The sequence below is a fragment of the Chionomys nivalis genome, chromosome 16 (assembly GCF_950005125.1).
Source record: "Chionomys nivalis chromosome 16, mChiNiv1.1, whole genome shotgun sequence".
In the NCBI taxonomy this organism is placed as follows: Eukaryota; Metazoa; Chordata; class Mammalia; order Rodentia; family Cricetidae; genus Chionomys; species Chionomys nivalis.
In genome coordinates, this window is record NC_080101.1 from 62,077,791 (window position 1) to 62,149,879 (window position 72,089).

The 72,089-nt window shown below is 37.5% G+C and overlaps 1 protein-coding gene across 1 annotated transcript; it reads right to left on the reverse strand.

The window, feature by feature from the left end:
* Positions 1–16,448: 16,448 nt before the first annotated feature.
* LOC130888181 (39S ribosomal protein L53, mitochondrial-like) lies at positions 16,449–16,954 on the reverse strand. The gene has a single exon (XM_057791085.1). It carries the CDS (start codon positions 16,950–16,952, stop codon positions 16,581–16,583), a length of 372 nt encoding a protein of 123 aa, XP_057647068.1. The 5' UTR covers positions 16,953–16,954; the 3' UTR covers positions 16,449–16,580.
* Positions 16,955–72,089: the final 55,135 nt, after the last annotated feature.

A 72,089-nucleotide genomic window follows, 5' to 3' on the forward strand; every position in this document is an offset into this window, starting at 1 on the left:
GGAGGATTTATTGTTCCTTCTGGAAAACTTAAACATTATACATATAGACATTTATTCAATAAAAGTCTCCATAGAAATGAAAATAATCATGAAGAAAAGTAAAAATTTTAAAGCAGAATTTTGAAAATAAGTATTCCCTAGATTTTATCTTCCTTCTGTTCTACACCAGGTGGCTAGTTATCTGATACAGAAACTCTGAATTTTTATTTTAACAACATACTTGGATATAGAGAAGGATAGCCAAAATCCAACTTAAAAGTCAGCTTTCAATTTTAATAAATGATGACTACTATTATATGGATGCCAATCAGATCTTATACTGCAGAGGATATTGGTATTGTAAGTCAAATTTCTCTTTGCTTCTTGATAAAACATCAAGGACAGCTATCTTCTTCTTTTTTAAGATCTAGATGCCCAAGATCCCTTGACTTTTTAAAGATGGGTATTTTCCTGCAAAGACAAAAACAGAACACTGCCCTATTCATTATGCAGTTTCCTTACAACTTGTGGATAGTCATCTCTGTGTATGAGCTGTCATTTCTCTTTATCAAGTTTTTTTCTTTTCAAACCAAATCCTGATTAATTTTGATGGTATTCATAGCGTTTCTTCTCCTGTGAAACAAGAGCAAACCCCCTTTCCCAGTGTAGCACAACTCCTGGTTCCATTCTGAGGTCAATGCATCCTTGAACTGCACAGACTGATTTAACTTAGAATTTTTTTTTATGATCCAGTGTCACTCTGCTGCCACTGTTACTTTCTCTTTAGGATTAAGAAAATTCAAAGTAAATAAATCATTATGCAGTCTATTTCTGGAGTTAGTTTTCATCCCTTTCTGTTTATTTAACATATCTTTTATAGTTCAATTTGATCTTTCTACAACTGTCTGACCTGTAGGGTTGTGTGGTATACATGTAATATGCTTTATATTATAATAAGCAAAAGAAAAACTGTTTCATTTTCTTAGAGACACATGCTAGACCATTGTCTGTCTTTATTTGTTCAGGTATACACATGATAGCCATATCTTCTAGTAAAAAGGTGATTACCAAATCAGCCTTTTCTGAACACAAAGCAGTTGCCCATTGAAAACATGAATAGTGTTAATAGGGTGGTGTATATATTTTAATTATCCAAATTCTATAAAGTGGAACATATCCATCTGCCAGATTTTATTCCCTTGAGTTCCCTTTGGGTTACTTCCTACAGGTATTGGTGTTTTGTTATATATGGAACAAGTAGGGTATCTCCTTATACTCTCCTTAGATTGTTGTCATACAATATACAACTGTTTTTCAAAACCTTTGTTATTGACATGAAGTTTCGATGAAATTCTGAGGCCTTCAGCACATTTCCAATCAATAATTGATCAATTTTTGCATTAAGTTTTACTAGAGGATCTGGCAGATCTTTATGGGATTAGATGTGTGTTATATACATGGGACAAAGCATATTTCTACTTATATCTTAAATCTTAGTAAATAATGAAGTCAGTTTTATATCATCTGGTATAAATTCAGTGGTTTCAATATGCAAAATAACACTTCCTGCATATTGTAAAACATTTACTATATAGAAAGCATCTTTAAATCTCTTAGTACTTTGATAATAACATATAATTCTGCCTTTTAGATAGAGTCATAAAGACTTTGTTACACTTTACTTAAATCTTTTGATTCGAAACCTGCCTTTTCTGATTTATTTTCATCAGTATAGAATGTAGGAGCTCGAATTATTGGTGTATAAATTACAATGTAAGGAAAAATTCAATTAGCACTCTTACAAGGTTAATTCTGTCATTTTGGGTGTAGTTGTTATTGATCTCTCCTAAAAAATTAGTACAACCTCTTTGTCAAGGTTCATTATCTTTTCATAATGTTATAATTTTATCATTAGTACACAGTACTATAATATCTGCTGGGTCTATTACTGCTAATTGATGGAGTCCAAATTTTCCTTTTTAAAGTCTTTGTCACCATCTATGATTTTGTTTAAATGAATTATTTGATTAGGTGTTATCCCAGAAGTGGGCCATAGATAGGAAATGGCTTCTAGAAATCTTTGAATGCCATTAATGGTCTTTAATAGATCTCTCCTAATTTGGATTTTTTTGTTCTCTAATTTTCTCTAAGCCTATTTTATAACCTAGGAATTTGAAAGAATCTCTTTTTTTTGATTTTTTCAGGAACAATTTGGAATATCCAACTAGGCAAAACTTTCTTTATTTCCTCAAACATTCTTTCTAAAGTATCTACATTTGAATCCGATAGCAAAAAGTTGTCCATGTAATGGTAAACTCTAGAGTTAGGAAATTGTTTACATATTATTTTCAATAGCTTATTTACAAAGTAGTGACACAGGGTGGGCTATTAACATTCCATAAGAGAAAATCCTCCATTGATATTTTTAGTAGGCTGAAAATTATTATAAGTTGGCACTGTTAAGGCAAATATTTCTCTGTCTTTTTTTGTATAGGTATGGTGATGAAACAATCCCTTATATCAATAATTATAAGAAGCTATCATTTAGGCAATAGGAAGAAAATGGAATTCCAGATTGTAGAGGGCCCATTGGTTGAATCACCTAAGTAACAACTCTTAGATCTGTCACCATTCTTTATTTTCCAGATTTCTCTTTAACAACAAATACAGAATTCCAAGGACTGGTTGATTCTTCAATATGCTAAGCATCTAGTTCCTGTAGTAGCTGTTCTAAAGATTTTAGTTTCTCTGTTATTATAGACGATTTTTAACCCATAAAGATTTCTTAATTAACCATTTTGAAGGTAGGACTTCTGAAGGTTTGCTAGTTGTTTTGTGCTTTTGTACAGCATAAATGATTGGTGATTGTTTTGTATATTAATTTATAATATACTTCCTACAAACATGAGATGGTTTATGGTTCATTACTGGAACTGCAGGAACATTAGTCAGGGTATTCCACTGCTGCAACTGATCATGACCTCATAGATTCACTGCTATGTTAGCCACATATGGCCTCATACTTTCTCTCTGTCCTTCTGTCACTATGCATTCAACCAATCTCATGTTTTGTTTTACTTAAGTTAAGGTTCCACATCCTAGAAATTGAACATATGCCTTCTGAAGAGGCCAATTTTGATGCCTAGATTCTGGAGTAATAATAGTTACACCCATACCCATGTCCAGTAATTCTTCAATCGTAGTATTATTTATTTGCACTCTCAGTTTTGGGCTTTATTTATTGAAGTCTGCCATAATATATTTTTCCTATTTTCTGCTGGTATTTTTTATTTATCCTACAAGTTTATTCCATCATCCAGAGTAGTATGTTTTGTTTTGTTTTGCAACAGTCACTGTATTTTCTAGTTTTCTGAGGGAAGTATGTCCTCCACAATGACAGGGAATGAGTGAACTGTATTTAACCTGGGAGTCTGCAAGAGGCCTCCCAAGGAGTTTCCTGATGGCAACAGGTTGCCTTGATTATCTCTTGGCAAACAAAAGATCCACATTCATTGGTCCAATATTGGTCTTTGCTGCATCTTCTACCTAATCCAGAAGGTTGAAACCTTCTATTTTTCTTATTCTCAGAAGACATATTATTTCTAGAAATGTCTAATCTACATTCTCTTCTCAGATGTCTTATTCACCATGATTAAAACATTTGTATTTTTGGTTTTTTGTTTGTTTGTTTTGGTTTGGTTTTGGTTTTTATCCATTCAATTATTTACACTTCCTTCCCTCCTCCCAATCCTCTCCCGCTCCCCCACAGCCCCTCCTCCCTCTCCCACCCTGCTTGAGAGAGGGCAGGGAAACCTGCCCTATGGGATGTCCAAGGCCCTCCCCCCTACATCCAGGCCTAGGGAGCTGTGCGTCCATATAGACTAGGGTCCCAAAAAGCCAGAACATGCCGTAAAAACAAGTCCCAGTGCCTTTATCAATGGCTTCTCAGTCAGCCTCCATTGTCAGCCACAATCAGAGAGTCCGGTTTGATCACATGCTCATTCAGACCCAGTCCAGCTGAATTTGGTGAGCTCCCATTAGAACAGGTACACTGCCTCAGTTGGTGGACCACCCCGTCGCGGTCCTGACTTCCTTGCTCGTCTTCTCCCTCCTTCTGCCTTTTAACTGGACCTTGGGAGCTCAATTCATTCCTCTGACGAGGGTCTCTGTCTCTATCTCCATTCGTTGGAACGAAGATTCTATGGTGATATTTGGGATAATCATGAGTGTGATAGTGGGGCAAGGGCCGTTCAGGTACCCTCTCATCTGCTATCCCAGGACCTAGTGGACACTTGGGATCCCCTCTAGAGCCGTCTCTTGCCAACCCTAAAATAGATCCCTTAATGTAGGTATCTTCTTCCCTGCTCCTATATCTGCCCTTCCTCCATCTCCACCCTCCCACTCCCTCAAGCTGTTGCCAGTCCTTCCCTTCTCCCTTCCCTCTCCCTCTTCCCCCAGCCTCACCCCCACCCCTGACCCCACCCCCGTGTTCACAACTTTTGCCCTGCAATCTTATTTGCTTCCAATTTCCAGGAGGATCTATAAATGTTTTTCTTTGTGTTCGCCTTGTTATTTGGCTTCTCTGGGATTGAGAACTATAGGCTTAATGACCTTGGTTTGTGGCTAGAGTCCACAAATGAGTGAGTACATACCATATTCATCTTTTTGGGTCTGGGTTATCTCACTCAGGATAGTGTTTTCTATTTCCATCCATTTGCATGCATAATAATTTGGATTTGCCAGCAAGTGTCAAGGTTGCAGCAGTAAGGCAGGTCCTAGTTCAGTACCTGCATTATCTGAGATTTAGAATTACTACCAAATTTATTTAAATACTTAAAAGCTGCACACCCACATAGATAGAAGTTCTGAGTTGGGTAGAAGTTCAGGGAACCCATAGTTTGCAGGTAGTTGTCAGGACCAACTGAACTTGGGCCAGGCACTTGTGTATTTGAACTGGAAATGTAAGCTTCTGTTTCAGATGCAGAGATAAAGCTTCTGTGGTCAGAGACCAGCTGATCAGTGCAGGCCTCACAGCAGCTGAACCTCAAAAGGAGATCCTATGTTGCCTAGCAGCAGTAAGACACTTAGGCCATGAAGGCCATAGAGAAGCCGTGGAGGAGTTATTGCAGGAAGCAGTGGGTGGCAGTAACTCAGTAATTCAGCTGCTTAATAGGTGGAACCACCAATCCAGATGTGCACAGGCAAATGGGAGATTGCCAAGTCTCCACAGTGGGCCAGCTGAGCCAAACCTTGCACAGCTGCGCCAGAGGGTTAGTTCAGTTTTATAGGGTGGGAAGAGGACAGAGGGGTCCGGGAAGGGCCTGGGAATTTTATGGATTCAGGCCATGTGAGCACCAATTTGTTGTTATACCAAAGAGTTCCACAATAATGCAGAATGGAGTATAACATAGGTTTATTTATTTGGGGATAAACTCACACTAAGAGTAGCCATCCACAGTCATCTGCATGTGCTGGGAACTGGAACCAAATCTAGCAGCAAAGAGAGCTGCACATATTTTTCATCTACATTTATATTACATGAGAACATTCCCAAGGTTGTTCGGTGTCTTTAAGGTTATTTGCTGATGGAGTTCCCACCACATTGTTTAGTGAAGGTGTTTCATCATTCTTACAAAAAACACTTTGCAGAAAATGGGGTCCAGGTAGGACTTAATTTAAAAACAAATCATAGACTTTATGCCAAAATTCTAAACATATTGTTTAGATTTAGAATTAATCTAAATCACATGTCTCATAGAGGAATAAACTCTACCTCTTTCAGTTATAAAAACTAGGTGACAAAAAATTTGTAAAACTGCAAGAATACTAACAAATTCTCTAGAATAGAAAGACATACTGAAATAGAAAATATTAAGCACTCTTTTTAAACAAGAGGATAAGAAAATGTACCTAACTAGAGATCTTTTATTTCCAGATGTTAGTCAATAGATCACAACAGGAAATTGCAGTTGTTTTAAAGATTTTTCTACCTCTGTATAAATCGATGAGATTTTTCTTTACTATATATAATAAAATATTGTGAAAATTATGTTTTTCAAATGTCAGAGCTAGATCTTAAGTACTTTATACATTTTCATTGTTATATATTTGCTATTCTTGGGTCCCAGCCACATGCTGGGTCTAGTTCAAGTAGTCAAAGGAGAAGAAATTATGAAAGGCCAAGAAGCCCCAGAATCGAACTGCCCTGAACCTGTGGCCAAAAGACAGTGCCAGCCTGCAAATTTGAAATTTGATCCATTAGTTTGGCATCTTCCAACCTAGCTTGATTTACATTGACAAAAGCAATGTAATCTTGCCCACCAAGATCTGCTTCAATTAATATTTGAATATATTAAATTTGGTTTAATGTTCTAATGGCTGAGTTATGAGATTAAAATTGAAAATGGGAAATATTAAAAGAGTAAGAAATTAGTGCTTTTAACAACAGATGAATTGGTTTTGTATATGACAAACCTGAAAGAATTTTTTGAAATATTATAAGAAATAATAGAATATGACTCAACAAATTATTGACATTTCTGGCCATAGGGCATATAAAATCAACATTGCTTCCCTTGTGTGTGTGTGTGTGTGTGTGTGTATATATATATATATATATATAATTTATATATATTATATATATAATATTGGAAAATGAAGTGTTATCATGCAAATAAATAGAATACAAAATAACTATAAGCAGCTACATAAGATAATTGCTTCTATTTAAAAACAGATTAATACATGGCTTATAAAAAACAATATGATATTTGAAGACTATTGATAAAGAAGAAATGACCAAAAGCATAATAGTAGGGCATGTTTATGCATGAATATTCTTAAGTGTTTTAGGTATTAATTTTCATGCTAATTTTACTCATTTAAAACTTGATAAAATATCTGTAACTACAAAAATATTTGTAGTATATCTGTTTGTGTATTCATACATATATTAGTTTTCTCCAAAGTTTAAAAGGAAATATAGTGGAAATTAATTTTTTAACACCCTAATTATAAATTACATGAGGTACCTTTAATATATTTTTTTTCTGACATTTGCTCAGACATTTTTATTGTTCTTTACTACAGTAAGTAGCTCCAATTTTTTTTCTGCTAGGCATTATCTTAGACATAGACATTTATACAAACCTCTGCAATGACTTACTTCATGTCATATATTGGGCTTGTCATGTTATACCAATAGAATCACTTTCTCTCTTGATTGAGAAATGTGGGACATTTTTAGTACCGATAAAAATAACAGCTAGAGAAGGGGTCAATGACATATATCTGCCTTGGTAGAAGTTCTGTCCATTGTAAAGGTTGTACCGGACAACTTCTCTATAAAGCAAGTGATCACAATTTAGAGGTAGAGTTTATTTAGTGATCTGCTTAGAGGAGGTGGAAAGATGACTTACTGGTTAAATAGCCATTCTGCTCTCAGAAAACAGTTGGGTTTCCACAACATATTTTAAAAAGTAACTTCCTGTAATTTATGCAGGACAATTGAAGTCCTCTTCTGAACTCTGTAAATACTTGCTTGTTATACATATTTCATACAATTATGTATGAAACTCCTGCCTACTTCCATAATTAAAAACAATTTTAAAGTGGTTATTAAATTTTATAGAATCTACAAGACTTCTATTTTTCAAAAGTAATAGAGATAATATCCCCAGAATCATTTAAAGAAGCATTAGACTGTTACCCTGTTTAACACTAGCATGTTTTATACACCTCAATTGTGAATATATAGAAAAGAAAACAAAACTAAAACAAAGAAAGAGAAGCCAATGTCAAACAAGGAGCAAACATCTTGAAAACAACCAGTCTAGAAAGACTGAACTTTATTACCAAAAACAAACTGCTTAATTTTTGTGAAGAACTGTTAAGAATTCGACTTGAAAAACAGTTTGATTACTATGACAGTGTTTTCATTTTAAGATGATTACTGAATGTATAAAGCTGTTTTGTCATGATCAATGAACTGGAAATAAATGAAAGTTATTTGGCAGCTGTAATAATGGCTTAGTGGTTAAAAGTACTTGTTTCTCTTATAGAGGACTCAGATTTGATTTTCAGCTCTGACATAGTAGCTCTCAACATTTTTTAACTCTAAATTATGGGGATTGGGACCCCATTCTCTTATCTCTGTGGGTATCAGATATCTATGTGTTGCATATAAATACAATGTCAAAATATTAGTATATCTAAAATAAAGAGTAATCTATTTTTATGAGATTATATAATATTTCTTTTGGGGGGACAATAATAAAATTATATCATTTATTCCTTCTCTGACTTTTTTCTAGACCCTTCTATATACCTCTTCTTGCTCTCTTTCAAGTTGATGGCCTCTTTTTTCATAAATTGTTATTGCTTACATATGTATGTGTGTGCGTGTGTGTGTGTGTGTGTGTGCATGTGTTTATGTATATATGTATGCCTCAACTTCTCCTGTTAAGTCATTTTATTTTCAAAATTTTCTCATACTCTTTGATTAAATACCTGACAGAAATAACGTTGAAAAAGGAGATTTTTCTTTAGGCTCACTATTTCATGGAGCTGTGGTCTTTCAGCAGACAGCCATGGTAAAGCTTGTAGAGACTGTAGCATGTTGCATGGCCCACTCTCATGAGAGTGAAACTAAAAGTTGGTAGATCTTCCAAGAGTCAATCCTCAGAGACTAACTTTTGTTACCCAAGCCTCACTCGCAAAAAGTTCACAGTCTTCAAAATGGCATGCAAACTGGGGAAGAATAATTTAAAACACAAGACTGTCAGGGTTGTTTCTACATGAAACGAAGACACCTGTTTTTTTTTTTTATGTTCTTTTTTTTTTTTTACTTATTTATTTATTTTTATTCTTTTTTAATTAAAATTTCCACCTGCTCCCCATTTCCCATTTCCCTCCCCTCCTCCCAAATATTGCCCTCCCCCCACTTCCCTCCCCCTATCCCCACTCCTCTTCTCCTCCCCCCACTCCATTCCCCCTCCCTCTCGATACTGAAGAGCAGTCCAAATTCCCTGCCCTGCGGGAAGACCAAGGTCCTTCTATCTACGTCCAGAAAGGTGAGCGTCCAAACAGGCTAAGCTCCCACAAAGCCAGTTCATGTATTAGGATCGAAACCTAGTGCCATTGTCCTTGGCTTCTCATCAGTCTTCATTGACCGCCATGCTCAGAGAGTCCGGAATCAACCCATGCTTATTCAGTCCCAGACCAGCTGGCCTTGGTGGGCTCCCAATAAATCAGTTCCACTGTCACAGTGGGTGGGTGCATCCCTCGTGGTCCTGATTTTTTGCTCATGTTCTCCCTCCTTCTGCTCCTCATTTGGACCTTAAGAGCTCAGACCGTTGCTCCAAATTGAGACTCTGTCTCTACCTCGATCCATCGCCAGATGAAGGTTCTAAGGTGATATGCAAGATATTCATCAGTATAGGATAGGGTCATTTCAGGTTCCCTCTCCTTAGTTGCCCAAGGTACCAGCTGGGGACATATTCCTGGACACCTGCGAACCCCTCAAGAGTCAAGTCTCTTGCCAACCCTAAGATGGCTCCCTTAGATAGGATATATACTTCGCTGCTCCCGTATCCATCCTTCCTATATCCCAACCATCCCAATCCCCCGAGCTCCTCCCATCCTCCCCTTCTCATATTTCTCATCCCATTTCCCCTTTGCCCCATGCCACCTCACCCGCAAGTTCCCAGTTTTTGCCCTGGAATCTTGTCTACTTCCCCCTCTCCATGCGGATGACTATATGATTTTCTTTGGGTTCACTTTCTTATTTAGCTTCTATAGGATCACACATTATATGCTTAATGTCTTTTATTTTATGGCTAGAAACCGATTATGAGTGAGTACATCCCATGTTCCTCTTTTTGAGTCTGGGATACCTCACTCAGGATAGTGTTTTCTATTTCCATCCATTTGCACGCAAAATTCGAGAAGTCATTGTTTTTTACTGCTGAGTAGTACTCTAATATGTATATATTCCACACTTTCTTCATCCATTCCTCCATTGAAGGGCATCTAGGTTGTTTCCAGGTTTTGGCTATTACAAACAATGCTGCTATGAACATAGTTGAACAGATACTTTTGTCATTTGATGTGGCATCTCTTGGGTATATTCCCAATAGTGGTATTACTGGATCTTGGGGTAGGTTGATCCCAAATTTCCTGAGAAATCGCCACACTGCTTTCCAAAGTGGTTGCACAAGTTTGCATTCCCACCAGCAATGAATGAGTGTGCCTCTTTCTCCACAACCTCTCCAGCAAAGGCTATCATTGGTGTTCTTGATTTTAGCCATTCTGACAGGTGTAAGATGGTATCTCACAGTTGTTTTAATTTGCATTTCCCTTATCGCTAAGGAGGTTGAGCATGACCTTAGGTGTCTTTTGGCCATTTGAATTTCTTCTGTTGAGAATTCTCTGTTCAGATCAGTGCCCCATTTTTTTATTGGGTTCATTAGCATTTTAAAGTTTAGTTTCTTGAGTTCTTTATATATTTTGGTGATCAGACCTTTGTCTGTTGCAGGGTTGGTGAAGATCTTCTCCCAGTCAGTGGGTTGCCTTTTTGTCTTAGTGACAGTGTCCTTTGCTTTACAGAAGCTACTCAGTTTCAGGAGGTCCCGTTTATTCAATGTTGCCCTTAATGTCTGTGCTGCTGGGGATAAACGTAGGAAGTGATCTCCTGTATCCATATGTTGTAGAGTACTTCCAACTTTTTCTTCTATCAGGTTCAGTGTGTTCAGACTAATATTGAGGTCTTTAATCCATTTGGACTTGAGTTTTGTGCATGGTGATAGATATGGATCTATTTTCATTCTTCTACACGTTGACAACCAGTTCTGCCAGCACCATTTGTTGAAGATGCTCTCTTTTTTCCATTCAATACTTTTAGCTCCTTTATCAAAAATTAGGTGTTCATAAGTTTGTGGGTTAAAATCAGGGTCTTCTACTCGGTTCCATTGGTCGACTTCTCTGTTTTTATGCCAATACCAAACTGTTTTCAATACTGAGGCTCTGTAATAGAGTTTGAGGTCAGGGATGGTAATGCCTCCAGACGATCCTTTATTATATAAGATTGTTTTGGCTATCCTGGGTTTTTTGTTTCTCCATATAAAGTTGATTATTGTCCTCTCAAGATCTGTGAAGAATTTTGATGGGATTTTAATGGGGATTGCATTGAATCTATAAATTGCCCTTGGTAGAATTGCCATTTTTACTATGTTGATCCTCCCTATCCAAGAGCAAGGGAGATCCTTCCATTTTCTGGTATCCTCCTCAATTTCTTTCTTCATTGACTTAAAGTTCTTGTCAAATAGATCCTTTACTTCCTTGGTTAGGGTTACCTCAAGATATTTTATGCTGTTTGTGGCTATCGTGAAGGGTGATGCTTCTCTGATTTCCATCTCTGCTTCCTTATCCTTTGTGTATAGGAGGGCAACTGATTTTTTGGAATTGATCTTGTATCCTGCAACGCTACTAAAGGTGTTTATCAGCTGAAGGAGTTCTTTGCTGGAGTTTTTGGGGTCGCTTATGTACACTATCATATCGTCTGCAAATAATGAAAGTTTAACTTCTTCCTTTCCGATTTGAATCCCTTTGATCCCCTTATGTTGTCTTATTGCTATTGCTAGAATTTCAAGCACTATATTAAAGAGGTATGGAGAGAGTGGACAACCTTGTCGTGTTCCTGATTTTAGTGGAATAGCTTTGAGTTTCTCTCCATTTAATTTGATGTTAGCTGACGGCTTGCTATAAATAGCTTTTATTATAGTTAGGAACGACCCTTGTATTCCTAATCTCTCTAAGACCTTTATCATAAAGGGATGTTGAATTTTGTCAAATGCTTTTTCAGCATCTAATGAAATGATCATATGGTTTTTTTCTTTCAGTTTATTTATATGATGGATTACATTGATAGATTTTCGTATGTTTAACCAGCCCTGCATCTCTGGGATGAAGCCTACTTGATCATAATGGATAATTTTTCTGATGTGTTCTTGGATTCGGTTTGCCAGTATTTTATTGAGTATTTTTGCGTCGATGTTCATGAGTGAGATTGGCCTGTAGTTCTCTTTCTTGGTTGTGTCTTTGTGTGGTTTTGGTATCAGAGTAACTTCAGCTTCATAAAAGGAATTTGGCAATGACTTCTCTGTTTCAATATTGTGAAATACATTAAGGAGTATAGGTATTAGGTCTTCTTGGAAGTTCTGGTAGAATTCTGCATTGAAGCCATCTGGACCTGGGCTTTTTTTGGTGGGGAGGTTTTTTATAACAACTTCTAATTCTTCGCGACTAACAGGTCTATTTAGATTGTTCACCTGATCCTGGTTTAACTTTGGTATATGGTACTTATCTAAAAATGTGTCCATTTCTATAACATTTTCCAATTTTGTGGCATACAGATTTTTGTAGTAAGATCTAATGATTCTCTGAATTTCCTCTGAGTCTGTGGTTATGTCTCCCTTTTCGTTTCTGATTTTGTTAATTTGTGTATTCTCTCTCCGCCGTTTGATTAGTTTGGATAGGGGTTTATCAATCTTATTGATTTTCTCCATGAACCAGCTTTTTGTTTCATTGATTCTTTGGATTGTTTTCTGTGTTTCTATTTTGTTGATTTCAGCCCTCAATTTGATTATTTCCAGTCTTCTACTTCTCCTAGGTGAGTCTGCTTCTTTTTTTTCTAAAGCTTTCAGGTGGGCTATTAAGCCTCCAATGTGTGCTTTCTCCGTTTTCTTTAAGTGGGCACTTAATGCTATGAATTTTCCTCTTAGCACTGCTTTCATAGTGTCCCATAGGTTTGAGTATGTTGAGTCTTCGTTTTCATTGAATTCAAGAAAGACTTTAATTTCTTTCTTTATTTCTTCCTTGATCCAGGTGAGGTTCAGTAGTTGACTGTCCAGTTTCCATGAGTTCATAGGCTTTCTGGGGATAGCATTGTTGTTGAATTCTAACTTTAATCCATGGTGATCTGATAAGACACAGGTGGTTACCGATATTTTTTTGTAACTGTGTAAGTTTGCTTTGTTACCGAGTATGTGGTCTATTTTCGAGAAGGTTCCATGAGCTGCAGAGAAGAAGGTATATTCTTTCCTATTTGGGTGGAATGTTCTATAGATGTCTGTTAAGTCCATTTGATTCATTACCTCCCTTAATCCTCTTATTTCTCTGTTAGGTTTCTGTTTGATTGACCTGTCCATTGGTGAGAGAGGAGTGTTGAAATCTCCTACTATTAGTGTGTGTGGTTTGATGACTGCCTTGAGTTTTAGTAACGTTTCTTTTACATAAGTGGGTGCTTTTATATTAGGGGCATATATATTCAGGATTGAGATTTCATCCTGGTGAATTGTTCCTGTTATGAGTAAAAAATGTCCCTCTCCATCTCTTTTGATTGATTTTAGTTTGAAGTCAACTTTCTTAGAAATTAGTATGGCCACACCTGCTTGTTTCTTAGGTCCATTTGCTTGATAAACCTTTTCCCAGCCCTTTACTCTGAGTAGATGTCTGTCTTTGTGGTTGAGGTGTGTTTCTTGTAAGCAGCAGAATGTTGGATCCTGTTTTTGTATCCAATCTCTTAGCCTGTGCCTCTTTATAGGTGAGTTGAGTCCATTGATATTAAGTGATATTAATGACCAGTGGTTGTTAACTCCGGTCATTTTTCCTTTCTTTCTTTCTTTCCTTTGGTAGTAGAGTTTGTGTGTTTCCCTTCTTCAAGTTGTGCTGGTGAAGGGTCTTTAGATGTCTGAGTTATTGTGGGCATTGTTGGACTCCTTGGTTTGTGATTTTCCTTCAGTTACTTTCTGAAGGGCTGGATTTGTGGCTACGTATTGTTTAAATTTGTTTTTATCCTGGAAAACTTTGTTTTCTCCATTTATAGTGAACGAAAGCTTGGCTGGGTATAGTAGTCTGGGCTTGCATCCATGGTCTCGTAGTTTCTGCAGTATATCTATCCAGGACCTTCTGGCTTTCATGGTTTCCATAGAGAAATCAGGTGTAAGTCTGATAGGTTTACCTTTATAGGTAACTTGACCTTTTTCCTTTGCAGCTCTTAATATTCTTTCTTTATTCTGTATGTTTTGTGTTTTGATTATTATATGACGAGGAGATGTTTTTTTTTGATCCAGTCGATTTGGTGTTCTGTATGCTTCTTGGACCTTCAAAGGAATATCTTTCTTAAGGTTGGGAAAGTTTTCTTCTATAATTTTATTAAATATATTTTCTGGACCATTGAGCTGTACTTCTTCTCCTTCTTCTATCCCTATTATTCTTAGGTTTGGTCTTTTTATTCTGTCCCAGATTTCCTGAATGTTTTGTGATGAGAATTTGTTGGTTATGCTGTTTTATTTGATCAGAGTGTTTATTTTCTCTATGGTATCTTCAGTGTCTGAGATTCTTTCTTCTACCTCTTGTAATCTGTTGGTGGTACTTGTCTCTGTAGTTCCTGTTCGTTTATTCAAATTTTCCATCTCCATCCTTCCCTCGGTTTGTGTTTTCTTTATTACTTCTACTTCATTCTTCAAGTCTTGAACCGTTTCCCTTACCTGTTTGATTACTTTTTCTTGTTTCTCTTGGTTTTCTTGGGTATCTTTGAGAGATTTATTCATTTCCTCTACCTTTTTGTTTGTAATCTCTAATTGGTTGTGGCAGTTTTTCACCTCCTGTTTAAGGTCCTCTATTATTTTCATAAAATTCACTTTTGAGTCGAATTCTTCTAATTCTTCTGGATTAGGGTGTACACTTCTCATTTCGGGATTCCTGGATCCTGGTGATGTCACGTTGCCTTTCAAGTTGTTGGGGGAATTCTTGCATTGGCGCCTGCCCATCTTTTCCTTCAAATGGAGCTAGGAGAGGCCTGATGTCTTGGACCAGTCTTTGCTGTGACTAACTCTCTAGGTGTATCTCCTCAGTGTAGGGGCAGGAACCGTTCCCTTCCAGGTGAACTCCTCAACACCAAAACATGGATGCGTGGTATTCCAATGACCCGCGTAAAGAAGGCCGAATGCAAGGGGTCGGGCGGGGTCGAGTAGAACACAGGCGACACTGCAGTACAAGCTGGAGGTGCCTGCGCTCCCTTTCGGGGGTTGCTGAGGCCTGCCCGCTGCTCTGGTTGGGTAGCCTTAGTGTAGGGGCGTTTGTGCTCTCTACCGGGACCGTCCGCCCCAGGATAGTACACACTCACCCATCCCGATGAAACTTCTCGGCACCTACACAGGAACTCCTGGATGCCCCAATGAGCCAGGGACTAAGGGAAGTAGGGCGCAGGCAGAGCAGGTCCAGCAGATCACAGCAGAGACTGCAGCCCCAGCAGCAGGGGCCCGCTTTCCCTGGCGGGGACCTTGAGGCCTGCCCTCTGGTCAGGGACTCACTGCTCTGGGTTGGTAGCCTTAGTGAAATGGCAGGAAACTGTTCCACAGCTAAGGACCTTGCAGACAAGGCAGGTTTGGGGGTGGGGGTGGGGGCGGGTGTGTAGGAGAGCAAGCCCTGCAGCAGGAGCTGGGGGAGGGGTGTTTGTGCTCTCTACCTGGACAGTCCGCCCCAGGATAGCACACACTCACCCGTCCCGATGAAACTTCTCGGCACCTACACAGGAACTCCTGGATGCCCCAATGAGCCAGGGACTAAGGGAAGTAGGGCGCAGGCAGAGCAGGTCCAGCAGATCACAGCAGAGACTGCAGCCCCAGCAGCAGGGGCCCGCTTTCCCTGGCGGGGACCTTGAGGCCTGCCCTCTGGTCAGGGACTCACTGCTCTGGGTTGGTAGCCTTAGTGAAATGGCAGGAAACTGTTCCACAGCTAAGGACCTTGCAGACAAGGCAGGTTTGGGGGTGGGGGTGAGGGCGGGTGTGTAGGAGAGCAAGCCCTGCAGCAGGAGCTGGGGGAGGGGTGTTTGTGCTCTCTACCTGGACAGTCCGCCCCAGGATAGCACACACTCACCCGTCCCGATGAAACTTCCGAAGACACCTGTTTTATCCAAAAGTACTGCCACACACATACTCAGATAGAAATTTCATGTTCATATTACATAAACACACAAATTTATAATCACTAGATATATTTCACAATATGAACAGATTTTGTATATGATATGATTTATCCACTCTTTCACAGTTTCACAAAGTTAAAAACAATTTGTTGCTCTCTGGCCTGTTCCTTATTTACAAATTATTACATGATTCATTCACCATATTAATATACAGTGATTTAACAAATTATTTTAAAATAGGCATAACTGTAGTTTAGTATCAAGAGTTGGCATTACATTTTAGCACAGAAAATTGAAAATGTAAATTCTTCTTTTTTTTTTTAACATTCATTCGGCAATAAATATTTAATTAAACAGTACTTGGGTGACAGATGATGCCAAGTTCAAATATGGTTACGCAGTGTGGGAAGAGATAGAAAAATTCAAATTTTTCCTGACCCTCCACCACCTAATCTTACTTATCTTGCCCCCAAAGCACTAAGTGTCAGGGTTCCTTGCACACTGTCAGTCTGTTTCGTGACGTCCATGGAGGCTTTAAAATGATTAAGGCCAGCTCTTCTTAGACAACTGTCTCTAGTTCCAAGTTAACATTCGGTAGTCGTCCTCTTCTGCAATGTCAGCGCCGGGTACCAGTAACTGACCCCGGCTTAACTGACCCCGGCTTGTCTGTGCTGGGTGCGGATGCTGCCGTTGCCTTCCTGGCCCGAATGTGGGAGGCGAAGGCAGTGAACATTTCTTGAGCAGTGAGGTGGGCGCCGCGCATAATCAGGCGATACCCGTCTCCGAATACCACGTCCACGCAGGGCTCGGAGCCGTCGCGCCTCACGTCGGCGATCACCGAGCAGTTGAGGTTTGTGGCATGGACCTTCTCGCTGCTCACCGCCTGGAGAAAGGTCCTTGTCGATTCCACGTTCTTCTCAAACGGGCAGAACTGAACTCGAACCAGCTTGACCGGCCGCAGTCCCAGCCGAGCTAAAGCCGCCGCCATGGTTACCTCTGGAAATGTAAATTCTATGTTCAAAACTGAAATATGGGTATGAACAAATATAAGGAACATCATTCTAGCTTTCAAAAAACTAGGAAGATACCTAACCCCATGATACTCCTATATATTTTCTTAACACAGATTTTCCACATAACTGACCTAGAAATTATTTCATACCTCACTGCTGCCTGTGTGTCTTTGTCTCATCCAGAGGAGTAAAATGTTTTCCCATGCCCTTTAACCCTCAAATATTACAGATATGCATTTCATTATAGAAGTAAATGAGATATATGCTTGAAAAAGGTAATAAGAAATATATAATTCATATTTGGAGGTTCAACTAAATAAGATGACAAAGCTGTTTAGTATCAGTAGAAATGAAAGAAGCTACTGTAGTACAGTACAAAAAGTCATATATTTATTTTTCAGTAACAAATAGTCAGATTAAAATCTTTCCACATTTATAATATACTTAAAATAAATATTGATTTATATATCATTAATAATAGTTAATACCATATTACCTTTCCAGTTCCAATAAGCATCCAACAGTGGTATTTTAAATAATAAATTTAATATGTAAATTAGAATGCATGATCTTATATTAATTTAAATCACTTTCTTCAATAGAAAAATAAATTAACATTTGATAGGAAACTATACTAGCTCATTTATTTGATACCAAGTAAGAGTTTTCTCCAAAAACTTGACAAAAATATTCATAAGAATAATTCTAAAACAGGTGCCTATTTTTTTAATCCCTTTACTACTAAGTACTACTAGGATATTTAATAATGTAATATATTAAATCAACTATGATTAGTCAAATTTTAATATTCATTTTTTTTCTGTAAGAATTTATAAACACATTCTATTTTTGTCATTATACATTCTCACATTTCTTCTTAAATTTGAGCATACCCAAATAGTCTTTTTTTCTCAGAATACCCATAAATCTTTGTTGATTAAATTTGCAAGGAAAGTTATGTCACACATTAAATTACAGGTTAAACAAATAATCTCTAGATGGTAGTCTACAAAGTAAATGATATTTCAGTAGTGAACAGGCAGACATTAGTAACATGATTTAGATACATCTCATGGGATTGTTTGCACTTTTTATTCTAGTAGGGTTCAGAAGACTGACCCAACCATTCACTTTACCCATAATATTCTTCATATAGGAGAGACTGATATGATACTGCCATCAGGAAAGAAATGAGAAAAGAAAAAATAATTTTAGATAAATAAAATTTCTATATCATTTATAATATTTATGACTCAAATGAAATGAAAGTTTTATATTTTCTCCAAAAAACAAAGAGTAAAATAAAAAATCATAATGTGACAAGCAAGCAAAAATAAAATGTTTACTTGAGATATACACAAAATTCTAACAAATATATGCATTCACATGGATATACTAGCATCACTTAGTCACTTATAATATCAAAATATAGAAGTAATTGAAATGTAAGAAGATGATGGATGGATTAAAAAATAATATCAGGTACTCAATGGCATATTTTAAAGCATAAAAATAAGTGAAATTCTCATGTATACATTCACATAAGGGAACCCTAAAATTTGCTAAATGAGATTGGGCACATTGCCATCCTGTTGAGGATGGAGGAGGCATTAAGGGGATCTGTTCCTCTCTAGTAGACAACCTCTTATGGAAAAATTCAGGAGAGAAGGAGGTGGGATCATCAACTTTAATACTTGCACTACCCTTTCAAGACTTCAGTCTAGTTTTAATCAAATGGAAACAGAATTGACCCTGATCAAACTATGAGCATCACACAATATTTCAAAAGTCTTTAAACATGGAATGGGACTGGTAGGAAGGAGAAGAGTGTTTATAGACATGGAACGGGGGAGTTTGCAGGGAAAGGAATAACAGCAATATATTATATATACACATATATTTATGAAATTATCAATCAAGTACCTTAACAAAAACTAAAGAACAGAAAAATTCCTTATGATATGCTTTTTATGTATAATGGGACAAGCAAACGTGTTTTAGAATAGAAGTTTGAACAATTATCATAACAATGTTGACTTAAAGTTTATGCTTTCCAATACTTATACTTTAATTGAAAATCATTTGATAGTAAATAGGAGACTCTGTATTTGAAGTTTCTAGTTTATTTTAATGTCTTTACCTAACAGTATTATAAAATTAAAATAATTTAATTAACTAAACTCTCTAATAAATGTTGATATCCATTACTAGTAGTTTTTCTTTTCTTTCTTTTAGCTTTATATCTAAATGTCTTATTTAGCATATTTATTGGTGTGACGATAATGTGTGACCATGGAAATGCTTACGAAGGTAAATATTTAATTGGGGCTGACTTACAGTTCAAAACCTTAGTCCATTGTCATCATGGTAGAGAGCATTATGACCATTCAGGCAGATATTTAACTGGAGAAGGAACCGAGTTCTACATTTCTATATACAGGTAACAGGAAGAGACTGTAATACACTAGGATTGGCTTCAGCTTCTGAGACATAAAAGCCAAGCCCCAGTGATACATTTCCTTCAACAACATCACACCTATTCCAACAAGGCCTCACATCCCTATGGAGCCATTTTCATTTAAACTACCACACTAATAACATGATCTCATATTAAATATATGAAAGATGCAAGTTTCTAAATGATACATCATAACACAAGATTCCAGAATCATTACATAAAATTGTCAATTATTTGTGAATTATTACTGACAAAATCATCATACATAAAACCTAAACACATGGATATTGTCTTACATGTCTCTCATCCTAAATGTTGTGAAAGGTTTATAAATTCTAAAATAAATTAAATATATACTAAAGAGATGAATTCTGGAAATATTTAACAAATAATGTGGGATATTATTACATATAATATATCATGTTTTGTTATTGATTAAGTATTTAAATATATCAAATGTGTTCATATGAACAAATGATTTCCATTCTCCATTTATCTTAATTAAATAGTATACAGACTCAGTCAAGCTCATATCACCTAAGTATACTAGAAAGAATATAAATGTAAGATATTGTATTTATTCACCCTGTGGTTGTCCAGAAACTGCATAATATTTGCGCAGGAATGAATGACTTTTCTCTCAAATTCATGTGGGTCTTGATAATAGACATTAAGTTTCTAGTGTGGAATGCCTAGTAGCTCATAAACTAAAGCCAGTAAGGCCAAATCCACAAATTAAAGGAACCTAATGCCTTCAAACATTAATGAACTCACAGAATAATTTCTATTACCTTAGCTGAGTGGCAAAATGCTAAATTTGTTTTCATATTTTACTACTGTCTGGAAATTTCCCATATTTATTTAGTGTATATTCAAACTATGCCAAGTGTAAACTGATAATCATAATTGAGTACAAAAATGTAAACTATTAATGAACATATTTATGTTTTTATGTATGAGTATAAATTAGTCCAGAATAATAATATTTATTTCATTTAATTACTGCACAAATAAAAAATGATTTACCATTCATGGCCTTTTTTGATTCAAAGAAACTTTTCTAAATGATTTATGAATATACCTAACATGTAAAGACTATTTAAATAAAAATAAAGACTAAATAAAAATATTTATTTGATTCAGATCAATCCTAAATTATTAATATTTAAAATTCTAAAGTTTTATATATTTGTGTACTTATTTTATTCTGTGTATATGTTTTTTCGCCTGCATATGTGTTTGTGTACCATGTGTATGCTTGTGATCAGAAGAGGAACTCAGATCTCCTGGGACAGATGATTGTGCCTCACTACATAGGTGCTGTCTATTAAATATGGTTTCTGCATTCATGGCTGAAGTTCAAGTTGGTCCATGGCTTTTTCAGAGGTTATGATTAAGGGACAAAAATAAAGTAATTTTGTGTACCTGTATAACATTATTCTGCTCAGCATTCTAGGTAGACACAAGGTCAACTCTTCCAGAGAAGGCAGTGGCAGTGAGGTAGGTGGTGTCATTTGCTTCAGCTTACAGCCAATGATAAGTTGATTACCCTTCAGAAAATAACCCCTACCAATGTTCATACTGTCAATCTTAATTAAATTTAGTGGATCTAAAAGTAAAATTATTAAAAAAGGGTCATTGAAGTAGAATGGGAACTATTTTGGTAGTAGCTATGGGGTATGGAGGAGAAAGACCTCATATAACAGGGAATAGTGTTCAGTATAATTATGACACATTGAATATATTTATGAAATGGAGAAATATATTATTAGGATGCTTTCAAAGTTTTGAGGTACATTTTTACCAAATTCTAACAGTACAGTATTCAAATTCTCTTAGTAAAAAACTATAAACTATAAAATCTCAACATATATATGTTTCCTCAAAAGCCATTTTATTCTATATTCAAATGCAAAAAAGTAAAGATAATAAAGCATTATTAAAACATGATCAGCTTTGGAAAAGTTGACATCTGAAATACATTTTAATTTCTAGGTGACAAGATAGAAATTAATTAAAATGTTTATTTTGTAAAATCATCTCTGACAAATACTAACATGTTTTGAAGGAAGACACACTACTATGAGAATACTGTGGGAACCTCTTCAGCTAATAGCCTATAAGACAGAAGGCCACTTGGGCATGGTCTCTTATCCTATAAATGCAGTCGTAAAGCTTGCAACCTCTCTCTCTTGAGGGTGGTATTTGGTTCCTATTCCCTGTTCATGCAGAGGACTATGATCTGTGGGTCTACCCCGAAATAAAGAACCCTTTATTATACTCAATTCTGAGCTAGTGTGGGGCTAGTTTGTAGAATCCATTTACATTGGGTGTCCATGTGGTGTGGGAAAACAATCCTATGTCTGTCAATTATGTTTTTTTTTTATTGAAAAAAAATTTTTCGCCTCCTCCCCGCCTCCCATTTCCCTCCCCCTCCTCCCGCCCCTCTCACCCTCCCCCCACTCCTCTTCTCCTCCCTCTCTAGTCCCAGGAGCAATCAGGGTTCCCTGCCCTGTGGAAAGTCCAAGGTCCTCCCCCCTCCATCCAGATCTAGGAAGGTGAACATCCAAACTGTCTAGGCTCCCACAAAGCCAGAACCTGAAGTAGGATCAAAACCCCGTGCCATTGTCCTTGGCCTCTCGTCAGCTCTCATTGTCTGCCATGTTCAGAGAGTCCGGTTTTATCCCATGCTTTTTCAGTCCCCGTCCAGCTGGCCTTGGTGAGCTCCCAATAGATCGGCCCCACTGTCTCAGTGGGTGGGTGCACCCCTCGTGGTCCTGACTTCTTTGTACATGTTCTCCCTCCTTCTGCTCCTCATTAGGACCTTGGGAGCTCAGTCCGGTGCTCCAGTGTGGGTCTCTGTCTCTATCTCCATCCATCGCTAGATGAAGGTTCTATGGTGATATGCAAGATATTCATCAGTATGGCTATAGAATAGGTTCATTTCAGGTTCCCTATCCTCAGGTGCCCAAGGAAATAACTGGGGACATTGCTCTGGGCATCTGGTAGCCAATTATGTTTTAAATAATGCTGATTAGTCAGTAGCCAGACAGGAAGTAGAGGTGGGGTAATAAGAATAGAAGAATTCTGGGAAGCAGGAAGCTCCCTTGGCAGTTCTACCCAGATCACCAAAGAAGCAGGATGTGAGCTGGCCTGCTGAAAAAGGTACTGAGCCATATGGCCTACATATACTAGAATAATGGGCTGGTATACATTATAAGAGCTAATACATAGCCTAAGCTAATGTGTCAATCAGTTTATAACTTATAACCTCTGTGCGATTTCTTTGGGGCTTACCAGCTTTGGGAACTGAGCAGGACAGAAATCCCAACAAGCAGACCCTCATGTTGCACCCATGTATTCTCAATTCCACACCTACCAGGACCAGCCTCAAAGGTCTCTAAGGTCTGTGGCCCAGAGCGTCTCCCACACCCACCTGACTGAATTTATTTCATCAAATATGCAGTTTTAACCCAAACCTCACCACAGCAGAGTGACGCGTGACAACATAGAACAGAAATTTCTAAAAGAATTCTAGTTAAGGTTATCAAAGCCTGTGCTTATTTTTAATGGAATGTAGTTTCCAAGTTTAAAAGCTAAATAAACAAAATTATGTTAAATTATTTTGGTTTGTGACTCAAACCTCAGATTCTAGAGGTAAACCTACTTTCAAGAGAAATTCAAATGACTATGCTGTATGGTTAATTTTTCATTTAGAGCTTTGTTTGTAGGTCAAGCAAAATTCAAACATAAATGAATAAATCCACCAATTAAAAATCCACAAAAATTATTTGGAGCTTTTTGGTTAGGCAAAAAGCACTTGAACCCTTTTTACCCAGTCCCTTATTACTTTTCACAGAATACACAATTGACCTCTGATGCTAAGAAAAATTCTAAAATTTAGATAAAATATCTCAAATCTTCCAACATAGAGATGGATTTTAAGTCACAAGTACATGTACCACTGTTGATGCTGCCGTTCCCTTCCGGAACAATATCTCTGAATGATTTCTTCTCTGCTGCCTCAAATGTACCCGCTGAGTTTCTCATCAAGCACATTGGTCTCTCCCTGTTGTTCTCCCACAGCCAGGTGGCCTTCAGATTTCCTTTTGACTCAGGTGTCAGCATGACAAAACTATTGATCTTGGCTGACAGCATGCATCTATGTTGAAGTGTTTTGCTTAGTTCCTAGACTACACTTCAAAGATCCTCATTTTGCATCTAATAGAGGAATGGTTAATTAAGAGAGGTTGGGGAAGGAATGCCATGGGCAGAATACATTTTATCATAAAATGTATTTTCAATAAGGCTGGAGAGATGATTTAGTAGTTAAGAGCACTGGCTGCCCCAGAGGACCTGGGTTCAATTCCCAATACACACGTGGCAGCTCACAACTGTCTGTAGTTCCAGTTCCATGAGATCTTGCACCTTCACAGACATACTTGCAGGAAAAAAATGGATGCACATTAAATAAAAATAAGTTAAAAAAGAAAAGTATAAGTTAATAAAATACCTTAGAAAAAGAGGAAAGCCATTACATATGCCCAGATTGTGACTTCACTATTATTGATGTACGTAAATCAGTTTATTATTTCACTCTTGAGTAGGTGAATAATCCAATATTTTACAAATAAAGGTAATGTAAATATAAAGATAATAACAAATAAACAATGTTTGCTAAACATTTACAAAAGTACTACTCAAGCCTGACGACTTTGCTTTTATATGAAGTATAACCATTTCAAAAGGCACAACCTTTATATGCAACATTACTTATTATTCTCTTAAAAGAATTCTAAAGGAGAATTCATTATCAAACATCAAAAAACAAAGTATTTCTTAATATTTAAGATAATCCTGTTTGACAACATAAGAGACAAGACTATTGTATATATTAAATTAAAAGCATAAAAATGGATTGTAAAATAAAATGTATTTTAAACATGATGTCTACAAATTACCACAAACTATTACAGTTTTAAATAGCAAGACACAGTAGTATCAATAGTGTCTGTGACTTTATCTTTGATGCAAATTACAAAAGCATTAAAGTCAAATTTAGCACTATCTCAAAAATTATAGTAGCTAGCTACTCTAAATCTTGCAATTTTGATACTGTAAGTAGGTATATGATTTATACTACTTTTATTTGTCGTTTGACTATTTTTAATGGTAGTATTCTATCCTTTCATTCCCATGATTGAAAGTATTATCCTGGTCAATCACACTTAGGTCTAACCAGTTGGTCAAAATAAGCTCAATCTTCAACAAGGATAGGTTCTCTGAGGCAGTACTATCTATCCCTCTAGTTTATACCATGCATAAATACCAGAAATCTCATGTGTCAACATCATTGTGTATTTTTCTCCATTCATAACTATTCATAATTATTGTGGCATATTCACACATAAGCTGTATACTTACTAATTCAAAGAAACATAACCACACACATGCTATATAAATACACTTCACAGTTCCTTACATCAGTGTGAGATGCTTTGTTTAGGAAAAGAAATCTCTGAGGGTGACAAATAAAATAAATGTTATTTTAATAGCTTTAATTCTGTTACTATCAGAAATTTTTTTCTCATTTTTAAGAATTTGATGTTTCTATTATGCATGGTTGTTAGCTGAAGTGAGTCATTGCAAAAGCCTTGTTGAAGCATTAATGTCCAATAATACTAAATACAGGTGAAAATCTAAATTTTCGTATTCTATGAGCTGATTGACTGTCAGATGTTGGTACCAACTGTTCCCACAGCCTACCACTGATTTTTTGCTTTAAGTATGTTGCTGGAGGATAATAAGGTAATGTCCATGATTTGAAATTCTAAGTCCTTATGTGACACTGTCTTAGAAATAATTATATCACCGAGTGAATCCCCATTAACAAGAGAAGTGCCCATGTGAAGACTCTGGACTTCCTGCCCTTCGTGTGCTCTTAACAACAGATAAAATGTACATTAGGGGCCACAAGAATGGCAGTGTTCATTTGCAAAGCCATGAGAACAGCCATCTCTCAGTGAAAGAAATAGGTTAGAGAACACAGTGGTGCAGATGGAAGTTTTCATCTCGCCCAGTTCCACAGCTGTTTAATCATAATGAAACACACAGGAACTTATGATAATTAGAAGCTGTTTATTATTATTAAGTAGCTCTTATAACATAAATTGACCCATAATTTCTGTCTATACTTAGCCACATGGCTTGGTAATTTTTCTCAGTAATGAATTCTCATCTTGCTTCCTTACCTCTGGCTGATGACTGTTTCTCTGCCTTTCCAATTTCCAGAATTCTCCTAGTCTATTTGATCAACCTATGCTTCCTGCCCGACTACTGGTCAATCAGCAGTTTATTAAACCAATATGAGTGACAAATATTTACAGTGTACAAAAGCATTATCCTGCACCAATTCCCCTTTGTTTATGTTTTTTTTTTCCTGACCATTCATCCAAATCAACTTGTAACCAGGCCACTAAACAAAACAGACATTCATTTTTGGGGATTATAAAGTAGAAGGAGACAGGTCTCAGTCTGAATCTCATTCTTAACACCATTATGATATTAATGATCAAAGTTTGGTATATAGTGAGGTTAAATATAAAATGTTCATTCAGAGGGTCAATTTTATAAAGACAATTAATACTTTATAAACATTGCAATTTGGTTAAAGTTTGATATTTTTATAAAAACCCCACATTTGTATAATCAGGGCTAGAAATTAGATTACTGTGCTACATAGTTTATTAATCAATTTAATATGAACTCTCATTGCATTGCCACTATTGAATGATTAAATATTAAAATAAATTTAAGAAAACTTTCAGAGATGTTTCTCAAATGGAAGGAAGAGAGAGGAGAGACAGCCTCTCATTTTGCTATTTGCTTCAACCCTCCCATTTAGAGGGCCACGGTTTGGGTGTAATGGGAAGCTGAGTGATGTTGACTAGGAAACCACAGCAAGTAACTATCAGTTAATTAACAGTACATCCTGGGAGGTGTATCCAACAGGGTGAGTCATTTAACCATATACCTTATATTCACAGTCAACAAAAGTTACTCAGGCAATGGTACATGCAGGGAAATAAAGCTTACCAGCCTGTGGGTCTGCCTTACATTCTGGGAAATCAGAGCAAGCAGGTGTCAGTGATAGTCAACAGAGCAAGCATGAACATGAAATGGTTTTAAGAGGAAATGGTCATACTGAAAGCAAATGAGAAATATTTTCTTTGCCTCTTGCTCGTTGAAAAATCAGTCTGTTCTTATTTCAAGCAAAATAAGTTATAAAATAGAAATATGGACATATCTGTCCTAAGTGTTATACATTTTGCAATTTTCTTATTATTATAATAATTTAAATAAAATGATATTTTGCTTTAGAAACTTATACAGTTTAGAAAGTACTACCCAGTACCTTTCCTTAATGGGTGAGAAATTTTAAAGTAAAATCTAACCTATCTTCCAACTAACTAGAGTATGTGCCATTCTTCAGAGCTTTTTTCAAAGTTCTAAGATAATTCTTGCTAACAATAAAATAATACTGAGCTTATAGCAACATTACAATACTGTCCATATAAAATCTACCCACCATTGTAACCTAAGAGACCTGAAAACATGAACCTAAATCTACACTTTTATATAATATACACCAATGACATGCTATGTTAGCTATACAGTATGAAGTGTTTGTCATTGACAGCTCTGCTGAACCATTCTCCTTCTTGTGGTAATATATATATATATATATATATATATATATATATATTATATGATATATATATATACACAAAATATATACAAAAGTCTAATGACCAGCTATCTTTTGAGTATTTTATTTTTTATTTACCAATTAGAATGGGAGAACTTAATTCAAATTATATCATTTAGTAAACTTCACTGAACCAAAATGAATTCCTAGTTAACTAAGAGAAGAAAAACACCTCTAATGAAGATGTCTATGGCTTAAATTTTTTTTTTACTTATTTATTTATTTTTATTCTTTTTTAATTAAAATTTCCACCTGCTCCCCATTTCCCATTTCCCTCCCCTCCTCCCAAATATTGCCCTCCCCCCACTTCCCTCCCCCTATCCCCACTCCTCTTCTCCTCCCCCCACTCCATTCCCCCTCCCTCTCGATACTGAAGAGCAGTCCAAATTCCCTGCCCTGCGGGAAGACCAAGGTCCTTCTATCTACGTCCAGAAAGGTGAGCGTCCAAACAGGCTAAGCTCCCACAAAGCCAGTTCATGTATTAGGATCGAAACCTAGTGCCATTGTCCTTGGCTTCTCATCAGTCTTCATTGACCGCCATGCTCAGAGAGTCCGGAATCAACCCATGCTTATTCAGTCCCAGACCAGCTGGCCTTGGTGGGCTCCCAATAAATCAGTTCCACTGTCACAGTGGGTGGGTGCATCCCTCGTGGTCCTGATTTTTTGCTCATGTTCTCCCTCCTTCTGCTCCTCATTTGGACCTTAAGAGCTCAGACCGTTGCTCCAAATTGAGACTCTGTCTCTACCTCGATCCATCGCCAGATGAAGGTTCTAAGGTGATATGCAAGATATTCATCAGTATAGGATAGGGTCATTTCAGGTTCCCTCTCCTTAGTTGCCCAGGGTACCAGCTGGGGACATATTCCTGGACACCTGCGAACCCCTCAAGAGTCAAGTCTCTTGCCAACCCTAAGATGGCTCCCTTAGATAGGATATATACTTCGCTGCTCCCGTATCCATCCTTCCTATATCCCAACCATCCCAATCCTCCGAGCTCCTCCCATCCTCCCCTTCTCATATTTCTCATCCCATTTCCCCTTTGCCCCATGCCACCTCACCCGCAAGTTCCCAGTTTTTGCCCTGGAATCTTGTCTACTTCCCCCTCTCCATGCGGATGACTATATGATTTTCTTTGGGTTCACTTTCTTATTTAGCTTCTATAGGATCACACACTTTGAAAGTATCAGAAATTATTTAGTAAATAAAAAAGCAAAAATAGTGTTTTGGATCCTAAGCTTGAGTCCACCATGGCGCGGGGTCAGATGGAGAGACTGATGTCTACTGAAGCCACTCCTGAACCCAGAAGATATACTGGGGTGTTAGGATCTGCATTGTCATGCTGAAAGTAGTATAGCATTTAGCAAAGCACAGCCACTTTGCCAGTAATACAGGATCTCCCAATAAATACACAGGAAAATTTTAAAGTATTCATTGTGATTGACCCAAGAAAGAACTTTTATTGGTTCTGGAAGCTTCTATCATTTGATCATAATTCAATTTAGACAGTTCTTTTCCATTATTGCATAAGTCTATGATTGATTAATATAGTTTAGCAATCCCTTAAGCCAAATACAACCTCCTTCCTGACCCATTCTGGAAAGATATTTGGAACTGAAAACCTCGGGAGACTAATAATATACTTATCATACCTCCTTTGCAGAAAATCTACTTTATGCCCAAGAATTCAATTAGTGACATTGAGTCCAATACTTAAGACAGGTATACTAGAGATGGAAAATATTATCTTTACTAGCATAGGTCTGGTATGGCTGTAATTCCAGGAGCAGAACATGATTGTACAAAATTCCTACAGTGTGGAAGGCTGATAATCCCTAAACTCCTGAACACTGCTGTGATTTGAGGAGCCAGAACTAGCAGGATAGATTGAATAATTCAGTTCTCCCAATGGAGTTTTATAGAAGACTCAGCATATCAGCATATTTTCTTCAGCTTAAATCTTGAGCATAGAATTTCATTTACTATACACTGATGGGATAATCTAATAGACTAGTTGATATATGTGAGATGTTTTCTATATTCTGGTTGATTTCAAGAGCAAGAGAATACATAAACTTTGGAGTAAGGGATCCATAGATGTAGGACATTCAGTCATAAAACAAATCAATCCTGAGGTTTGGTGTATGAATGCTAGGTGAAACAGTCTTTTGTGTTCATGACATTCTGAAAAGACATTCAGGATCTAGAACATTAAACAACAACAACAATAAAACCAAAAACATAAACAAAGAAACAAACAAAAATCTTAGTGTGTTGTTTGCTTATAATTCACACATAATCAGGTTTAAATGAGAATAAGCCACAAAATTTGGGATCCAAATGGCATTGTTTTCTCTCATTCCTTTGCTGGGGACCTTACATGACTGAACCTTAGGAAGTACAGAAGTCCGGTTGCTCTAGAGCTTGTGATACTCTGATCCTTGTCAGCATGCTTAAGATTGAGAGAATTAATGGAGGAGGGTGATCTGTCTATGTGTTACTTTCATTGGTTAATAAAGAAACTGCCTTGGCCCTTTGATAGAACAGAAAATTAGGTAGGCAGAGTAAACAGAACAGAATGCTGGGAAGAAGGGAGTGAGGCAGATGCTATGATTCATTGACCCAAGATGGATGTAGGGATTTAGGCTACGCAGATTATTAGAAATGGTTTAGTCAAGATATTAGAGTTAGCCAAGAAGAGACTGGAGCTAATGGGTTAAGCAGTGTTTAAAAGAATACAGTCTCCATGTAATTATTTCGGGTATAAAGCTAGCTGGTTGGCAGGACATAGCCCGCTGCTAAAACTACAAATTGGTACCCAACATGGCGCTCAAACTCACAACCCTGAGATTAAGAGTCTCATGCTCTACTGACTGAGCTATCAGGAACACAAACATCCAGTCCTACAAAAGCCATTAAAATACTTTATAGCCATAGTTTGCACTGGCAGCACAGCCCCAGGAAGCCGCGCCTTAAAATGACTGCAGTTTTTTTTTTTCTGCCGCTATTGCTGAAACAGAAAATCTCTCTATGGCACATCCTAGCAAACAGAAAGGAGCTGTGTTAAACTCTCTCTCCCTTTTTTTCAAAAGCCCTCTCAGGTTTTTAAGTGGATTTAGTCCATCTCATTGGAGCGCCAATTTGTAGTTCTAGCTGAGGGCTATGTCCCACCACCTGGCTAGCTTTACACCTGAAATAATTACACAAAGACTGTATTTTTTTAAACACTGCTTAGCCCATTAGTTCTAGCCTCTTCTTGGTTAACTCTCATATCTTGACTAAGTCATTTCTAATAATCTGTGTAGCACCACAAGGTGGTGGTTTACCGGGAAAGATTTTAATCTACATCCCTACATCTGTCTCAGGTCGAAGAATCATGGCATCTGCCTTACTTCTCTTCTTCCCAGCATTCCGTTCTGTTTACTCCGCCTCCTAATTTTCTGTCCTATCAAAGGGACAAGGCAGTTTCTTTATTAACCAATGAAAGTAACACATAGACAGATCACCCTTCTCCATCAGAGAAGTATTTCTGAAATCCTTTAGCTGAAGTACAACAGTTTTGATTCTTACAAAACGTATGCTAAAATTAAATCTCCAGTGTGATGCTGTTTGATAATGTGGGCCTCACCTCCATGAGTAGATTTATGCAGTAGAAAGTGTGAACAAAAATTCCTGAAAAAAAGTTGTGTCTGGCTGGGAACAAAAACTCCTGAAAGGAGTCTTCAAAGACTGATGGATCCATTGGAATCTCAGTACTGTGAGAAATCAGAATTTCCATGGGTTCACAGGCTAATTGTTTTATCCTTGGCCACCTTTAACCTTCTGGAACACCCATTCCTTCCCCCAATCTGTATCTGCACTTATACATTTTAATAATAAATAAAACCCTCTTAGAAGCCTTTAACTCAGAACTACCAAGTAGTGATAATAAATAGAAATATCTTGACAGCTATTAACTTAGCAGAACTCTAGCTTCCACCAATTAGAGAGTCCTTAATGTCATCAGATAGGATATTGGGCCTATAGAAAGGCATCCCTCATCTTAATATATTTGTTTTTTGTTGTTCCCATCAATGTTTTTGAAACTTGCCTTGATTTACAAATTGTTTTGTTCTATAAAACTATAAAGTCTCTGTGAAACTGTTTCCACATTGAAACATGACATCTTGGGCAAACTAAATCCATGTTTTTGGACTATTGATACTCAAAACAGCTCTAGAATAAACATTCCCTTATTGTATTTAAGATAAAAGCTGTGGTTATATATTGATAACAGAATTATGGTTTGGTTCTCATCTATTATTCAGCTATGGGAGAAATAGAGCTGCTCCTGCTGCCATCCTGGCAAAAGAAATCACTGATACTGAAATTTGAACCTACCATTGCCTTGATTTGGGGCCTTCCAGACTCCTAGACTTTGTAAACTAAGTATTTACCTTTTAGAAATATCTGCTTACAAATATCCTGCTATAGTATCATCATATGTTCTACAAAAATGATTTTACAGTAGATGTCCACATCAGAAATGATCGTAAGAAAAAAAGTGTAAGTTTCATGAGTAACAAGAGCCATTACTTGCAGAAAGATATCTTGGATTGAGGTGATAAATTACAGTGGTAAAAATAATAGCTGGTTCCAGTTTTTTTCATTGTGTATTAAAAGAAAGAAAGATATAGAAATTATAATGGAGTGACTGATGATCCAAGGCAACTCCTCAGACAAATCCATTAGTCATCACCTATCCTTTGCAATCATGCCAGGGTAATGGAGGCCTGGTGAGTGAACATCCTTTCATCCTTTATTCTCTTTGTGGATTGTTCTGCTCTTGCTCTCAAAACAAGAGTGCAAAATCCTATTTCCATACAAGTTCTTATTTCAAATTAAAAACACTCACAAATGCCCTGGCTAAATTTCACTAATGTCACTAATCCATCTTTAATAAAATAGCAGTTTTCCTTAGGTCTTATCTCAATAAGACACCTTCATCATTTAAGATCTCCACAGCATATTTTGGATGATATAAACTCAATCTCAGAAAGATTTCTTAATTAACTAAGGTCAAATCTATATTAACAAACTCTAAGGACTAGGTGGTGAAAAATCATTTCATTAGTGATAAACTATCAAGGAACAAAAGTTGAAATCTTGCTAGGTTCCCATAAATGAGTTTCTGTAGATTGTGCTAGGTTGATGAATGGGAAATGATTCACCTTCTTTTTTTTACTTTTATTTACTTGGTTGGTTGAGTACATCACACACCCAGTCTTTGTCCACATGGAAGTTATATAGGGGTAATTCATTAGCTTATTCATTAATTGTATCCACTGAAGGGGACAAAAGAATCTCCCTTAATAATTATAGTGATAAATACTTTGATTAGTGTCAATACCCATGGAAAATTCTTTAATAACTCTTGCTGCCAAGAGGATCCTGAAGCTACATGACAACTTAATATAATTTGATATCTCAGAAGGATGTTGGAGGAGAATATAATATTGGATAAAACCTAGGGAAGCATTATGAATTATGAATTTCTATTCATAATGTGTCAGTATTAACAGCTCATCTTGGAAAAGCATAAATAGAAGTGTAAGGACAAAGCAAAAGGAAGAATTCACATTAGAGATGTGAGCACTTATTACCTCTCAGAATTTTTGTAAATCTAAAATTATTACAAAATAAATATAAAACAAAGATTCTACTCTTTTACTAAACTTTTGATATAAATTTTGAAGGCGATACCCATTTTAAAATACTTCATAATTAGTGTTAGAACCACGACATTTGATCAGGTAGAAGCAATTTTTCAAATCCACGATTTGTAATAATTGTTTCATTCTTAAGAAGACAATCAAAATTTTAAGGAGCAAAAGGCACTGTCATATACTATACAAGAATGTAGTGAGAGAATACTGAGATCCAGGGTGCCCTGAGGGTAGGGTAGTGGTACTTATCAGAATTTGTGGACAACTCTCCAAAGTACATAAACAAAAGCACAAAAAAAATAAGCAAAAGGCTCAAGCAAGCAAAGAATTACCTTTATTCATCAATTAAAGATATTTAGGCCCATTCTCTTATTTTTTGCTTTATTTTCACTCTATTCTCAATTATGCTTATTTTCTTAATTTTCCAATGTTGAATATCAAATCTAAGTCTTTATGATTATTAAGCAAGAGTTCTACCACTGAGTTCCACCCACAACCCAGAAAGTTAGTTTTGATGGTGTCCAGGCACCATACTTGAATCAGTTCATCTATCTAAGGGTTCTTAAAAGAAATTCTATGAGAAATTTCTGGAAATATCATGAAATGTCATCAAAACCTTTTTCCTGGTTTATTAAAAGTGTCTATCAAACACTTCATTCAAGTTATTTTCAATGTCAATAGTATGTATAAATATGTTATAAACTATTGAAACCTTACTGTGTAAAATGTGAGTTCCTAAGTAATTCTGTAAGAACTGCCAAGGGTAAGTGAGATTTATCTTGAGTCTACCCAAAGGGAAACTATTGATGCCATAAACTTATGGTCTACATTTAGAAGTTGCATAAAATCATCCATGTAAAGTATACTTGGTGAGTACTGCTACATGACACCTACTGTCTGCAAAATCTTCTAGTCTTTCCTTTAGTTTCTGAAGTCAATAGAAATCATCAAAGGTACCATAGATCCTTGGAAATGATTGTTTGCTATGTTTGATTTTCTTTGTGATCAAAGCATTCATTTGAAAGAACAACAGAAAACGTCTGAAACTCAATCTACGTCATGTCATATTTCAGAGCACTGATTCTGGCCAGGAGTTGCATTTATAATAACAAGGAGACAATGCTATTGATACATAGCTATTGTATCAGCTATAACAGACCCTTTAAGTATAATTTGCTATCTAATAACATGAGACATACATTCTTATCTTGTGAGCACAATATAATGTTTATTTTATAGTTAGAGAAATCAACAGGAGAAGTGTAACAGATGATACTGATATATTTTTCTACAAATCCATTTTGAAGCTCCCATTCTTGCATCAGGAGAGAATAAAGAAACCTACATTGAAGTAGATTCTGAACGTGATTGACCAAAATGGTTCTACTAAATTATGGACAAATAGAAGAATAGCAGAAAACATTTTTTTTCAGGTGGATAAATCAAAAGAAAAGTGGATAATCAAGAAAAAACAAGGGGGTATGAGCATTATTCAGGGGGTAAGAGAAATTGCCACACAAATGTGAGGTCCTGAGTTCAAATCATCAGCATCCTAATAAATATCCTGTTTTAAACTATATCTGTATCTCTAGTCATAACACTATGGAAGACAGAGAGGAGGGACACTGAGGCCACAGAATGAGAACAATGCTCCATGGTCCATGAGCAACCCTGTCTTAAATAAATAAGGCAGCATGTGACAGAACAAAATAATCTATATTCTCCTTTGGTATCTGTACTCACATATTTATGTACACATATACCACATAAACATAGCACATACTCACATAATGCACATACACAAAAATGATGAAATAAAATTATCACTATGAAAAAGGGACAGAGAAGGTAATGAATATAACCCATTTAAGGTATTGTTTCGTGTTCTATATGTGAAGTGACATAAAAACTAATAAAAATCTAGGCAATATCATGGTAGGGACAACCAGGATTGGAAAACTGCAGAGGGAACTTAGTTCCAATAATTAGGGCAGGCTCGGAAACATAAGTGAGCATAAGAAAACTAACTAAAATAATGGCATCTTCACTATTTTTTGTGTTTCACATATATTCATGTATAAGTAATACAACATGTTCAATAGCATGGATTTTATTATATATAAATTGTTGATACTATATTTTAAAAGAAATATGTGATCTATATTAATCTTTTAATAAAATCAAATTATTTAAAGAAATATCTACAGAATGTGGAGGTATATTTCAGTGTATATTCACAATGTATCATATATGAATATAAGTATACTGTATACATACTTATGCGTTATGTCTAGAAATATTTAAATATATAGGTAAATAAAATTCACTCTAAAATAGCAATTTGCAGAAGAAATGGAGGTTTTATGCTACCAATTTTATTACATATTCTATTTCATGTTTTACTAAATTCAAGCATTGAAAGTAGCTACAGACATTTGTCAATTGCTGTTCTGCTTATGACAATGCTTCTGTTTTAGTGTTGTGGAACTATTTTAAACTGAAGAATAGAATCATGTTTTATTTACTGTGAGAGATTCATACTTACCTAGCTTCCCTTTTCAAGCAAGAGGGTGGTGTTATTGTAGTGAGAAGAAAAACAAAGAAAAAATGAAAATATTTTTAGCATTTGAGGAAAATCTGCCCTTAATGAGCGTGTCTTACTTCACTAATAATATATTTTGCAATATAAAATTTATTAAAAGCAAGGCTGTTAGAGAAAGAAGATTCACTTGCAGGTTAGGTTAATTATGTTTCCACATAACCTGACTCAATTTTTCTAACACAATTGAGCTCCTGTTTAAAGACTATGAGGTAAAGGAAATTGCCTCTTTTCAATTAATCTTTCATCCCATTATTTTCAATATCACTAGTACTAAACTAATACTAAACTAGTACTAAACTAAAGCATATGCAATAATGTTGAATGATAGCAAAATGGGAGGAACGCATGCATTCAAAATTCTCTGATTTTACTTTTATACACAGCTTCAAGTAGCTCACAAGTTTTCTTTTCAAATCTATTTTATTATTTTTTTATTTTACTTTTGGCAACAGACAATTTAAATTAGTTTACGTTTCAATTTCACTAGTACTAATTAGTTTACATTGCAATATCATAGGTACAAAACTAGTATCAAACTAAAGCATATACAATGATGTTGAATGATAGGAAAATGGGAGGAAGACATGCACCAATGCCATACAGCAGATATAGACATGCATTCAAAACTCTCTGCTTTTACTTTTTTACACAGCTTTAAGTAGCTCACAAGTTTTCTTTTCAAATCTATCTTATTATTTCTTTATTTTACTTTAGGCAACAGCCATTTTAAATTAATTTACATGTTGTAACTTTGTTTTGGAAAATTATTCATAATACCATCCAGTTATTCACTCTGGCCCTATTTAACCCTGGTGTATTATTCATTTCTTTTCTCTATTCTTGAATCCTGTCCCAAGTATTTGAGGATGATTTGTGGCATAGGAACAAGATTTGTTCATCATAAAGAGCTTGAATCTGTGGGTCAGCATAAGGGACTTTCGCTAAGAATTTGATCTTGGGAAATCTCTAGGCCCTTTGTTTTCCCTGTGGTTCCAAAATTTTAGCTTCTTCTCTGGAGTAAATTTTAAACATTAATTGAGGTCCATCATCCAGGACTGCTGAAACTAACTGAATACAGTCATGTGGCATAGCTTTAATGGTAGAAACCCATGTCTTTACAATTTCCTTAACAAATGTTGTATGCAAGCCATAAGTTACAACAGCTTGCTTAATTTCTTTTATATCAGTCATTCCTATAGTTACCCATCTACCTTCTTTGGATTCTTTTGGGCCTTTAGAACTTGATGCTTGTCAGAGTAGATTACATGGTAGAAAGCTAAAACCATGGTAGAAAGCTCTCTGACAACTACTGGTGATGTTGAATCTTGTCCCTGTGCCTTCTTTCCCTGTTCATCAGCTCCAATATTTTTTTCAATTATTTCAAATCTTTTTATCATTGTTTTTATTGTAAAGCCTGAATTTCCTGGCATGTACATATTTCTAGTGATTTTATTGAGGCACCTAGCCTCTGGTCCTCAGTCTACACATGTGATTCCAAGGTCTGAAGTTTCTCCTTTAAAGATAACATCTCATCCTTGGACATTGCTTGAATAGCGCACACATTGTCATTTTGGAGAGACAGTCTACTAACTTATTATAACTTTTTAACAAACTTTGATTGTCATATTCAACAGTATTAATTCTTTCAGATAACTTCTTAGTACCCATAGATATGGATTCAATTTTGTCTATCAAATTAATGTTATTCTTTTTAATAGTATTATTATTTTAGGCAAATTTTGATTTTTTATGGCATTAATCCTGTCAACTAGCTGTTCATTATTAGTCTGTAAAGATTGTATCATTTCTAAAAGTGCTATATTCTTTCCTAATGATAGAATATGGAGAAGAAAACTGAATCACAATACCCAATAAATTGAAGTATTACCATATCCATATAAGCCTCATAAAATACAATCCATAGTATTACAAAAAGGTTACTAAAATTTGCAACATTAATGCTGCCATATTGATTTATTAATTAGCTGTTATGTGATCCAGTAAATTGCAATCTTTATTCTCTACCAGATGTCATGATTTCAGAGTTCTAACTACAAGAAATGCCATTGGTGATGACAGGAATGGTCCTGGGCTGCTTTAGTTTCTGAGCCACTTTAGCTTTCTACCTTAGTACTGGTTAAATACTGAGAAATATGCTTTGCTTGATACATTAAAAGTAATGAAATCAATTCCATACATGGAGTAAGAAAGCCAGAACTCACCAACAGGGTATAGAAACCAGAAGCTGCATAAGTCGTCACACCGCAACTAACCATGCCAAGGAATGGGGCAGTTGTGCATGTGCTTGGGAAATTTCCAAGTTGCCACACAAAGTAAACTCTGCTGTGGTGGGAATTCTCCAAAAATCTCTTAGGTAAAAGCAAGCTAAGTGGGAAGGGTTGGGAGACTGACATCCACCTGGTAGGTGTGGAGTCTGAATCCATGTGGGAGCCAAATGAAAAAGGACACTTAAAAGAAATCCCACCGCCACATCAAATGACAAAAGTATCTGTTCAACTATGTTCATAGCAGCATTGTTTGTAATAGCCAAAACCTGGAAACAACCTAGATGCCCTTCAATGGAGGAATGGATGAAGAAAGTGTGGAATATATACATATTAGAGTACTACTCAGCAGTAAAAAACAATGACTTCTCGAATTTTGAGTGCAAATGGATGGAAATAGAAAACACTATCCTGAGTGAGGTATCCCAGACCCAAAAAGAGGAACATGGGATGTACTCACTCATAATCGGTTTCTAGCCATAAATAAAAGACATTAAGCATATAATGTGTGATCCTATAGAAGTTAAATAAGAAAGTGAACCCAAAGAAAATCATATAGTCATCCGCATGGAGAGGGGGAAGTAGACAAGATTGCAGGGCAAAAACTGGGAACTTGCGGGTGAGGTGGCATGGGGCAAAGGGGAAATGGGATGAGAAATATGAGAAGGGGAGGATGGGAGGAGCTCGGGGGATTGGGATGGTTGGGATATAGGAAGGATGGATACGGGAGCAGCGAAGTATATATCCTATCTAAGGGAGCCATCTTAGGGTTGGCAAGAGACTTGACTCTAGAGGGGTTCGCAGGTGTCCAGGAATATGTCCCCAGCTGGTACCTTGGGCAACTAAGGAGAGGGAACCTCAAATGACCCTATCCTATACTGATGAATATCTTGCATATCACCTTAGAACCTTCATCTGGCGATGGATCGAGGTAGAGACAGATTCTCAATTTGGAGCAACGGTCTGAGTTCTTAAGGTCCAAATGAGGAGCAGAAGGAGGGAGAACAAGAGCAAAAAATCAGGACCACGAGGGATGCACCCACCCACTGTGACAGTGGAACTGATTTATTAGGAGCCCACCAAGGCCAGCTGGTCTGGGACTGAATAAGCATGGGTTGATTCCGGACTCTCTGAGCATGGCGGTCAATGAAGATTGATGAGAAGCCAAGGACAATGGCACTAGGTTTCAATCCTAATACATGAACTGGCTTTGTGGGAGCTTAGCCTGTTTAGAAGCTCACCTTCCTGGACGTAGATAGAAGACCTTCGTCTTCCCGCAGGGCAGAGAATTTGGACTGCTCTTCAGTATCGAGAGGGAGGGGGAATGGTGTTGGGGGAGGAGAAGAGGAGTGGGGATAGGGGGAGGGGAGTGGGGGGAGGGGGCAATATTTGGGAGGAGGGGAGGGAAATGGGAAACGGGGAGCAGGTGGAAATTTTAATTAAAAAAGAATAAAAAATAAATAAAAGAAAAAAAAAAGAAATCCCACACTAGCTTAGAATTGAGACCTATATGGTTATTTATTTAGGTGTAGACTCCCAAATCAGAATCCTTTCTTGGAACGGAGATGATCAGAAACTGAAATTTACAACCAGAGCAGAGTGGCCAGAAAGAGGCCAGACACATCCTCTACATCAGCATATATAGTATAAGAGGGCATGGCCCATCGGGTGGGTAACCACTGGCTGAAAGACTTCCTACAACAAATTTACCTTCTTGAGACATTAAACTGAATGATACAATTTTTCAACACCGTCAGACTTTTTGGGAAGCCCCACTGCTTTGAAGCCCTCACACTCCAAACAACATCATTTACTCCCTCTTCTGCAGAGTAAAACACGTTTTCATAATATAAATGCAAAATATTATTTTCTATATATTTTTTATTATACATGAATTAATATGTATTCGACAAAAGGGTGATTGAGGTACTGTCTTCCTGGCTGACTCTAGCTCATGTCAAGGCGATATAAATTAACTAGCACATTGGTACAGTCTCCATTCATTTTAATACAATTCACTAGTGACTTTGAGTTGGTTTCAATTTTGAAAATAATTATGAATCTCTAAAACAAATTCCAGATGTATTTGTGACAAACTTTTAAGCTTTAAAATAAACAGAATGCTACTTTAAAGCCCATTGAGTAGCAGACTGGACTATAAAAAGAAGATCTATATATTAAATATTAATGTATATATGCAATCAAAAATAGGAAATTATATTAGTCACTTATGTTTGTGTAAAAACTCCTACATTTTATTTTTAAAACATTATTTTTCCAAAATAAAATGCTCCCTCTTATTTCTATTGCTCTAATGAAGAATTAATTGATTTTTTCCTAAACTACTTTATGTACCTGTTGTCAAATATTGCATGATCCTAGGAGCCACCAAGTGTCATCGTTTGCACTTCAGTAGACAGTCAGACAGAGCTGAAGTAGCAGGCTTCCCTGGGGGTTGAGCATATCTTAATCCAATAGGGTTCGTTGAGGTTATTTAAGTGGTGGCAAGTAGCTAGAGAAATAAAAGTGGCATCTCTTTTTCAAAGAAATATCCTGACTAAAAGAAGAAACCCTGTATATATGTATTAATCTTTTAAATAACCAATTTATTTAATAAAAAATGAACATATTAAGTGGACTCAGATACAAATTAAGCAGAAAATACTCCAATCATGACAGAAATCAAAAAAACCTGATGTCAAAAAGTATGGATGTATAAAATGACAAGAAATTGAGCCTGTTTTTTACAAGGAATTAACCATCACAGTGTGTGTAATTTATATACCATGTAAAATTGCAATTCTCATAGTATATGTAGAATTACTAAAATAGAAAAGAAAAAATACTTCAATTATTAGAATAATGCCAGACAATTCACTGAAAAAGGTAGATGAGCAATTTATAGAAATTCAATTTGACACAATAATATGTCAAACTTTCCTATATGCAAAAATCCTAATCCAACAATCATCACAAAAATGAAAAAGTAGACTGTAGGCTGGTTATCCTTTGCTTTCTGTCTAATATCTACTCATAAGTGAATGCATATTGTATTTATCTTTCTGGGTCTGACTTACATCATTCAGCATAGTTTTTTTTTTTTTTTTTTTTTTTTTTTGGTTTTTTGAGACAGGGTTTCTCTGTGGCTTTGGAACCTGTCCTGGAACTAGCTCTGTAGACCAGGCAGGTCTCAAACTCACAGAGATCCGCCTGCCTCTGCCTCCCGAGTGATGGGATTAAAGGCTTGCGCCACCAACGCCAAGCTCAGTATAGTATTTTTATTTTTCATTTTTTTTGAAACAAAGTTTCTCTCTAGCTTTGGAGCCTGTCCCAGAACAAGATTTTGTAGACCAGGCTGGTCTCGAACTCACAGAGATCCACCTACATCTGCTTCCCTAGTGCTGGGATTAAAGGCATGTGCCACCACCACCCAGTATAGTATTTTTCTAGTTTTATCCATTTGCCTGAAAATTCCAAGATGCCAGAGAAACTAGACAACAAAGATGATCCTAAGAGAGACATACTTGAATCCATTTAGGAAGTCTTCTTAAAAGACAAGATCTCCTGATGAAATTGAGAGCATGGGGAACAGTGGGGAAGTGGAAGAGGAGAAGGGGAAAAGGAAGGGAACTGGAAAAAAATGTATAGTTTAAATGGGAATATGCTACAGAGATTTGCATTGGTAGAGATCTTGATTTATTGATACAAATTTAAGGTCAATTTTATATGATATTTATGATTTTGATTAAGGTATTGGGTTTGTATAGCTCAATTTAAAAATGTAATGTATAATTGAAAATATAGGTTAATAGATAATTATCTAAATAGTCAACTTGTAATCATGTTAGAATTTCTAGATGTACAGAGATGTATATCAGATTGATAGGCATTCTTCAAACCTTTCAAAGACTACAGATTATGGCATTTATAATATTTTAAGAACTTAAGACTTTTCATGATAGTGAGACACACTGCTCCTGGCAGCACCAATTACTTCAAGAAAAAAGATAGGCATTGAAGAGGCTCCTCATAGAGTTTTCTAGGCATTTGTGCAAGAAACTGCTCTTGCCTGAACTGCTTGATGGTATGCTACATGAACTGGACATGCAGGACCCATAGAGAAATGACTTCTTAACTTGCTTGAAGGTGAGATGATTCGATTCTTTGGGTTCCATATTCATAAAATGGTCTGCTAGGCAATCTTCAGTAGACAAGAAAGTGACTGACAAACTTCCAATATTGGTGGAACTGTCTTTGAAATTTCCTGCTTAATGGAAATTTTTGCTGGATATTTTGGGCTTGTAGGCTGAAGACAGGTGTCCAATGTTACAGAAGAACTTTGGATTACTGTCCAGGAAGCAAGATGTCTCTGTCATTTCTAGAGATTTGGAAGTTACTTATAATGCAAATACTGTTGGATAATATTGTATCCTTCTGGAGTCTGTTGGGCATTGAAGAATAGATAGTTATAATTATAGTTTTTCTTAGATATGATAAAAGATAAAGTAGATATGAATACTGTAATTATAATTCTTGCTTGATACCTGTTTTGTTATATGTAATTATACGATGTTAAAGATAAAGCCTTTCTTTTTATTTAAACAGAAAAGGAGATATGACATGGGATTCCTTCTGTATGCTGTAAATACCATGGATGAATGAAGAAACTGCATTGGCCTTCAGATAGGGCAGAACTTAGCTAGGTGGGGAAAACTATACTGAATCCTGGGGTAAAAAAGGACAGTGAGAGAAGCCACGGAGCACCACCAGACAAGCATGCCAGAACTTTATCAGGCAAGCCCCAGCCATATATCAATAAACAGATTAAGAGAAAAGCCATGTAACCTCACTAGAGACAGATGCTGAAACTTTAACAGTAAGCCACAGCCACAAGGAGATATAAAGATTAATAGAAATGGGTTAGCTTTATATGTAAGAGTTTGCCAATAAGAAGCTATAGCTAATGGGCCAAGCAGTGGTTTGATTAATACAGTTTCTGTGTGATTATTTTGGGGCTAAGTGGCTAGGAACTAACTCATGGCCTCCTTCAACTATAGATCAATAGAAACAATAAAAAATGAAATGTACCACATTAAGAGAGTCCGGTTTTATCTTATGTTTTTTTTCAGTAGCAGTCCAGCTGGCCTTGGTGAGCTCCCAATAGATCGGCCCCCCTGTCTCAGTGGTTGGGTGCACCCCTCATGGTCCTGACTTCCTAAAACCGGACTCTCTTAATGTGGTGGACAATGAGAGCTGACGAGAGGCCAAGGAGAATGGCACAGGAACTTTCATCTGGCGATGGATCGAGAGAGAGACAGAGACCCAATTTGGATCAACCGTCTGAGCTCTTAAGGTCCAAATGAGGAGCAGAAGGAGGGAGAACATGAGCAAGGAAATCAGGACCACGAGGGGTGCACCCACCCACTGTGACAGTGGAACTGATCTATTGGGAGCTCTCCAAGGCCAGCTGGACTGGGACTGAATAAGCATGGGTTGAAACTGGACTCTCTGAACAAGGAGGACAATGAAGGCTGATGAGAAGCCAAGGACAATGGCACTAGGTTTCGATCCTAATACATGAACTGGCTTTGTGGGAGCATAGCCTGTTTGGATGCTCACCTTCCTGGACCTAGATAGAAGTGGGAGGACCTTGGTCTTCCTGTAGAGCAGGGAATTTGGACTGCTCTTCAGTATCGAGAGGGAGGGGGAGTGGACTAGGGGGAGGAGAAGTGGAGTGGGGATGGGGGAGGGGAGCGGGGGGAGGGGGCAATATGTGGGAGGAGGGGGAGGGAAATGGGAAACGGGGAGCAGTTGGAAATTTTAAGTAAAAAAGAATAAATAAAAATAAAAAAAATAATAAAAAAAAACAAAAAAAAACAAAAAAAATGAAATGTACAGAAATAATACAATTATATAATTTACCTTATGTCAGACAGCAAAATCTTTCAGAATAAACTTTTAATTAAAATCATAAATATATATTTTGATCTAAGAATCCCACTCTACAAAATTATTATCAAAAAGTCATCTATGGGAAATTATATACTTCTAATAACAACATTAATGGTATTTTTGGTTTAAATAGTTTGAATCAAGGAATAGAAAATTATTTAATTTAAATACTTATTAATCAGAGTGAGAGATAATATCATGGTACTACCAGAAGAAAGGAAAATTAGTAAAAATTTAAAAGTAATAGGACAAATTTGTACACAGATAGGTATACTGAAAAAAACAGATTCAAAAATAAGAATGTTTACAAACCCGTGAATCAGTCAGTTTCCGTTTTGTAGAAGAAAAATGGAAATAAGGAGCCCATTAATCAATACTATACATAAAAATAAATGCCACGTAAACTATTTCCAGATAAACGAAATTAGAAAATACAACTTTAGAAAAATGTAGGCTAATATCACTCAAGATTTTGGGATAACCTATTGGGAGCTCACCAAGGCCAGCTGGACTGGGACTGAAAATGCATGGGATAAAACCGAACTCTCTGAATATGGTAGACAATGAGGGCTGCTGAGAAGCCAAGGACAATGGCACTGAGTTTTGATCCTACTGCATGTACTGGCTTTGTGGGAGCCTAGCCTTTTTGGATGCTCACCTTCCTAGACCTGGATGGAGGGAGGAGGACCTCGGACTGCCCACAGGGCAGGGAACCCTGACTGCTCTTTAGACTGGAAAGGAGGGGGAAGGGACTGGGGCGTGGGGAGTGGGGGTAGGGGGAAGGAAAAGGGAGACGGGGAGGAGGCAGAAATTTTTAATAAAAAAAATTAATAAAAAAAGATTTTTGTAAAGGAAAAGCTTAAATAAATCGTCACCATTAAAAACAGTAGCAAAATGAAAACTGAGAATGAAAGAATTCCAAAATTACACATTGAATCCAACTTGCATTCAAAAATGAAAAAGCTATATCATAAACATTTTCAGTAAAATAACACAAATTAAATGTAATGAAAAATAAACAAATATGAAAGACAGCAGTTGGAGATCTTCAATAGACATGGGAATTGAGTGAATATCCAAATGGACTGTTGATTATTATTTATTAGCAAAATAACAATGCTTCAATATGACAATAATGTCCTCTATCTTCCTCAGAACAGAAATTTAAAAAATGCAAAGAATGAGGAAGGAAAGAAGGAAGAAGAAATAAAGAATGGGATGGAGATGGAAGAAATTAGGGAGGGAAGAAAAATGATAGAAAAATGGAATAAGAAAAATAGGAGTTGGAAAGAAAGTGAATTACATCATTAACTGTTGAGTAGAAAGAATATGTGTTGCAGCAATTTTCAAACACATTTGGATGACTGTACTTTTTTGTACGCATTCTGTGACACTGGAATTTTCTACTAACATAAGAAATACAAACATTCTTTTGTCTTAGCCGATTACCTCTTATTTATCCTATTGTGGATAAATGACTAAATATTTCATATAAGCACAACTAAGACATTTCCTTAATTATGTCCACTATTACATTGGAAAGAGCCTATTTGTAAACCAGATATATGTCCTTTATCATCAAATTCCTTACAAATTGAATGTGCTCCATGAATAATTTATAGGAATAAAATAATTGAGAAAAATGAACTAGTGGGAAAAGACTGATAAAATATGAATAATTTTGTGTGATTTCATTTACAGGATGTTTTGAAAAATCAATAAAATTAATTGCATATATAGATGCCAAATCATAAGGAAATAAATAAAACATATTGATATAAAATCAAGATGCAGTATTGTGAGAAGGATAGGTGATGAGAAAATATGAGAAAGATTTTAGAATTGGTAGTAGCAGTCCCAATTTAGTGCTGACCCAGGTGTTTGCTTTGTGATAAAACATAAATCTGTCCTTTTTCCTCTACTCCTATGAATATAAACTACTTTAGAAATAATAAAGGTCATAAAATTTTCACTTTCATAGTCCTTTCTAAAAATGGCAGATATTCATATTTTAGGATGGAATGAGTCAAGTCTGAAATATTTTATTTTTACTAGATAAAGTGATAATATCTTAACACTGTGTATTTTTAAAATGCTTCATTGTGGACTCTGTCTATTCAAAATTCATGGCAAAATAATTATTTGACACATGCTTTGTTGTAGTGTATTGAGTTCCATTATTTTATAAAATATAAGGTTGTTTATTTTTATGCGATTTGATTCATGATACATGGGTCCTAAGAGGTACAGAATAAAAAAATCCAAAGTAAGTTATTTTAATGACATACAAAGTTCCTACCATTTATGCAAAATCCAAATATGTGGACTCTACAAAGTTTTATCTCTGTGATTCTGTAATATTGAAGTTATCTTCTTGATGTTTTCCAGAAATGGCAGTATTTGGTAAATTGAATTATCATACAAAGATGTAGACTTTAAAGGTTTGAACTACCCAAAAGAATGACATTTGATGCAGTTAATAAAAATTAGTATTGAATTAGAAAACTAAGTTAATACTGGCTAGCTTCTTTGGAACCTGAAAATAATAAATCTCATAGAATTACTGTTGACAAACCATTTAGTTTTTTTTGAGGTGAAAATCATTTTTTCTAATGGGTATTATATTAATATTATCTATAAGCTTGTACATTTTCTTTAACTGTAGCAATGCATTTTTTTAATTCAAAGGAAATATGACCATGCAATTTTTTAATATGATTTGCATCAAGATGAGGCATAGGAAATAAAATATGGATGATATTTAAAATGACATAGCCTCTTCATGTGAGAGAATTGATAATAAATTCAAACCTAGCTTAATAAATGTTAACACCAATGGAATGCTGATTTTTGGGAGAAAATTAAGTTTCTTTAATGTATTTACCTGTAAATACAACCTACCCTTGAAGTTTACATTTCAACCAAGATTTTGAGTAGAGAATGTCCACTCTTGCAATCTCCATTTTGCAGAACTTCATTCCATTCACTTTCTTATCATCCAACTAATAACCATCCCAAGGCCTCTGTGACTACTCCAAAGGAACACTTAAGTTCTACAAATACTAAACTGTCATAAAAATATTTTTCTAAATATTTATGTATAACAAACTGGCATTTATAAAGCTTTATATGTGTTACCAATTTTATATATATACAGAATCAATACTGAAATGTATTTATATTTTTATTGAAGTAGTAAAATTAAATTCATTTGGCTATTGCATCCAGTTCCAGTGCCCTACAATCTCCTTGCTCCCTTTCTTCTTCCATAATACTCTGTATTCTACTTTTTTGATTTTATTTCAATATCCATATTTATATATGAGAAAATAAACATGCAGCTTTAAGTTATCTTAATCTCATTTTTTATTAACTTGGTTCTCTTTAGTAATTTCATTTTTCAAACAATATTGCATTCATGTCACACAGTTAACACTCATTCAGTTATTGTATGTGTGCATGTCTTCCTGCCTGTCTGCCTCTCGCTCTCCATGTATGTGTACATGTATATGTATATGTGAAGAATATATATATATATATATATATATGTCTATATTTACACACATGTGTCTAAATGTTTATGTATAAGCTTTTCTTTTTAACTTCTATAAGTTTGTCCTTTGACAATTTCTTAATGCATAAAATGTATGGTTCTTTCTTTTTTCCTTTACCATATCCTATATCCCTCTTACACTGTCAGTTCCTCTCTTCCCTAAAACTTGAATTCTCATGTTCATATCATTTTATTATTGTTGCTATTGCCTCCTGAACCAGTGGGTTTAGTGATTTTTTTTGGCGATCATTGGTTTCAAGCTACCCATTGTAGTTTCTATGGCTCAACCATGAGGACACAATTGAAGATGATGACCTCGCCAAAATTGTACCAATGGTCAGTAAAAATGAAATATGCTCATGCGTTTCTCTCCAATCTAAGATCAAGCTTTTGATCAGTGTTCACTGTTCCACTTCAGTCATTGCTTCTTTCCTTTCCTCATTTATTGTCATTTTTCTCTTTACCTACTCTTATATTGTTTTTTTGTTTTTTTATTATTATTTTTATTCTTTTTTAATTAAAATTTCCACCTGCTCCCCGTTTCCCATTTCCCTCCCCTCCTCCCAAATATTGCCCCCTCCCCCCAGTCCCCTCCCCCTATCCCCAATCCTCTTCTCCTCCCCCCCACACCATTCCCCCTCCCTCTCCATACTGAAAAGCAGTCCAAATTCTCTGCCCTGCGGGAAGACGAAGGTCTTCTATCTATGTCCAGGAAGGTGAGCGTCTAAACAGGCTAAGCACCCACAAAGCCAGTTCATGTATTAGGATCGAAACCTAGTGCCATTGTCCTTGGCTTCTCATCTGCCTTCATTGTCCGCCATGCTCAGAGAGTCGAGGGAACCTGAAATGACCCTATCCCAGACCAGCTGGCCTTGGTGGGCTCACAATAAATCAGTTCCACTGTCACAGTGTGTGGGTGCACCCCTGGTGGTCCTGGTTTCCTTGCTCATGTTCTCCCTCCTTCTGCTCCTCATTTGGACCTTAAGAGCTCAGACCGTTGCTCCAAATTGAGACTCTGTCTCTACCTCGATCCATCGCCAGATGAAGGTTCTAAGGTGATATGCAAGATATTCATCAGTATAGGATAGGGTCATTTCAGGTTCCCTCTCCTCAGTTGCCCAAGGTACCAGCTGGGGACATCTCCCTGGACACCTGCTAACCCCTCTAGAGTCAAGTTTCTTGCCAACCCTAAGATAGCTCTCTTAGTTAGGATATATACTTCGCTGCTCCCGTATCCATCCTTCCTATATCCCAACCATCCCAATCCCCCGAGCTCCTCCCATCCTCCCCTTCTCATGTTTCTCATCCCATTTCCCCTTTGCCCCTTGCCACCTCACCCGCAAGTTCCCAGTTTTTGCCCTGCAATTTTGTCTACTTCCCCTCTCCAGGCCGATGACTATATGATTTTCTTTGGGTTCACTTTCTTATTTAGCTTCTCTAGGATCACAAATTATATGCTCAATGTCCTTTATTTATGGCTAGAAACCGATTATGAGTGAGTACATCCCATGTTCCTCTTTTTGGGTCTGGGATACCTCACTCAGGATAGTGTTTTCTATTTCCATCCATTTGCACGCAAAATTCGAGAAGTCATTGTTTTTTTACCGCTGAGTAGTACTCTAATATGTATATATTCCACACTTTCTTCATCCATTCCTCCATTGAAGGACATCTAGGTTGTTTCCAGGTTTTGGCTATTACAAACAATGCTGCTATGAACATAGTTGAACAGATACTTTTGTCATTTGATGGGGCATCTCTTGGGTATATTCCCAATAGTGGTATTACCTGATCTTGGGGTAGGTTGATCCCAAATTTCCTGAGAAATCGCCACACTGATTTCCAAAGTGGTTGCACAAGTTTGCATTCTCACCAGCAATGAATGAGTGTGCCCCTTTCTCCACAACCTCTCCAGCAAAGGCTATTTGATTTTAGCCATTCTGACAGGTGTAAGATGGTATCTCAAAGTTGTTTTAATTTGCATTTCTCTGATCGCTAAGGAGGTTGAGCATGACCTTAAGTGTCTTTTGGCCATTTGAATTTCTTCTGTTGAGAATTCTCTGTTCAGATCAGTGCCCCATTTTTTTATTGGGTTCATTAGCATTTTAAAGTCTAGTTTCTTGAGTTCTTTATATATTTTGGAGATCAGACCTTTGTCTGTTGTGGGGTTGGTGAAGATCTTCTCCCAGTCAGTGGGTTGCCTTTTTGTCTTAGTGACAGTGTCCTTTGCTTTACAGAAGCTACTCAGTTTCAGGAGGTCCCATTTATTCAATGTTGTCCTTAATGTCTGTGCTGCTGGGGATAAACGTAGGAAGTGATCTCCTGTACCCATATGTTGTAGAGTACTTCCCACTTTTTCTTCTATCAGGTTCAGTGTGTTCAGACTGATAATGAGGTCTTTAATATATTTGGACTTGAGTTTTGTGCATGGCGATAGATATGGATCTATTTTCATTCTTCTACAGGTTGACAACCAGTTCTGCCAGCACCATTTGTTGAAGATGCTCTCTTTTTTCCATTGAATACTTTTAGCTCCTTTATCAAAAATTAGGTGTTCATATGTTTGTGGGTTAAAATCGGGGTCTTCTACTTGGTTCCATTGATCGACTTCTCTGTTTTTATGCCAATACCAAGCTGTTTTCAATACTGAGGCTCTGTAATAGAGTTTGAGGTCAGGGATTGTAATGCCTCCAGATGATCCTTTATTGTATAAGATTGTTTTGGCTATCCTGGATTTTCTGTTTCTCCATATAAAGTTGATTATTGTCCTCTCAAGATCTGTGAAGAATTTTGATGGGATTTTAATGGGGATTGCATTGAATCTATAAATTGCCCTTGGTAGAATTGCCATTTTTACTATGTTGATCCTCCCAATCCAAGAGCAAGGGAGATCCTTCCATTTTCTGGTATCCTCCTCAATTTCTTTCTTCATAGACTTAAAGTTCTTGTCAAATAGATCCTTTACTTCCTTGGTTAGAGTTACCCCCAAGATATTTTATGCTATTTGTGGCTATCGTGAAGGGTGATGCTTCTCTGATTTCCATCTCTGCTTCCTTATCCTTTGTGTTAGGAGGGAAACTCATTTTTTGGAATTGATCTTGTATCCTGCAACGCTACTAAAGGTGTTTATCAGCTGAAGGAGTTCTTTGCTGTAGTTTTTGGGGTCGCTTATGTACACTATCATATCGTCTGCAAATAGTGAAAGTTTAACTTCTTCCTTTCCAATTTGAATCCCTTTGATCCCCTTATGTTGTCTTATTGCTATTGCTAGAATTTCAAACACTATATTAAAGAGGTATGGAGAGAGTGGACAACCTTGTCGTGTTCCTGATTTTAGTGGAATAGCTTTGAGTTTCTCTCCATTTAATTTGATGTTAGCTGACAGCTTGCTATAAATAGCTTTTATTATACTTAGGAACGACCCTTGTATTCCTAATCTCTCAAAGACCTTTATCGTAAAGGGATGTTGAATTTTGTTAAATGCTTTTTCAGCATCTAATGAAATGATCATATGGTTTTTTTCTTTCAGATTATTTATATGATGGATTACATTGATAGATTTGCGTATGTTAAACCAGCCCTGCATCTCTGGGATGAAGCCTACTTGATCATAATGGATAATTTTTCTAATGTGTTCTTGGATTCTGTTTGCCAGTATTTTATTGAGTATTTTTGCGTGGATGTTCATGAGTGAGATTGGCCTGTAGTTCTCTTTCTTGGTTGTGTCTTTTTGTGGTTTTGGTATCAGAGTAACTTCAGCTTCATAAAAGGAATTTGGCAATGACTTCTCTGTTTCAATATTGTGAAATACATTAAGGAGTATAGGTATTAGGTCTTCTTGGAAGTTCTGGTAGAATTCTGCATTGAAGGCATCTGGTCCTGGGCTTTTTTTGGTGGGGAGGTTTTTTATAACAACTTCTAATTCTTTGCGACTACAGGTCTATTTAGATTGTTCACCTGATCCTGGTTTAACTTTGGTATATGGTACTTATCTAAAAAAGTGTCCATTTCTTTTACATTTTCCAATTTTGTGGCATACAGGTTTTTGTAGTAAGATCTAATGATTCTCTGAATTTCCTCTGTGTCTGTGGTTATGTCTCCCTTTTCGTTTCTGATTTTGTTAATTTGCGTATTCTCTCTTCGCCGTTTGATTAGTTTGGATAGGGGTTTATCAATCTTATTGATTTTCTCCAAGAACCAGCTTTTTGTTTCATTGATTCTTTGGATTGTTTTCTGTGTTTCTATTTTGTTGATTTCAGCCCTCAATTTGATTATTTCCAGTCTTCTACTTCTTGTAGGTGAGTCTGCTTCTTTTTTTTCTAAAGCTTTCAGGTGGGCTATTAAGTCTCCAATGTGTGCTTACTCCGTTTTCTTTAAGTGGGCACTTAATGCTATGAACTTTCCTCTTAGCACTGCTTTCATAGTGTCCCATAGGTTTGAGTATGTTGAGTCTTCGTTTTCATTGAATTCAAGAAAGATTTTAATTTCTTTCTTTATTTCTTCCTTGATCCAGGTGTGGTTCAGTAGTTGACTGTCCAGTTTCCATGAGTTCATAGGCTTTCTGGGGATAGCATTGTTGTTGAATTCTAACTTTAATCCATGGTGATCTGATAAGACACAGGTGGTTACCAATATTTTTTTGTAACTGTGTAGGTTTGCTTTGTTACCGAGTATGTGGTCTATTTTCGAGAAGTTTCCATGAGCTGCAGAGAAGAAGGTATATTCTTTCTTGTTTGAGTGGAATGTTCTATAGATGTCTGTTAAGTCCATTTGATTCATTACCTCCCTTAATCCTCTTATTTCTCTATTAGGTTTCTGTCTGATTGACCTGTCCATTGGTGAGAGAGGAGTGTTGAAATCTCCTACTATTAGTGTGTGTGGTTTGATGACTGCCTTGAGTTTTAGTAACGTTTCTTTTACATAAGTGGGTGCTTTTATATTAGGGGCATATATATTCAGGATTGAGACTTCATCCTGGTGAATTGTTCCTGTTATGAGTAAAAAATGTCCCTCTCCATCTCTTTTGATAGATTTTAGTTTGAATTCAACTTGCTTAGAAATTAGTATGGCCACACCTGCTTGTTTCTTAGGTCCGTTTGCTTGATAAACCTTTTCCCAGCCCTTTACTCTGAGTAGATGTCTGTCTTTGTGGTTGAGGTGTGTTTCTTGTAAGCAGCAGAATGTTGGATCCTGTTTTCGTATCCAATCTCTTAGCCTGTGCCTCTTTATAGGTGAGTTGAGTCCATTGATATTAAGTGATATTAATGACCTGTGGTTGTTAACTCCGGTCATTTTTCCTTTCTCTCTTTCTTTCTTTTGGTAGTAGAGTTTGTGTGTTTCCCTTCTTCAAGTTGTGCTGGTGAAAGGTCATTAGATGTGTGAGTTATTGTGGGCATTGTTGGACTCCTTGGTTTGTGATTTTCCTTCTATTACTTTTTGTAGGGCTGCATTTGTGGCTACGTATTGTTTAAATTTGTTTTTATCCTGGAAAATTTTGTTTTCTCCATTTATAGTGAACAAAAGCTTGGCTGGGTATAGTATTCTGGGCTTGCATCTATGGTCTCTTAGTTTCTGCAGTACATCTATCCAGGACCTTCTGGCTTTCATGGTTTCCATAGAGAAATCAGGTGTAAGTCTGATAGGTTTACCTTTATAGGTAACTTGACCTTTTTCCTTTGCAGCTCTTAATATTCTTTCTTTATTCTGTATGTTTTGTGTTTTGATTATTATATGACGAGGAGATGTTTTTTTTTTTTTTTGATCCAGTCGATTCGGTGTTCTGTATGCTTCTTGGACCTTCAAAGGAATATCTTTCTTAAGGTTGGGAAAGTTTTCTTCTATAATTTTATTAAATATATTTTCTGGACCATTGAGCTGTACTTCTTTTCCTTCTACTATCCCTATTATTCTTAGGTTTGGTCTTTTTATTCTGTCCCAGATTTCCTGAATGTTTTGTGATGAGAATTTGTTGGTTATGCTGTTTTCTTTGATCAGAGTGTTTATTTTCTCTATGGTATCTTCAGTGTCTGAGATTCTTTCTTCTATCTCTTGTAATCTGTTGGTGGTACTTGTCTCTGTAGTTCCTGTTCGTTTATCCAAATTTTCCATCTCCATCCTTCCCTCGGTTTGTGTTTTCTTTATTACTTCTACTTCATTCTTCAAGTCTTGAACTGTTTCCCTTACCTGTTTGATGACTTTTTCTTGTTTCTCTTGGTTTTCTTGGGTATCTTTGAGATATTTATTCATTTCCTCTACCTTTTTGTTTGTAATCTCTAATTGATTATGGCAGTTTTTCACCTCCTGTTTAAGGTCCTCTATTATTTTCATATAATTCACTTTTGAGTCGAATTCTTCTAATTCTTCTGGATTAGGGGGTACACTTCTCATTTCGGGATTCCTGGATTCTGGTGATGTCACGTTGCTTTTCAAGTTGTTGGGGGAATTCTTGCATTGGCGCCTGCCCATCTTTTCCTTCAAATGGAGCCAGGAGAGGCCTGGTGTCTTGGACCAGTCTTTGCTGTGACTAACTCTCTGGGTGTATCTCCTCAGTGTAGGGGCAGGAACCGTTCCCTTGCAGATGAACTCCTCAACACCAAAACAGGGATGCCTGGTATTCCAATGACCCGCAGAAAGAAGGCCGAATGCAAGGTGTAGGGCGGGGTCGAGTAGAACACAGGCGACACTGCAGTATAAGCTGGAGGTGCCTGCGCTCCCTTTTGGGGGTTGCTGAGGCCTGCAGGCTGGGCAGGCACTCACTGCTCTGGTTGGGTAGCCTTAGTGTAGGGTGGTTTGTGCTCCCTACCGGGACAGTCTGCCCCATGCTAGTACACACTCACCCATCCAGATGGAACTTCTCAGCACCTATACAGGGACTCCTGGTAGTCCCAATGATCCAGGGACCAAGGGAAGTAGGGGGCAGGCAGAGCAGGTCCAGGAGAGCACAGCAGACACTGCAGCCCCAGCAGCAGGGGCCCGCTTTCCCTGGTGGGGACCTTGAGGCCTGCCCTCTAGTCAGGCACTCACTGCTCTGGGTTGGTAGCCTTAGTGAAAGGGCAGGAAAGTGTTCCACAGCAAAGGACCTTGCAGACAAGGCAGGCTTGGGGGTGGGGGTGGGGGTGCGTGTGTAGGAAAGAAATCCCTGCAGCAGGTGCAGGGGGAGGGGCATTTGTGCTCTCTACCGGGACAGTCCACCCCAGGATAGCACACACTCACCCGTCCAGATGGGACTTCTCAGCACCTATACAGGGACTCCTGGTAGCCCCAATGAGCCAGGGGCCAAGGGAAACAGGGGGCAGGCAGAGCAGGTCCAGGAGAGCACAACAGACACTGCAGCCCCAGCAGCAGGGGCCCACGTTCCCTGGCGGGGACCTTGAGGCCTGCCCTCTAGTCAGGCACTCACTGCTCTGGGTTGGTAGCCTTAGTGCCCTACTCTTATTTTGAATTGTTTTGATTTGCACTCTGATTTGTTACATGACCCACTAATTATTCATAAGTGTATCATTCAATCTTCAAGAAATTATATTGTTTCTTTAGTTGGATATTGAGTTTTATTTTAATGTCTTAAGACTTCATGAGATACACAAAAAAGTTACTTAAAACTTCTTGCATTTGTTAAGATTTGTTTTATTTAGTATATATGACTATTTTATGAACAGTGCTCTATTGGCTCCTAAGTAGAATGTTCATTATAGAACTTCAAGGATGCAATTCTCTGAGGAGATTAAGTCTCATAAGATTGATTTATAGAAAATTTAATTGTAAATTTACTATTTAATTCTATGTACATCCTGAGGATCAGGTCAGTTAAGTACTTTTATAATGGCAGGATGTTTTAGATGTCTCTTTCTTTGTGGTCTGTAAATGTTATTAACTGTAAAAAGACTTTTGGCCTCTGGGACAGGTGATTCCCTCATGCCAGATTTCCCTTTCCCAATTTGTATTTCCAGGTTGACAAATGTTAAAAGGGAGAATTGTATTCAGTAATATAGAATAGTGAAACAATAAGACAGCAAAAGTAATAAGATTTTCATATGATGGGGAAATAGAGAAATCAGGATTCTCAGCCTGATAGTCTTAGTGCTTTGAGGTCATCTTATCCAGCAATAAACTTTCTTGGAGAAGTGATGAGTTTATAGAAATTAGTTAGTGGAACTGATTTTGGATACCTCAGTCCTTCCTAGTGACAAAGCACAAAGCCTGAATCTGTGCTGACCATCAACTTGGAGTTTTTCTGCTTTGAAGAAATCAGTAGGGAGTAGAACACATGCTAAGTAAAGGCCAGGCTCATCAGTCACTTTGCCCTTTGCAAAACAACCTTCTGTGTCCTAAACTCCTCATTGGGTCTATGCTGCTCCTCCCTTCCCTCTATACATAGCTGTCCTTATAGGTGCAGCACTTTAGCAAGTGTCCAAAATCTAGGACTTGAGAGAGTTTCTAGATTTAAGGTGATTAGAATGAGCCCCTTTCATTTGACTTCTCAAAATGGTGTTTGGATATAACACTTAAAGGCTCAGGAAGTAGGGTTGTAAACTTGTTCCTTCTCAAATTTCTGCCTGCCATGCAAAAGTTGAAGCTATCACACCACATCCCCATGTTGCATGTAAAGTGGAAAACATCATGGGTTGGTCTATACCTTAATTATCAGTTTGTTGTCACCAGTAATGACAGCATTCTCCAAGGTTTCCAAGTGACTATGATAGCATCTCATTTAAAAGTGAAACCAACAATAGAGTTGAAGACGGGATCTACAATATCTCTAAGTTTGGGGGTCTTTTTCACCATCATTCCATGACTTCCTTGGATTCCTAGGCTATCCTTTATGTTTCTGAAACATATATTGTCTTCATGGTTACCTTAACACTTTTTAATTCATGAAGTTACAGAGGGAAACTTTAAATTCACCATCTTGAATTTCATTATTTTTAAAGAATGATATACCACATTTGTTTCATTCATTCATCTTCTTAATGACATTAAGTAACTTTCCACAATGTATTATACATTGTTAATAAATCTAAAATTAGCATGGCAATGCAAATATCTTTTTGAGGTCTTAATTAAATTTTCGGTATAGATATCCAGCAATTTTATTGCTACATCATGTTGTACTTCATTATTGTAATGTTTTAGAGAAAATTATATCATTTTCCATAGAGATGGCACCAACAGATAGTCCATCAAATTATATACATAAATATAACTTTTTTGAGACAGGGTTACTCTGGCTTTGGAGCCTGTTCTGGAACAACCTCTTGTAGACCAGGCTGGCCTTGTAGTCATGGAGATCCACCTCTTTCTGCCTCCTGAGCCTTGGGATAAAAGGTGTGCACCACCACCACCACTTGGCACTGAATAACTTTTTATATTAGCTATTTGCAACTTACATCAGGATGCTATATCTTCAAGTGTTATGTCTAATTTTATTTAAATCTTTTGCTATTGTAGTAATAGTGATATATTTTGTTTTATTTTGGTTTTAAATGTGTCAGTTCTGTGATTTAGAAGAATTTTTTACAAGATAACTGGTTCTTAAATATATTCTCACATCCTGTAAGTTACCTATATACACTGATGTTTTCTTTCCTACATAAATCATTTTGTGCTTGCTATCATAGCCCTATATTATGATTCTCTTCAGATGCTACTTCTCAACATTGTATAATTTTATATTTTATGCTCAAATGTTTTGTACTTTTTGATCTGGCTGACATACACGGTATAAGAAAATGATTCAATTATAGGAAAAAAAAACACAGGTTTTTATATGTACTATTTTCTTTTACATATATAATGTATATAATTAATTTGTACACAAAATCATCAGATTAGTAGCACAGCAGTGTGTTAAAAAGACCAGAATCAGGTGAGATTGGGTCTTTTCAGGGTGGTCATTTGCTAAATATAACAACAGTAGTACAGACACTGAGAGCAACAATTAATAAATGGAAACTCCTAAACTGAGATGGTTCTGTAACACAAAAAGCACAGTCAATAAGGCAAAACAGAAGTTCACATAATGGCAAAAAATCTTCACCAACCAACCCCACCTTGGAAAGAGGGCTGAACTCCAAAATATATATATAAAAATCAAGAATCCAGACATCAAAATACCAAATAATCCAATTTTAAAATGGGGTACAAATAAAAAGAGAGAATTCTCAAAAGAATTTCAAATGCCAAAAAGATACTTAAGGAATTGGTCAACATATTTAGCCATCAGGGAAATGTATTCAAAATGACTCTGAGATACCATCTCACACCGGTCAGAATGGATAAAATAAAAAAAATTATGACAGTTCATGCTGGAGAGGATTGGGAGTAAAGGGAGCACTCCTCCATCATGATTGCAGTGCAAACTTGTACTGCCACTTTGGAAATCAGTATGTCAGTTTCTTAGAAAATTTGAATTCAATCTACTTCAAAGTCCAAAAATAAAACTCTTGGGCATTTATCCAAAAGATGCATACCCATACCACAAGAAATATGTTCAACTGTGTTAATAGTAGCATTATTTAAAATAGCCAAAACTTGGAAACAAACTAGATTTCCTTCAACCAAAGAATAGGTAAAGAAAATGTGGGACATTTGCTCTATGGAATGATGTGGGATTCCCCTCTGTGTGTTGTGAATACAATTGGTTAATCCAGGAACTGCTTTGGGCCTAAAGCAGAGCTATAGGGGAGCAGAGCTAAGTGGGAAAAACTAAAGTGAATGCTGGGAGAAGAAAGGTAGAATGGGAAAGAAGCCATGGAGTCCTGGCCAGAGACAGACACTGGATGGAACTTTACCCAGTAAGCCCAGAATCATGGAAATACACAGATTACTAGAAATGGGTTAAATTAAGAAGTAAGAGTTAGCCAATAAGAAGCTAGAGTTAATGGGCCAAGCAGTGTTTTAAATAATATAGTTTCTGTGTGATTATTTGGGGGCTGAGCAGCTGGAAACAGACAAGCGGCTTCCATACAACAAATTGGTGCATGTTTAACATGGAAGACACTCTACCTGGAGCTTGTTTTCTTCTTGATAAAACTGGTCTTCGTGCAAGAACTACACATGCATTGACCACCAACAAAATGAATGATGTCTGGACAGGACAAGTAGGATACAAGAAAAAAAGACTGTCAGATTGTGACCAAGACATGGTAAAATGTTTTTGAAAAAGTTCCTGCCTCTGAGAATGGTCTTTCTGTTACTTTAGGCCTTAGCCAAAGTTGGTTACTCCAACATTGCAAATGAGACTTTGGATGATTGCCCAGGTAGCCGGTCGTCTCTGTCATTTGTTGCACATTTTGGAAGTTGCTTGATTGCACTTCCTGCTTACTCAAGTAATATTTCCCTTCTTGGGTCTTCACTGAGGTTGAAGACTAGATAGTTGCAGTTACTTCTCTTTCATGTTTTGGCAAAGTTATTTATTACATAAGTGTCGCGACCCCCCTTGTCCAGCAAGGATGACGCGACCACCAGAGCTCTTCTCACTGCAGTTTATTCCAGGACTTTATTCACAGCAATCTTTTCCCTTCTCTCTTCCTCTCTCTCTCGGGCCCACCTCTCCCAGCCCTTAAGTAGGCCTGGGCCGCCAACCTCAGATTGCCAGGTGGGCACTGCCCATAGGTTCACGCATATGCAAGCAGCTGACAGTCATTGCATGATAATAGCATAAGTCAGGCTTTAGCCATAGGAGTTGATTATCACAGAGAGCACTCGCTTTCGGGATCGCGGAGGGCGGGAGCCAGCACCATCAGGTGCGACTCCACGCAGCTCTCTACATTGCCATCAGGTGTGGCTTCATGCAGCTCGCTACAGTTCCCCCTTTTTGTTTTGTAAAGCTACAGGCAAGAGTAGAGGTCTGATCTCTGTTAAAAATGGAACATGTGCTAGTGTCCATCCAGGTGTCATCCACCCAGCGAACACTAGACCTGTCCGGTGTCTTTTTACAGAGGTGGGAGCTGGACACCAACCCACATGCAATCAGACTTGCTCTTCTTGAGGCTGATGTATGCTTACCTCAAGTGCAGTGCACAAGCCTCGCATCCTGTGCTCGCTTACATCTCTAGACAAACTTGGGGAGACTGTCCTGCTTCAATGACTGTGAAGGCCTGAATGACCATAACTGCATTGCAATGCTGTGAAACCCCTATGTGACAGACGCACCACAGGCATACCAGGGAGGCAAGCACCATTAAGCCTCCTAGGGCTCCTATTCCCACCCACTCCTTCAGATGATTCATGGCTATGATAATCCAGGTCATGGCGAACTGGCATCAGCTTGGGAAAGGCTGACAGAATCTCCCACTGCAGCTCCGCCATCACTTTCTTCGTTGAGCGGGTGAGGAACAGGTACAGGATCCTTTTCTGCCTCTGTCTGCACTTGCACCTTCCTCACCAGGCGTTCTGGCACCCAAATAGGGTCCAAATGATCCTGTGGAAAAACACAAACAGCTCCTCGTGCCCATGCCAGCACGGGATCGGGTCCATGCCAGACCCCTGTTAAAGCATCCTTCCAGGTCACCATTCCTTTTGAAGGACTGGACGGACATGAATGCCTGTCTGCGGCAGACTGATTGGAATTATCCAGGTTCAAAAAATTTAAAGTAAATAAGGCTAAAGAAAGTCTATTCTTAGGGGTTTGCTCATGGCCTATTCCCCCTTTTTGTTTTTGAAGTATCTCCTTTAGAGATCGATGGGCACGTTCCACAATGCCTTGTCCTTGTGGATTGTATGGCAGTCCATGTGTCAATTGAACACCCATACGTTGACAAAATGAGGTGAATTTTTGTCCAGTATAAGCAGGACCATTATCAGTCTTTAATTGTTGAGGCTTGCCCCAGGCTGCCCATGCTTCTAGACAATGAGCAATCACCTGAGTTGCCTTTTCACCTGTCATGGGTGTGGCATGAATAATGCCAGAACATGTATCAACTGAAACATGCACATATTTCAGCTTACCAAATTCTGAAATATGTGTAACATCCATTTGCCAAATTTTAAGAGGGAGTAACCCCCGTGGATTGACTCCCAAGGTTTGAGGATGATGATAAACAATACATTGTGGACAATCTACAACCACTTTCCGTGCATCAGCACGAGAGATATTAAATTTTTGTTGTAGGGTTTTAGCATTAACATGAAATTCCTTATGAAAATCATATGCTCTCTGCAAAGCAGAGGCGAGAAATATCCATTCTTGTCTGGTACAACGATCTACTTTGTCATTGCCCTCAGCTAAAGGACCTGGTAATCCCGTATGTGCACGGATATGCTGTACAAAAAAAGGATTTTTTCGCTGCCAGAGTAAAAGCTGTAATTGTACAAGTAGCACATGTACGGGACTGGAAGGCCTAATGGGTCCCTTGCATTCTAAGGATCTTAAGACATTAACGACATAACATGAATCTGAAATTAAATTGAATGCAAAAGGACAGGCCTTAAACACTTCTGTTACAATTGCCAATTCAATCTGTTGAGGGGCTCCAGGAGAAAATTGATGTATAACAGGCTCCAAGGAATCTACCATATAAGCGCCACAACCGGTCTTAGATCCATCTGTAAAAATAACACTGGCTCCTGGAATGGGTTGTAAAGTAGTAATTTTAGGAAATATAACTGGGTGTTCCTTAAAGAAAGTCAGCAATGGATGTTTAGGATAGTGACAATCTATAGACCCTGGATAGGAGCAACGCAAGATGGCCCACTCGTCTAAGGTAGCACATAAAATCTTTACTTGATGGCTGGAATAAGGCACTATAATGGTTGCAGGAGCAACCCCAAAATATTGTAGGCACTGCTGAATTCCGGTTAATGCCAAAGTCGCTACAGCGGTAGGATAATGCTCAAGAGATTTAGCTGGAGATATCTTAGGATAGATCCAAAGCAATGGTCCACTCTGCCATAAGAGTCCTGTGGGCTGATAATATGAGGGAAGAATGCATAAAGCAATATCTTGACCCTCTTGTATCCTTTGTAGGAAAGCGTCTTGCAACCTGTTTTCCACATTTTTTAATGCTTCTCGTGCCTCAGTAGTCAAATGCCTTGGAGAATCCAAAGCAGAGTCTCCATTTAAGACATTATACAGAGGCTTTAACTCGTAGTTTGGTAGCTTCAAATAACATCTAATCCAATTTATATCACCTAATAGCTTTTGAAAATCATTTAGCGTTTTTAAATTATCTTTCCTTAATTCTATCTTTTGAGGGATGATCTTTTTCTCACTAACTCTTACTCCTAAATAATTAACAATTTTATCCTTTTGTACCTTTTCAGGAGCTACATGCAGCCCTCTCCTTTCAAGTAGCTTAATAAGTTCCACATAGGCCTGATCTAACACTTGTTCATTCTTGGCAGCCAGCAATATATCGTCCATATAATGAACGCATCTTAGAGTGGGAAATTTTTCTCTCAGGGGTGTAATAGTCTCCCCCACATATAGCTGACACATTGTAGCACTATTGGCCATCCCCTGTGGTAAGACAACCCACTCATATCTTTTTTCTGGCTCTTCATGATTAAGAGATGGAACCGTAAAGGCAAATCTCTCGCTGTCTTTATCAAACAAGGGAATGGAGAAAAAACAATCTTTTATATCTATTACAATAATAGGCCAGGAGGCAGGCAAAGAGGATAGCAATGGCAACCCGCGTTGTACCGGTCCCATGACTTGCATTTGGTTGTTAACAGCTCGCAAATCATGTAATAGGCGCCACTTTCCCGATTTTTTCCTGATTACAAAGATAGGTGTGTTCCAGGGGGAAATGGATGGTTTAATATGGCCTAGAGTTAACTGTTCCATTATTAAATCATTGACAGCTATGAGCTTCTCAGAGGAAAGAGGCCACTGAGGAACCCACACTGGCTCCTCTGTTTTCCAAGTAATGGGAATTCCTTCCCCAGTGGCCCCTAAGAAAAACCCATCCCTTGTCTGGGTTTTCTTAGTTCTACCATTATCTGATCTTTCTGTTCTTGTCCAAAATTCAGATGGCAGCCCATATTTTTCATAATGGTTTGAGCTTTTTCTGAATATTCGTTACTTAATTTAAATCCCATAGATTTCATGAGATCTCTTCCCCATAATGATACTGGAAGTTCAAGAACGTAAGGTTGAATTACTCCGGAATGACCCTCTGTATCTTGCCAATTTAACAAATTTGCACTAACATTAGGAGCACCTGCATATCCTAATCCTTGTAAGGTGTGTGATGAGGTCTGTATAGGCCATCCTCGTGGCCAATCTTTACTAGCTATGATACTTTTATCTGCTCCTGTATCCAAAAGGCCTGTGATCTTGACTCCATTAACAGTTAATTGTAAAATAGGCCTTTGGTCCAAATCCAAGGATAAAAATGTTAAATCTGTGCCTGATGAACCAAATCCTTTATCTCCTCTTTCAATGTTTTTAGCTGGATGTTTATCATGTAGACTAGGCAAAATAACAATTTGAGCTATCCTATCACCTGGAGATATTGCGGTAATGCCTTTAGGCGACTCAACCATGATTTTAACAATGCCCGTATAGTCTGGATCAATTATCCCTGGGTGAACTCGTAAGCCTCTTAAGGTGGTAGATGATCTCCCTATCAATAGACCCACCGTGCCAGGCTGAAGGGGGCCCTGAAAGTCAGAATCTACAGTTTGGACCCCCATTTGAGGTGTCAATACAAGTCTGGTAGTGGCACGGAGGTCCAATCCTGCTGAACCTGTAGTAGCTCGCCGCGGTCCTTGGGATGTCTGAAGGTTGGCCACTGCTCATGACTCCCTTCTCTGCTCTGATCTTCCATTGCCCCATATATTTGGGGGCCCTGAGGCCGGGGGCCCCGCTGTCCGTTTTTTGGCACAGTAACATTTACTAAGGGTTGTCCATTAATATCTTTTACTGACCTACACCCAATTGCCCAATGCCTTCCTTTTCTACATCTGGGGCATAGTCCTGGAATTGGGCATTGACCATTTCCAGCTTCCTGGGCATGTCCCTGCTGAGTGCTTCTTCCCTGAGGGCAGTTACGCCTTATATGGCCTGCCTTGCCACAACGAAAGCAAGTTCCCATATTGTTCCCGTTTTTACTTAGCCGGAGTACAGCAGCAGCTAGCCCAGAATTGGTTAACGGACCTCCTAACTCTCTACATGCTCTCATCCAATATTCCAACCCTCTGTTCTTGTAAGGAGTGATAGCTGCCCTGCATTCTTTAGTACATTGTTCATATGCTAACTGCTTGACTAATGGCATAGCCGTGTCAGGATCACCAAATATCTTTCCTGCCGCTTCCACCAGTCTAGCCACAAAATCAGAAAAAGGCTCTGTAGGTCCTTGGATAATCTTTGTCAAATTACCTCTTACTTCCCCTCTATTGGGTAAAGACTTCCAGGCTCGAGTAGCAAGATTGTTAATTTGCTCATACACCTGAGGTGGATATCCATTTTGCTGATTGGCAAATCTACCTTGTCCGAGTAGCATATCCGTATCCCATTCTGCTTGAGCTCCTCCAGCTGCCAAATTTATCGCAGCTTGGCCATTGGCAAATTCAATTAAAGAAGCTTTCCAATCCAAATATTGACCAGGGGATAAGCAAGCCTTTGCAAGATTCATCCAATCAGCTGGAGTCATAGCATACCTATGCAAAGCCTCCACCTGAGCCACCGTAAAGGAGGCTGAAATGCCATAGGTCCGGACAGACTCTGCCAACGTTTTAATAACTTTGAAATCTAAGGGCTCATGATATCTGTTGCCTTGCTGATCTTGAAACACTGGGAAAGCAGTCATCATTCTATCTCCTTTCTGGGTTATCATGTCTGCTCTGACTTCCTTCCATACTCCAGGACTGAAAGAAGTCCCTCCTTCTGCTCCCATGACCTCAGGATACTGAGGGGGGGCTGAAGGAGTTACACTCCTTCTTGTACTTTCAAGTTGTTTTTTCTTCTGTTCCTCCCTTTCTTTCCTCTTGATCTTACGGATAGATTCTAGAGGGACCACATAAAAGCCCTCCTCTTCCTCCTCATCATCAGACTCTGAGTGAGTGGAAATATCCCACTCCTCCAGTTCTGACAGATTAGTATGTAAACCTGTTTTTCCTTTTCCTGGGTCCTTTTTCCTCGTTCCTTTACCTGACCCAGCAAACATAACCTTTTTAGAGGCTGCTCTCTCAGATTTCTCCTCCTGTTGAATCTCTAAGGCAGCCTGGCTATTCTCTATTGTTTCATTATACTTTTGATCTCTCAAACAATGCCACACTAGCCTCCAAACTGTTTTGACACCTTTAAGAGTTAAAAAAATTGGATGTGAAAATGAAGCGCCCATCTTGAACAAATATTATATTTGTACTTTTTCACTTTTAACCCGTCCGCTTCTTATCACGGCTCTACTTTTATCCTGCTCTCCCTATTTCTACCGGTGAGAGCAGAAAACCCGCTTTTCGCGGTCCTCTTACCTGAGGATATCGGTGCACCCCCTGACTGCAGCAAGTTCTGGGCTCCACGGAGAGAGGTTTGGAGGATCCCCGTACGGGCCACCAACTGTCGCGACCCCCCTTGTCCAGCAAGGATGACGCGACCACCAGAGCTCTTCTCACTGCAGTTTATTCCAGGACTTTATTCACAGCAATCTTTTCCCTTCTCTCTTCCTCTCTCTCTCGGGCCCTCCTCTCCCAGCCCTTAAGTAGGCCTGGGCCGCCAACCTCAGATTGCCAGGTGGGCACTGCCCATAGGTTCACGCATATGCAAGCAGCTGACAGTCATTGCATGATAATAGCATAAGTCAGGCTTTAGCCATAGGAGTTGATTATCACAGAGAGCACTCGCTTTCGGGATCGCGGAGGGCGGGAGCCAGCACCATCAGGTGCGACTCCACGCAGCTCTCTACATTGCCATCAGGTGTGGCTTCATGCAGCTCGCTACACATAAGACTTAAACACATTAGGATAGGATAATTATTGAAGCATTTATTACATGTTTCTTACTTGATATTGTTTTTTCTGGCTGTAATTCTAATTTTTATACCTGGTATTTACTCTTATTGTATATAACTTTTTATTAGGCTTAGAACTCCCTTATTTAAACAAAGAGGGAGGTTCTGTAGGAATTCCTACCACCAGTAGCCTTTAAGTTACCCACACACTTGGGTATGGACTTTTATACTATATATACAGATGTAAAATACATGTCCGGCCTCTTTTCCAGCTGCAGGGTTTGGTTGCTGTTCCCCATTCCAGCAGAGAATTGTGATCTGTGAGTCTACCTCTAAACAATAACTTGTTGTTATACTTAATTCTTAACTAGTGTGGGATTTCTTTTTAGTATCCATCTTCAATGGAGAATTATGCAGTGGTTAAAAAAAAACAATGACATCTTGAAATTTGCAAGCAAATGAATGGAACTTAAAAAAATTATCCTGAGTGAGATCATGAAAACTCAGAAAGAAATACACAGTATGTACTCATTGCTAAGTGGATATTAGATGTGAAACAAAGGATAACCAACCTATAGTCCACAACCCCAGAGAATCTGTATAACAAGGAATACCACAAGAAAGAGATTCATGGATCCCCCTGGCAGGGGGAAATAGACAAGTCTTCCTGCAATATTTGGAAGCTGGAGGGGGATGGCAGAAGGGAGGGCAGAAGGGGATGGGGAGGAAAGAAGGAGAAGGGGAAGAGATCATGAAGGAATTGGATGATCCAGATCAGGGAAGGACAAAGAGGGAGAACAAGGAAAGAGAGATCATGATTGAGGGATTATAGGGTTAGTGAGAAACCTGAAACTAGGGAAATACCCTGGAATCTACAAGTATAACCCCATCTATGACCCTAAGCAGTGGTGGAGAGGGTGTCTAAACTGGCCTTCTCCTGTAATTAGATTGATGCCTACATGAATTATAATTATAGGACCTTTAACAACTGATGAAAGCAGATTCAGAAATCCACAGCTAAGAACTGGGCAGAGCTCTGAGTTCAGTTGTAGAGAAAAAGGAGTGATAATATGAGCAATGGGCTCAAGACCATGTTGGGGATATTCACAGAAATGTCTGAATGTCTGACATGAACTATTGGGAGCTTATTGACTCCAGACTTATAGCAGGGGAACCTGCATAGGAACGAATTAGGCCCTCTGAATGTAGGTGATGTTTGCGTGATTTGGGAAGTCTGTGGGGCCACTGGCAGTGGGATCAGCATTTTTTTCCTAGTGCATGAGCTGGCTTTATGAAGCCTATTCTCTATGAAGAGATATCTTGTTCAGCCTAGATACCAGGGCGAGGGCCTTTGTCATATGCCTGAGTGATGTGACAGATTTTGGTCACTCCCCATATAAATCTTTACCCTCCCTGAGGAGTGAATGGGGGTGGTAGTATGAGGAAGAGGTGGGGGGAGCAGGAGGAACAAAAGGAGTAGGAATTGGGATTGGCAACTAAAATGAGAAAAGATTGTTTTAAAATAAATAAAAACATGAAAAAAGGAAAACAATCCATGATCATGTGAAGCTTATTCTGATTCAGCATTTCTGCTAATTATGAAGAAAAGCAGTTTGGAAATATTATAGACAAAATAATATATACAGCATTTTAAAATATACAGAGAAAATATTTATAAAGTTTTATAAAAATATTAAAATTAAATAAAAGAAATATTTTGTAAATTTGAGTCCCAAATGAAATCTCAATGCTAAAACTTGGGAATCAGTGGAAGGTAGATATTCTTCTAGTGGCTTTTTGCTCTAATGTCATGAATTCTAATAGAACAATATGGGCAGGAAAAAAGAGAAACAAAGGAACTTTGAGCCTATAATTTGTGATCCTAGAGAAGCTAAATAAGAAGGTGAACCCAAAGAAAAACATATAGTCAGCCTCCTGGATATTGGAAGTAGACAAGATTGCCAGGCAAAAATTGGGAACTTGGGGGTGGGGTGGGATGGGGATAAGGGGAAATGGGGAGAGAAAAGTGAGAAGGGGAGGATGGGGAGAGCTTGGGGGAATGGGATGGTTGGGATAAGGAAGGGTTGATATGGGAGCAGGGAAGTATATATCCTAATTGAGGGCGCCATTTTAGGGTTGGCAAGAGACTTGACTCTAAAGAGTTTCCCAGGTGTCCAGGGAGATGTCCCCAGTTAGTTCCTTGGGCATCTGAGGAGAGGGAACCTGAAATGGCCTTATCCTATAGCCATACTGATGAATATCTTGCATATCACCATAGAACCTTCATCTGGTGATGGATGGAGATAGAGACAGAGACCCACATTGGAGCACTGGACTGAGTTCCCAAGGTCCAAATGAGGAGCAGAAAGAGGGAGAACATGAGCAAGGAAGTCAGGACCACGAGGGGTGCACCCACCCACTGAGACAGTAGGACTGTTCTATTGGGAGCTCACCAAGGCCAGCTGGACTGGGACTAAAAAAGCATGGGATGAAACCGGACTCTCTGAACATGGCGGACAAAGAGGGCTGATGAGAAGCCAAAGACAATGGCAATGGGTTTTTGATCCTACTGCATGTACTGGCTTTGTGGGAGCCTAGTCTGTTTGGATGCTCACCTGCCTAGACCTGGATGGAGTGGGGAGGACCTTGGACTTCCCATAGGGCAGGGAACCCTGACTGCTCTTTGGACCTCAGGGGCGGGAGGAGTTGGGGGAGGGAGGGGGAAATGGGAGGCTGGGAGGAGGTGGAAATTTTTTTCAATAAAAAAAGAAATAATAATAATAATAAAAAGAACCCAGAACCAGCCCAGGGATGGCACAACTCTCAATGGGCTGTGCCCTCTGCCATTGTTCAGTCATTGAGAGAATGCCTCATTTCTGAATCCCATGGAGGGATTTTTTTCCCAAGGCTCCCTAATCGCTGATGTCTCTAGGCCATTGTCAAGTAGACATGGAAAACCAGCCCACATACATGATACAACAAGTTAAATTAAGACTATGCAGAATCCATATAAAGCCTGGATATAGAAACCCAGTACGAGGAAAGGGGTCTCAAAAGCTGTCAAATGAGTTAAAGTACACCCCACATACACACACACACAGTCTTAGGAGTCCCAGAAAACACCAAAGTATGAACTGATAACATATATGCAAAGCATTTAGCACAGGCCCCTATAGAATCATGATAGTCTCTTTGACCTCCAATAGCTCCTGCTTAGTTGGTTCTGAGGGCTGAGTTAACCTAGTGTCCTCAACCAAGGTGGGAGGTGGTTGCTATGGTACTTTCTCCCCATTGCCAGCAGGGTCTCCTTAGCTCCTCTTATTGTTTGAATGCCTGTGTCTGCTCCTGCTGCTTTGGCTTCCTGGATTAAGCCAGACTGATAACAATTGGATGAAGTACCATTCTATGAGAATAGCAGAATATCATTAGAAATTATTTCCTGGACTTTTTAACATCTTGTTTGGTTCTAATATAGACCTGTAGTGTAGTGATCTTCAGGTTCTTCGTCATCCAATTAGGATGGGCATGGTCTCCCTCTAATGGAATGCGCCTGAAGTTTCACGAGTTATTTGTTGTTTACTCCTACAAGTTCTGGGGAACAAATAACTCAACATATCTCACAAGCAGGACTAGTTGTAGATTGAAGGTACTGTTGCTGGGTTGGTGTCTCAGTCTCAAGATTGAAAACTTTGCCTGCTGAGAGAAGACTCCACAGGCTTCTTAGGCCCCTTTCCTAAAAGTCCTTGCTAGGGCCATTTTCATACAATCTAATGAGTACTTATTGTACTAGGTACCATACCAACTCCCAAATGTTCCCCAATTCCTGTAGTCTTTCCTCATTCTCCCTACAAGCAAGCACCCTGATCCTGCTTTCTCCTGTTCCCATCCCCACCTACCCCCATTCAATCCAGAAAACCTGTTCTAGTTCCCCTTTTGAAAGGGATCGATGTACCCCCTCTAGAGCCTTTGTTATTACCTAACTCTGTGTCTGTAATGTAGCATGATTATCCTTTACTTTACAACTATTATTAATGTATAAGGAAGTTCATACCATTGTCATTTGTGTCTTGGTTACCTCACTCAGAATTATTTTCTTCTATTTCCTTTTATTCAGCTGCAAATTTTATAATGTCTCTGTCTAAATAACTGATTAATAATTTATTTTGTAAATAAAAGAAACAACAACAACTAAATGATCCCTGTTTGATAATGTCAGAAATATATATGTAGACATAGATATATGTAAGTATATACTATGATACATGTAAGTATATACTATGATGTATGTAAGTATACTATGATACAACAAAACCATTGGAAAAATGAATAAATTTAATCAGGGAATACAGAATCAAAATAGAAACATAAATTTTGATATCACACAATAATTAAATATCCAGAATAAAACTTTGAAGAATAAATTGCTTATTCGTGGTGGCTCACGCCTTTAATCCCAGCACTTGGGAGGCAGAGGCAGGTGGATCTCTGTGAGTTCGAGGCCAGCCTGGTCTACAAGAGCTAGTTCCAGGACAGGAACCAAAAGCTACGGAGAAACCCTGTCTCGAAAAATCAAAAAAAAAAAAAAAGAAAATATTAGAAAACACTTAGGTAAATAAAATATTTTCATGATAAAATGTTTTATGTGCCTCACCCAGGTTTGATATAGGCGGAGGAGCTTGGTCCTTCCTCAACTCGATGTTGACACCCTTAGGAAGCCTTCTCCTTTCTGCAAAGAGATGGAGGAAGAGTAGATGGCAGAATAAAGGGGAGGCTGGAGAATGAAAAAGAGGAAAGAATGGAGGGAATTACAATTTGGATGTAAATCAAATAAAAATATGTTTGATTAATAAATAAATGAAAGCAATGAAAAATATGAATTCAGAGGGAAACATTCTATATTTATAAATTAACAGAACATGAAGTGCGTGTTTGCATGTAATTTAAACCAATATGCTGATTTGATGCAATCCTTACCACTGTTTAACAGGCAGTCCTTACACAAAGAGAAAACAGCTATTCATGACCATGAGAATTCTCATAGAAGCCTAAGAAGCCCAACTAGTTTTAAAGAAAAATCTGAAAGGGTTGTGTGATACTCACAAACTTTAAAGTATATAACAAAAACAATATTCAAAGATTTTGTCTCTAATATCACAGCATAAAAACAGATATATTACCACTATAGGGTTAATGAGATGGCACAAACACAAAGATATTGAACCCCACCATCCCTAACAACATAAACTGGTACTTATGATACATCAGGAAATGTTTCTGAAGATGAAAAAATTTGTCTACTGGATTTTCTTTTAGTTCTGAATATATATTATGTTCCTATTTTTTACCTTTTCATTTTTTATATCTCTCTTTAGTCAATTACTTTTTACTGTAACTTCAATCTATTTTTTAGCATATGTATTAGGTAAAACTTTTATCTCTCTATTTTTTATAGATTAAATCTTTATATATGAAATTTCCATTGATTTGGTACTACTTCTCTGAATTTTGTTTTCCAAATCATTGATTTCCCTTTCACCATTGTCTGTCTTACATTACATAACTGTTATGTTTTATTCTGATTATTTGACATATTTTATATCTACATCTAACTTAACCACTAATGCATAATAATAAATATTGAGTATCAACTAGATAGGCATGAGAAACACATAGGAGACTTGCAAAGTATAGCATTGTGTGTGTCTGTAAGGAGATGCTTCTATCACCTTACAGAAAGTACTAATTAGCATTTTTTTTTAATTTTCGAGACAGGGAGAAGATCAATCCTGAATACAGGTGACAATATATCCAACCTAGTCAGAACTTAAGTGTTCTCTCTCTCACTCACTATCTCTCTCTCTCCAGTCCTCCTTTCCATCTCTTCCACCTCTCCATGCACTCTGCTCCAAGTTTTCATGATGTCATTTACTCTATGTTATATATATTGGATCTTTGAGACAACGTTTCTCTGTAGCTTTGGAACCTGTCCTGGAACTAGCTCCTGTAGACCAGATTTGTCTCAAATTAACAGAGATCTGCCTGCCTCCACCTCTGCCACTACCTCCCGAGTGCTGGGATTAAAAGCATGCACCACCACTGCCCAGCTAATTACTCTATTTTTTTTGCATCTTCTTTGCCATAATGGTTAGAAATCTGAGTCACTTAAATGAAGCCTACCTCTCATGTATACATGAATCTATGTATGTATATACACACACATGCATACATACACACAAATATGTATACATATCTACATACCCATACGTGTGAGTATACATATACATTCATCTATATACATATGTATGTATGTGTATGTATATGTATGTACTATATATATGCAGTTATGAGAAATTATGAGTAGAAACAAACTTAGTTAAAATTTTATACATAGTTCACCTTGTCAAAATTTCAATCTTTCCATATTGCAAATAGTATAGCAAATATTGAATATATTTTCTATTGTGTATCTTAGAAAGAAAATGTCCTTAGTTCTTATTACATTTGTGAGTTTCTACTGTTGAAAATCTTGGTGTCTCTCTTAAAACATTGTAAATAACTCATTTCTGTTTATTTGAACATGGAAATAATGAAATGATAAGCAAAGAGAACCCACATCTATAATATGGCTCCCCTTGGATAGGATGCGTATTGTTAGTTATTAGGAATATTGTTTTTCAGATAAATATCAAAGAATAAATGATGCACAAATAGTCTTGCCACAATTTTTCTTAAAAAAATTTCATTTATAATGCATATCTGGAACCATTTTCTCATTATACAGTACAAATAAATTTAGACAATGGCTAATCTAGGTCTGCCCATTGTTTTGTAGTCTTTTAATCTTATTCACTGAATGAAACTTTGATAATTTTATTTTTCCTGTAAGTTTTATTTTGTTAAA

What these genes read in the sequence shown, in the direction of transcription:
- LOC130888181 (XM_057791085.1), bottom strand. Translation starts at nt 16,952, where the DNA reads ATGGCGGCGGCTTTAGCTCGGCTGGGACTGCGGCCGGTCAAGCTGGTT.